The sequence below is a fragment of the Impatiens glandulifera genome, chromosome 6 (genome assembly GCF_907164915.1).
Source record: "Impatiens glandulifera chromosome 6, dImpGla2.1, whole genome shotgun sequence".
Taxonomy (NCBI): domain Eukaryota; kingdom Viridiplantae; phylum Streptophyta; class Magnoliopsida; order Ericales; family Balsaminaceae; genus Impatiens; species Impatiens glandulifera.
In genome coordinates this window covers 50,334,885-50,406,973 of record NC_061867.1, presented here as the reverse complement: position 1 = coordinate 50,406,973, position 72,089 = coordinate 50,334,885, and the positions used below count along the sequence as shown (strand labels likewise).

Below are 72,089 nucleotides of genomic sequence, written 5' to 3'. Positions count from 1 at the left end.
TTTTTTTTCCTTAATTAAATATGCCCTAATGGGCTTTATTAATTTGTCAGGCCCAGCTGCTAAATGAGCTGACCCAACAAATCTCCCCCGCCAGCACAACTTCGCGGGCTTCATTAAACCCGCTCTCTCCCGACAATCTTCAAACATGTCCTTAGGCAAGGATTTCGTAAACATATCGACACCATTCTCACTTGTATGAATCTTCTCCAAGTTCAGCTCTTTTGCCTCAAGCACATCACGTATCCAATGATATCTCACGTCGATGTGTTTGGATCTCGAATGAAAAGCAGAATTCTTTGAGAGTTGAATAGCACTTTGACTGTCGCAAAACAAAGTGAACTTCTCTTACTTTTGGCCCAACTCTTGTAGGAACTTCTTCATCCATAATACCTCTTTACATGCCTTAGTAGTTGCAATATACTCAACTTCTGTAGTAGACAAATCAACACACTTTTGTAACCTTGACTGCCACGAAACAGCACCGCCTGCAAAGGTAACCAAAAAACCTGATACAGATTTTCTTGAATCAATATCACCCACCATATCAGAATCTGTAAAGCCTTCCAGAATAGGAGTATCACTTCCGAAGCATAAACGTGCTTTCGAAGAGCCTCGAAGATATCTGAGAATCCACTTAATAGCCAACCAATGTTCTTCTCCCGAGTTGGAGAGATACCGACTAACAACACCAACTGCGTGTGCTATGTCCGGTCTTGTACATACCATGACATACATAAGACTACCAACTGCAGAGACATAAGGTACATTCTTCATTTCATCTTTCTTTTTCTCACTTGTAGGACATTGTTTAGAACTTAACTTGAAATGACCTGCAAGTGGAATTGAAACCGGTTTTGCATTTTTCATTGCAAACCTCTCAAGTACCTTCTCAATGTACTTCTCCTGTGATAGCCAAAGTGTTCTGTTCTTTCTGTCTCTTGTGATTTCCATGCCTAGAATCTGCTTCACTGAACCCAAATCTTTCATTGCAAAAGACTTGTTCAAATCCCTTTTGAGCTTCTCAATTTTCACAATATCTTGCCCAACAATCAGCATATCATCAACATAGAGCAGAAGAATAACATAATCATCAACACCGTATCTCTTGATGAAAACACAATGATCAGAAGTAGTCTTACTGTACCCATTAGCTTCCATGAAGGAGTCAAATTTCCTATACCATTGTCTAGGCGCTTGCTTGAGCCCATACAAGCTTTTCCTCAACCTGTAGACAAGATCTTCTTTACCTTTAACTTTGAAACCCTCGGGTTGTTTCATATAGTTCTCTTCCTCCAAGTCACCATGGAGAAATGCAGTCTTCACATCTAGTTGTTCAATTTCCAAATCTTGACTAGCAGCCAATGCTAACACAACTCTAATGGATGACCTCTTTACAACCGGTGAGAATATCTCTTCAAAATCAATCCCCTTTTTCTGTCCAAAGCCCTTCACAACCAGTTTTGCTTTGTATCGAGGTTGTGAGCTATTCTCTTGGTGCTTCAACTTGAATACACACTTTTTCTTCAAAGTCTTCTTTCCTTTCGAAAGTTTCACCAAGTCATAAGTCTCGTTCTCTTGCAATGAATGTATCTCTTCTTGCATTGCCACCGACCACTTGTTCTTGTTTTCATGAGACAATACTTCTTGATAGGTTTCTGGTTCTCCCCCGTCAGTCAACATCACATACTTATTGGGAGGATACATACTAGAAGGTTGTCGCTGCCTACTAGATCTTCTAATATGCTGATCATTAGGTGGCTCTAGAGAACTATCATCATCTTGTTCAGCTTCCTTTGTTGGCTCAGCATCAACTAGAGGAGTCTCATCAACCTCAACTTGGGGTATTTTCTACATCATTGGGCTGTGATTGTGGTGTACGAATCCTACCATTGTCAAATAATTCCTTCTCCGTAGACTTCGGCTTTTCTTTTTTCTCAAAGTCTTCAATGGTCTGATCTTCAAAGAATACCACATCTCTGCTTCTAATGAGTTTCTTGTTAACCGGATCCCAACATCGGTACCCAAATTCTCCGTGACCATACCCAATAAAGATACATTGTCTCGTCTTGCTATCAAGCTTAGCTCTCTCATCTCGAGGAACATGAACAAATACTTTACAACCAAAAACTCTCAAGTGATTATAAGAGACGTCTTTACCTCTCCAAACTCTTTCTGAAACGTCGCCATCTAAAAGAGTTAAGGGTGAAAGGTTTATCAGATCAATCGCTGTCTTCATTGCCTCTCCCCAATAGGATTTTGGCAACTTAGCATGAGACAACATACACAAAATTCTCTCATTGATAGACCTGTTCATCCTCTCTGCAACTCTATTCTGTTGAGGTGTTTTTGGCACAGTCTTCAAAAGCTTGATCCTATGACTTTTACAGTATTCCACAAATGGTCCTCTGTATTCGCCACCATTGTCCGAACGAACACATTTCAACTTCTTCCCAGTTTCTCTCTCCACTTCAGCATGAAACAACTTGAAGTAATCCAATGTTTGATCCTTAGTCTTCAAGCAATATGCCCACACCTTCCTTGAGCAATCATCGATAAAAGTGATGTAATAATGAGCACCACTTAAAGTCAAGGAATCCATTAAACATATGTCTGTGTGAACCATATCTAGGATATTGGGCTTCCTAGATGGAGAGAAACTTTTGAAGGAAACTCTATGTTGCTTACCAACTAAGAAATTTGTGCATCTCTTCAAATCTGTGGACTTTAAGCCCTGAAGATCGATTGTCTTGGAGAGAACTTGCATGTTATTCTGACTTAAGTGACCAAGTCTCTTATGCCAAAGTTGTGCTGAACAATCATTAACTGCATTTGCTTCTCCCCCGTAAGACTTAGTCTCTGTCACATAAAGAGAACCAACCTTCTTTCCTTTAACTATCACCAAAGACCCCTTAGTGAGTTTCCATTTTCCTTCACCAAAGTAACTATGATAGCCCTCATCATCAAGAATACCAGTAGAGATCAAATTCATCCGAATATCAGGAACATGTCGAACATTCTTCAAAAGTAGCTTGCACGAAGTGTTAGTATCCAAACAGACATCTTCTTTTCCAACAATCTTACACGTAACATGGTTTCCCAACGTCACTGAACCAAACTGTCCACTAGTGTAAGAAGCAAATATATCACAACGATTGGTGACATGATAAGAAGCACCTGAGTCTACCACCCATTGTGTATCTTGAGAAACAAGGTTAATACTATCATTGTCGTAAACAATATCGATGTTGTTACCACCCACATCTGCAACCTTACTACTTCCATCTTGCTTATTATCCTTTTGTTCCCTCTTCAAAGATCTGCACTAATACTTCTTGTGTCCTAGCTTGCCACAATGATAACATGTAATCTCTTTTCTCGAGCTGGATGTTCCCCGTGACCTGTCTGAACTGCCACTGCGATTCTTTGGAGTTATACTTTTACTTCTACCCCTTTTCTCAGTCACGAACACCTGACTTGGAGTCGAGAAGCCCTGATCTTTTCTTCTAGCCTCTTCATTCAACACGCTCTCTTTCATCATCTTCAAAGTGAGCTTACCTTGTGGAACAGAATTGGTAATTGAAACCACAAGTGTCTCCCAACTATCAGGCAGAGAATTAATCAAACACATAGCATGAAGCTCATCATCAAATTTCATTCCTATCGCAGCCAACTCATTTAGAATCCCCTGAAAAGCATTTAGATGCTCGGACATAGAAGACCCATCTTGATATTTCAACGAGCAAAGCTTCCTAAATAGAAATGCCCTGTTTTGAGTGTTGTTCTTCTCATAAAGTTCACTCAAAATAGTCCACACTTTATAAGCATTAACTTCAGTAGCCACATGCTGATACACACTGTTGTCAACCCATTGCCTGATTTTACCAACTGCCTTTCTATTCAGCTTCTTCCAATCTGCATCTGTCATAGCCTCTGGTTTTCCTTTATCACCCAAAATAGTGTCTTCATAATCATAATTACACAATAAGTCCTCCATCCGTGACTTCCAAATTGTGTAATTAGTAGCTGTGAGTTTGATCATCGTGTCATTACTACTCAACGGTTCTTCCATTTGAATTATACAAGAATCACCACCAAACGAACTCAACTCTGATACCACTTGTTGGAAAAATCGAATAATAGCACCTGTTTAGCAATCCAGAAATAGACAAGCTACAACAAAGGCCTAACAATTCTTTTTCCCCTTCTGTATAATCAAATAGGCAGCCAATTCAATTGAGCATCAAATAATCAAACAATGGAAAAACAGAGAGCAAGACACCAAGATTTTACGTGGAAAACCCAAATTAGGTAAAAACCACGGGACACTTTTGGCCACTTAAATCATCCACTATATCAAATGGGTATACAATGTTGTTCAATACAAGCTAGAGATAATTTAATAAAATTTATCAATTAGCCTTATCCTAACTTGTCAAACACATACATCATCATCACTAAAGATGGCTAACTAAATGGGGAAGAAATTAGAAGAAGAACCTGCTGCTTCAATTCAATGGATGACTTGCTGCTTCAATGGAGGAAGAGAGAACTTCAATGGAGGAAGAGGGAGAGAGAACAAAAACGGGTGCTGTGTTTTTTTTTCCTTAATTAAATATGCCCTAATGGGCTTTATTAATTTGTCAGGCCCATCTGCTAAATGAGCTGACCCAACAAATCTCCCCCGCCAGCACAACTTCGCGGGCTTCATTAAACCCGCTCTCTCCCGACAATCTTCAAACATGTCCTTAGGCAAGGATTTCGTAAACATATCGACACCATTCTCACTTGTATGAATCTTCTCCAAGTTCAGCTCTTTTGTCTCAAGCACATCACGTATCCAATGATATCTCACGTCGATGTGTTTGGATCTCGAATGAAAAGCAGAATTCTTTGAGAGTTGAATAGCACTTTGACTGTCGCAAAACAAAGTGAACTTCTCTTACTTTTGGCCCAACTCTTGTAGGAACTTCTTCATCCATAATACCTCTTTACATGCCTTAGTAGTTGCAATATACTCAACTTCTGTAGTAGACAAATCAACACACTTTTGTAACCTTGACTGCCACGAAACAGCACCGCCTGCAAAGGTAACCAAAAAACCTGATACAGATTTTCTTGAATCAATATCACCCACCATATCAGAATCTGTAAAGCCTTCCAGAATAGGAGTATCACTTCCGAAGCATAAACGTGCTTTCGAAGAGCCTCGAAGATATCTGAGAATCCACTTAATAGCCAACCAATGTTCTTCTCCCGAGTTGGAGAGATACCGACTAACAACACCAACTGCGTGTGCTATGTCCGGTCTTGTACATACCATGACATACATAAGACTACCAACTGCAGAGACATAAGGTACATTCTTCATTTCATCTTTCTTTTTCTCACTTGTAGGACATTGTTTAGAACTTAACTTGAAATGACCTGCAAGTGGAATTGAAACCGGTTTTGCATTTTTCATTGCAAACCTCTCAAGTACCTTCTCAATGTACTTCTCCTGTGATAGCCAAAGTGTTCTGTTCTTTCTGTCTCTTGTGATTTCCATGCCTAGAATCTGCTTCACTGAACCCAAATCTTTCATTGCAAAAGACTTGTTCAAATCCCTTTTGAGCTTCTCAATTTTCACAATATCTTGCCCAACAATCAGCATATCATCAACATAGAGCAGAAGAATAACATAATCATCAACACCGTATCTCTTGATGAAAACACAATGATCAGAAGTAGTCTTACTGTACCCATTAGCTTCCATGAAGGAGTCAAATTTCCTATACCATTGTCTAGGCGCTTGCTTGAGCCCATACAAGCTTTTCCTCAACCTGTAGACAAGATCTTCTTTACCTTTAACTTTGAAACCCTCGGGTTGTTTCATATAGTTCTCTTCCTCTAAGTCACCATGGAGAAATGCAGTCTTCACATCTAGTTGCTCAATTTCCAAATCTTGACTAGCAGCCAATGCTAACACAACTCTAATGGATGACCTCTTTACAACCGGTGAGAATATCTCTTCAAAATCAATCCCCTTTTTCTGTCCAAAGCCCTTCACAACCAGTTTTTCTTTGTATCGAGGTTGTGAGCTATTCTCTTGGTGCTTCAACTTGAATACACACTTTTTCTTCAAAGTCTTCTTTCCTTTCGAAAGTTTCACCAAGTCATAAGTCTCGTTCTCTTGCAATGAATGTATCTCTTCTTGCATTGCCACCGACCACTTGTTCTTGTTTTCATGAGACAATACTTCTTGATAGGTTTCTGGTTCTCCCCCGTCAGTCAACATCACATACTTATTGGGAGGATACATACTAGAAGGTTGTCGCTGCCTACTAGATCTTCTAATATGCTGATCATTAGGTGGCTCTAGAGAACTATCATCATCTTGTTCAGCTTCCTTTGTTGGCTCAGCATCAACTAGAGGAGTCTCATCAACCTCAACTTGGGGCATTTTCTACATCATTGGGCTGTGATTGTGGTGTACGAATCCTACCATTGTCAAATAATTCCTTCTCCGTAGACTTCGGCTTTTCTTTTTTCTCAAAGTCTTCAATGGTCTGATCTTCAAAGAATACCACATCTCTGCTTCTAATGAGTTTCTTGTTAACCGGATCCCAACATCGGTACCCAAATTCTTCGTGACCATACCCAATAAAGATACATTGTCTCGTCTTGCTATCAAGCTTAGCTCTCTCATCTCGAGGAACATGAACAAATACTTTACAACCAAAAACTCTCAAGTGATTATAAGAGACGTCTTTACCTCTCCAAACTCTTTCTGAAACGTCGCCATCTAAAAGAGTTGAGGGTGAAAGGTTTATCAGATCAATCGCTGTCTTCATTGCCTCTCCCCAATAGGATTTTGGCAACTTAGCATGAGACAACATACACAAAATTCTCTCATTGATAGACCTGTTCATCCTCTCTGCAACTCTATTCTGTTGAGGTGTTTTTGGCACAGTCTTCAAAAGCTTGATCCCATGACTTTTACAGTATTCCACAAATGGTCCTCTGTATTCGCCACCATTGTCCGAACGAACACATTTCAACTTCTTCCCAGTTTCTCTCTCCACTTCAGCATGAAACAACTTGAAGTAATCCAATGTTTGATCCTTAGTCTTCAAGCAATATGCCCACACCTTCCTTGAGCAATCATCGATAAAAGTGATGTAATAATGAGCACCACTTAAAGTCAAGGAATCCATTAAACATATGTCTGTGTGAACCATATCTAGGATATTGGGCTTCCTAGATGGAGAGAAACTTTTGAAGGAAACTCTATGTTGCTTACCAACTAAGCAATTTGTGCATCTCTTCAAATCTGTGGACTTTAAGCCCTGAAGATCGATTGTCTTGGAGAGAACTTGCATGTCATTTTGACTTAAGTGACCAAGTCTCTTATGCCAAAGTTGTGCTGAACAATCATTAACTGCATTTGCTTCTCCCCCGTAAGACTTAGTCTCTGTCACATAAAGAGAACCAACCTTCTTTCCTTTAACTATCACCAAAGACCCCTTAGTGAGTTTCCATTTTCCTTCACCAAAGTAACTATGATAGCCCTCATCATCAAGAATACCAGTAGAGATCAAATTCATCTGAATATCAGGAACATGTCGAACATTCTTCAAAAGTAGCTTGCACGAAGTGTTAGTATCCAAATAGACATCTTCTTTTCCAACAATCTTACACGTAACATGGTTTCCCAACGTCACTGAACCAAACTGTCCACTAGTGTAAGAAGCAAATATATCACAACGATTGGTGACATGATAAGAAGCACCTGAGTCTACCACCCATTGTGTATCTTGAGAAACAAGGTTAATACTATCATTGTCGTAAACAATATCGATGTTGTTACCACCCACATCTGCAACCTTACTACTTCCATCTTGCTTATTATCCTTTTGTTCCCGCTTCAAAGATCTGCACTAATACTTCTTGTGTCCTGGCTTGCCACAATGATAACATGTAATCTCTTTTCTCGAGCTGGATGTTCCCCGTGACCTGTCTGAACTGCCACTGCGATTCTTTGGAGTTATACTTTTACTTCTACCCCTTTTCTCAGTCACGAACACCTGACTTGGAGTCGAGAAGCCATGATCTTTTCTTCTAGCCTCTTCATTCAACACGCTCTCTTTCATCATCTTCAAAGTGAGCTTACCTTGTGGAACAGAATTGGTAATTGAAACCACAAGTGTCTCCCAACTATCAGGCAGAGAATTAATCAAACACATAGCATGAAGCTCATCATCAAATTTCATTCCTATCGCAGCCAACTCATTTAGAATCCCCTGAAAAGCATTTAGATGCTCGGACATAGAAGACCCATCTTGATATTTCAACGAGCAAAGCTTCCTAAATAGAAATGCCCTGTTTTGAGTGTTGTTCTTCTCATAAAGTTCACTCAAAATAGTCCACACTTTATAAGCATTAACTTCAGTAGCCACATGCTGATACACACTGTTGTCAACCCATTGCCTGATTTTACCAACTGCCTTTCTATTCAGCTTCTTCCAATCTGCATCTGTCATAGCCTCAGGTTTTCCTTTATCACCCAAAATAGTGTCTTCATAATCATAATTACACAATAAGTCCTCCATCCGTGACTTCCAAATTGTGTAATTAGTAGCTGTGAGTTTGATCATCGTGCCATTACTACTCAACGATTCTTCCATTTGAATTATACAAGAATCACCACCAAACGAACTCAGCTCTGATACCACTTGTTGGAAAAATCAAATAATAGCACCTGTTTAGCAATCCAGAAATAGACAAGCTACAACAAAGGCCTAACAATTCTTTTTCCCCTTCTGTATAATCAAATAGGCAGCCAATTCAATTGAGCATCAAATAATCAAACAATGGAAAAACAGAGAGCAAGACACCAAGATTTTACGTGGAAAACCCAAATTAGGTAAAAACCACGGGACACTTTGGCCACTTAAATCATCCACTATATCAAATGGGTATACAATGTTGTTCAATAAAAGCTAGAGATAATCTAATAAAATTTATCAATTAGCCTTATCCTAACTTGTCAAACACATACATCATCATCACTAAAGATGGCTAACCAAATGGGGAAGAAATTAGAAGAAGAACCTGCTGCTTCAATGGAGGAAGAGGGAGAGAGAACAAAAACGGGTGCTGTGTTTTTTTTTTCCTTAATTAAATATGCCCTAATGGGCTTTATTAATTTGTAAGGCCCAGCTGCTAAATGAGCTGACCCAACATAACTAATATTTTTCAAATTAAACTCTTACAATTTTAAATAACTCTAGATTTTACGATTTTATAATTGGTCAACGATTCACCACTAATTTGAGAAAATTCTTAGACTCGGGTACTAATGGAAAACCTAGAGCAAGAGTGTGCTTCTTATGCGAAAGGCTGTCACCGATGCCAAATTTATGCTAGTCTGAAGCATACGTCAACCTCGTTGTCATATAACATGATGTCGTCATGGCCGTTTTTAACCTAGAGATAGATATAATAGGGAAGATACACCAGCATGCGTCCAATGTTCATGAGTTCATCTTAATCGCTATTGGTTATTTTACAAAATTTGTCGAAACCGCTTCTTTCAAAGTGATTAAGTCCTCTCATGTGGTCAAATTCATCCGAAACAACTTGATTAGCCGGTATGGGGTGACACACTCAATAATTTCTGACAATGACCGACACTTCTAAGGAGAAGTTCTTAGGTATCATTTGCTAAGTAGTACTATTTATATGGGTACAAGCTGTAAGGAAGTATACGTTATATGAGGGTATAAAGATGTATAAATTATAAAGATGTATAAATTATATATGTTTTATAATTTTGTGTTTAATTGGTGGTATAAGAAAAGTAATTAAAAAAGTAAAAACTTTTACCCTTATATTTATATAAACTATTTTAATTATTATTCTAATATTGATCTTATTTTAATTTTAATTATTAATTATATTTAAATTAATAATAATATTTAATTATCAGATGAATATTTAAAAAACAATAGTAATATTATATGATTATATATTTTTATTTTAAAAAATACAAATGACCATAAATCAAGCGACATAATAACAAAAATATTAGATATATATCGCATTATGTGTGTTTTAGAAATGACCAGATAAATATAGTCCACGTGTCATTGATGAAATATGTCACAATGAACAAAAATGAACACAAACGGTATACGACAGAGGGTTGTTACCTCATCTGTATCTGCTATCATTCCTAGTCCAAAATGGCTAGCTGGTAAGGTGAAGGATAAAAAAAATTGTTGGACAGTTGTTGAGTATTGCGAGCGGAATGGAGTGAGATTTCTCTCTTGCCTATCTAGCATGGAAACTGTTTGTGATTTTCTCAATTCCATTGTCGTCATTCTTATTAGCTAAATTAGTTTTTGTTTGTAAAGTTACCCTCAAATCATTTATGATGTTCTTCTCTAGCTTATCTAGCATGAAAACTGTTTGTGGTTTTATCAATTCCATTGTCGTCATTCTTATTAGCTAAACTAGCTTATGTTGGTAAAGTATGCTCAAATCATTTATGATGTTCTTCTCTTGCCTATTGTGACTATGGCTGAAAAATCAACTTGAGAATTTGCGATAGAGAAAATGCTTGAATGTGGTTAATTCCGTGACAGTTATGGGTCATATTCTTCCTCCATCATTAAACACAAGCATGTTATACCAATTAATTATCTCATTTTCATATGGTCAGAAAACAATCTCACATTCACATTTCTATAAACTTCATTTTATTAACCCCACCAAGGTAGTCCAGTGGTAAGAGTCATCTTAAGAGACTAAAATGTCACATGTTCGATTTCATTTGGAAGCGCTTTGATTTTAAGTGGAGTCATGACTGTAGGGTGTCATGCTAGTTCTCTTTTAATTCAAAAAAAAAAATAAACTTCATTTATATAATATGACCTAATGGTCTAAAAAACCATAAAACAATGCATATTTTGCAAGTACAAACGTGTCATGTTATACAATTACTATAAAAAATAAGTAATGCATGTCTATTCTTTCTTAACTAGTCAAATGAGAAAGTCTTTTAATAAACAATAACATGTCAACATCATCGATTAAGGATGCAAATATCAACATTTCTCAATGGAAACATCAAAGAAGAAGTCTATGTCGCTCAACCTGAAGGCTTCATCATAAAAAATGAAGAGCACAAGGTGTACAAGTTATACAAAGCTCTGTACGAACTACGTCAAACACCAAGGGCGTGGAACACTTACCTCAACAAGAGAATGATAAGTCTCGGCTTCGCGAAATGTTCTCAAGAGTAGGCTGTGTACACGAGAAATTATGGAGAAGAAGTATTCATCGTTGGAGTATATATCGACGACTTGATCTTGATAGGATCAAGCATCAATGGCGTTGAGGAGTTCAAAAACTAGATGATGGAGTTTGAGATGAGTGATCTCAAGCTACTCTCATACTACATTGGTATCGAGGTGGACAAGAAAAAAAATAGCATCGAGGTGAAGCAGACAACTTAAGCGAAGAAGGTGTTGAAATAATTTGCAACGGTGGATTGCAACTCGATCAAATATCCGATGGAAGCAAAGCTGCAGCTCATTAAGGATGTGGAAGGAAGCTTAGTGGATCCGAAGGAGTGTAGGCGTATCATCAGATGTCTCAAGTACTTGACGCACACTCGACCTGATATCTTTTATGTAGTTGGCATAGTGAGTAGATACATGGAAAAGTCTACCACTTTACACCAACATACAGTAAAACACATTCTTCGTTACGTGAAGGGAACGACGAGCTATGTGATTTAGTTAAGAAGAGGACGAAAAGTTGAAGAACTCATTGGTTTTACTAACAACGACTTAGCCATGACACAAATGACAAAAAAGCACCAGAGGGATAATGTTTTATCTCAATGGGAATCTGATCACCATACAATCTCAAAAGTAGCGAATTGTTGATTTATTTCCATGTGAGGCAGAATTTATGGCAGCTACTGTAGCGTCGTGTCAAGGACTTTGGCTGAGAAACTTGTTGAGTGAGGTTCTTGGATGCGAGCCGAGGCCGGTAACCCTCTATGTTGACAATAAGTCCGCAATAGCATTAATGAAGAACCCAGTGTTTCATGGACGCATCAAACACATCGACACTTGGTTCCATTTCATCTGTGAATGTGTCGAGAATCGACAGATTGTCGTAGAGTTCGTAAGCACTAGAGAGTAACATGCGAACATTCTCACCAATGTGCTAACAAGAGTCAAATTTGCGGAGATGCAAAATCTACTCAGAGTGAAGAATCTCGAACCAAATCAAGCTTACGGGGGAGATTGTGAGTTTAAGCCTTGATTGTCAACAAATTAAAAGTTGTGGGTTTTTATTGTCTTTTATGCAATTATGGCTTATTTAATTATTAATGGGCTTGTGTATATATAAGTAATTTAGATTTCTAGGCCAATTTACTCCTTTATAAGGGTTATTTGTAAATGTTCATATACAACACTAAAGACTCTCAAAAGTTTTCCTCCTCAACAAATATTATTGTCCTTCCCAGTTTTTCCAACGTTTCCTTTCTTCATAATTATTTTTAGAACATCTGATGATCATAACCAATAAGGAATATGACAACCACATCATAAGTTGTTTTTTTTCCACTCTCACCAAATCTATATTGGCTCTAGATGCTTGTGAAACGTCTTTTCGTCTTTGAACGACCTTAGAAAAAATGTTTGCAACTAAATCTAGGGCGCGATTAGTTCAGTTACGACTTCTTATTCAAACTTAAAAGAAATGCACAAAAACCATGTCTGATTATCTGCAATCTATGAAATCCATTGTCGATTCACTTGCCTCAATCGGTGAAAAAGTCTCTAATTTGGATCTCCTCATCTACATTCTCATTGGCCTCAGCCCCGAATATGATTCTCTTGTTGTTGTAACAACACATGTTGAACTAGTGAACATTACAGATTTCACATGAGTTCTTCTAAATCAAGAACAACGTCTCGAACTTTCTCATTCTACCATCTCAAATAGATCAGCGAATATTGTTATCACGAAAATAGTCGCGGATGGAACACTAAAGGGCAATCACGGGATTCTCATCTTTCTACAAAAATCATCACCACACCTCCTCTAATGGGCGTAGAGGAGCTAATGGGAAAAGCATTCTTGGGTCTGGCATTGATAAACTAGGTGTTATTGGGATGAAAAGTAATAGGCCCAACATTGGTTATAATGGGCCCAAAAAATAGTCTTATAATTGACCAAATAACTTTTATGGAAATCGTCAAAATTTCGGATGTCGTAACGAAGGAAATAATCGTCTCAAATGCAATACATGTGATAAAATGGTCATACCTCTTATAATTGTCGTGCTAATATACCATGTCAATTATGTAATATTTTTGGGCATTCGATCACCAATTGTCGGCATCGGTTTGATCAAAACTTTATGCCAATTAATTCTCATGCAACAATGATGACATCAACAACGATCATCTCTAACCCTGCTTGGTATGTCGATTCGAGTGTGTTAGATCATATTACTACTGATTTGGAATATTTTCAAACTCATTCCCCTTATCAAGGTAATTCAAAATAATTGTCGGTAATTATGAGTCTTTGTCATTTCTAATATTGGCAACTTCAAGATTAATTATGTGCCAAAACCACTACATCTACGAATATTTTGTATTTGCCTCACATATAAAAAAAAATCTTTTAAGCATTGCTCGTTTACGGCTGATAATAATGTATTTTTTGAATTTCATCAAACCTATTGTTCGGTAAAAGATCGCACTACGAAGATAGAGGTACTTCGGGGCTAGTTTAAAGACGGACTATATTATCTTTCTACGCCACCTACAAATAAATAAGCTCTAATTGGCAATCAATCCTCAACAACAACATGACATCATCGTTTGGGGCATCCATCAACTTCTATCACATCATTTCTTATTTCACGTTTTATGTTACCTATAATTGGAAATAACATATATTCCATTTTGTGAAGCTTGTCAATTAGGAAAAACACATAAACTCTCTTTCAATGTCTCCTCGTCACGAACTAATACTCTACTATATTTAATTCACTCTGATGTATGTGGTCAATCTCCAGTTTTGTTCAAACTCTAATTGTCGCTACTTTGTTCATTTTGTTGATGACTTTAATCGCTTTACATGGGTTTATCTGATCCAAAAGAAATTTGATATCTTCCTTACTTTTACTAAGTTCAAAGTATTAGTAGAAAATCAGTTCAATAAGAATATTAAAATGATTCAAACAGATTGGGGTGGTAAATTCCGCAATCTTGGATCCTTAACCGAGCTTAATGGAATTCAACATCGTCTTTTTTGTCCATACACAAGCAAACACAATGGTATTGCTGAGCGGAAAATCCGTCATCTAACTAAGACGTATCAAGTATTAATAGCTCAATCATCTATTCCATCTAAATGTCGGGATGATGCTTATCTCATTAACCGACTTGTCATACATGTTTTGGGTAGTAAATCTCATATGAATGTTTGTATAAACGAACACCTGATTATGCATCTATGGAGGTTTTTGAATATGCACGTTATCCTCTTAAAGGTCATACAATCAAGATAAAATGGAATTTAAATCTATTTGGTGCACGTTCATTGGCTATATTTCAGATCAAAAAGGGTATCGGTGTCTACATGTTCCTACTTTTGATGAACAAACATTCCCATTTTCAAGTCTATCAAGCCAAACCACTCTTCCATCTCAAACACCACCATCACCACCACCAATATCATTCATAAATATACTCATCCCCTTATACCATACATCCACCCCATAATCTCCATTATCTACTTCTACTCCTCCCTTAATCACCTTATCTAATTCACTATTTCATCATCGTCACATTCCTCAACATATGAACCCCCACCATCATCAACCACAATCATCTATCTTCACCAAATAACTTATCCAATCCACCCACTCGTACATATGGGCTCTCCATCGTCATCCATGCTCCAAAATATTCTTCGCACCATATGATCACACGTGTTAATGCTCCAAAACACTTTTTCTTCATAATGCAAACCTTACAACAATCTTCATCTCTCCACCCACCTGTTTTTCTGCTACCAACAAATATTCTCAATGACGTTCTACCATGGTCAATGAGTTAATGCTCTCATTCAAAACAAGACGTGGTATTTTGTTTCTCAATTCTCTTAGAATGTTGTGGGATGCAAATGAGTTTTTGAATTCAAACAAAAAGATGATGGTTCCATTGAACATCACAAAGCCCGATTAATTGCAAAATGTTTTCATCAACAAGGAGGTGTTGACTACCCTAAAACTTTTAGTCCGGTTGTGAAACATACTACTATCCGGACTATCTTATCTCATGTTGTCACTCATCAATGACCAATTCATTAACTTGACGTCAGTTGCCTTTTTACATAGAACCCTTCATGAGAAAGTGTTTGTGTCTCAACCCCCTGTTTTCATTCATCCTGACTATCCAAACCATGTGTGTAAACTTCACAAAGCTCTATATGTTCTCAAACAAGCCCCCGTGATTGGCATGCAACATTGAAAATTGCTTTTTTCTCTCTTGGTTTTCATGCATCCAAAAATGATACATCTTTATTCATGTATCATTATCTCCATATTAAATCATTTGTCCTTGTTTATGTAGATGATATCATCTTTATTAGAAACACCACCTTTCACATCTTCTCCATCATCTATCAACCCAACCACTTTCTAGTTGTGAAGTTCATCGTTCTACCTCTGATATATTCTCTCTCTATCCAAATATATCAAAGATATTCTTCTTCAAGCCAACATGAGTGACTCAAAACCTCTTCAATTGCCTCTGGGTCATCATTTTCTCGACATGATGGTGACATTCTTCTTGAGCCATTCCTCCATCGCAGTATTGTTGGAGCCTTACAATATTTAACCAATACTCGACTAGAACATTTCATTCACTTACTACCACTCATTGGATTGTTGTAAAAATAATTATTCGTTATCTTCGCCACACATTTCACCATGGACATCTCATTCGTCTATCCTCATCCATCGGGCTTTTAGCATTTTCTGACTCTAATTGGGCTGGTTGTCATGACGGCCATCGTTCTACAACGGGCTACTGCATATTTTTTGGCGATGACATTATATTGTGGAATTCTAAGAAACAACATGTTGTTGCTCGATATAGCATAGAATCTGAGTACCGTGCTTTATCCCATGCCACTACTGAACTATTTGACTTCAATCTCTACTACATGAACTTCGTGTCTCTTTTTCTCAACCTCTCACTCTCTCGTGTGACAAATTCTAGGTAAGTCCGTTAGGTATAGTTAGTATTGACGTTCGTGGGTGGCGTGGCCCTTTCTTGTCCATTGGATTGGATGACCCTGTTGTAGCGCACATCACATTCCCAACAAATCAAACAAAATGCTTTGTTTAATTTGTTCTTCATCCAATTCAAAGATGACTCTATTTTTTTTTTCTACCAGAAATCAAACAAAAATTAAATCCCAATCAAATATATATATATATATATATATATTATTTATTTAGTTATTTCTTTTAATATTCTAACCTTTCATTATTATCATTTATTTATTTAATAATCCTTTATTTTATTTTTGATACATTGCCTTATTTATTTTTATTATTTTATCGATTTTTTATTTTTTCGGGTATAAAAAATTAGTATCTACAAATATATAACTAATATTTTTTAAATTAAACATTACAAATTTTCAAGGTTTTGAAAACCGTTCCGGGTAACATTATCAAATTTTTTTTTCTCTCTCTTTATTTCTCTCTCTTTCAATTCCTTCCCATCATAGCCTTTCTTCTCTTTCCGCCCCGTCCCTTCTTCTGTTTCTCTCTCCCGTCTCATCCCTTCACATCACAAAGTCCTTCTCTTTCCATCCGGTCTCATCCTTTCTTCTCTTTTCGCCCCGTCCCTTCTTCTGTTTCTCTCTCCCGTCTCATCCCTTCACATCACACAGTCCTTCTCTTTCCATCCGGTCTCATCCTTTCTTCTCTTTCTATCCCTTATTCTCTTCTCTTCCCTGTCCAGTCTTTCTTCCCATCCCTTCTTCTCTTTCTCTTCTCTTCCCAATCTTTCTTCTCTTTCCCGTCTCATCCCAATCTTTCTTCCCTTCTACAATTGATTATTTAAACCGTAGGCAAAGATTGCAGACAGTAATGCCAACAACAAAATACAAAAACGAAGGTCAAAGTCAGAAAAAAAGGATAAAAAAGGATTGTTGCAGAAATTTTGGTGTTTGGAGAGAGAAAACTTTTTCAACCGGAAATTTCGGGATCACTTTTCCGTCCGAACCGTCCGGTCCAACCGGATCTAAACCGGTTCGTAAGGTTCACGTATTGAAGCTAATAACTGGTACGGTTAATCACCCGTTTCACGGTCCGACCGGTTGGACCGGCGGTCCGAACCGCGTATTTTAAAACCTTGCAAATTTTAAGTAAATTTTATTTTATAAGACAACGATATTATCAAATTTGTAAGAGTGGACTAGTTCATTCAAATCAAGTAAGCTAGTGGGCCAATTGAATCACTAAAGTATTGATGGATTTATTTAGCAAATTGCTTTTCCCACCCCCTCCCATATTCCCACACCCGCTTCACTCTTTAATTAATTCAAAAATGACTTATTTATCCTTATCACCTTTATATATTTATATATTCTTATTTTATTTATTTTACTTATTTTATATTATTTAATTATTAAGTTTTTTTTATTAAATATAATTAATTAATTTTTAATATTTTTTTAACTTTATTTATTTAATTAAAAATACAAAATATTATTATTTTTATATTATAATTATTTAAAATATATTAAATATTGAAATGTGTACTAATTTAATAAAATATAAATATTAATATTTTATTATATTAATTATATATATATATATATTAAAATACTTATAAAAATTATTTATTAAATAATAATTAATAATTAGTCTAATCATAATATTTTAATTAATAATATTATATATTAATAATTAGTCAAACATAATATTTTTAATTTTAAATAATAATATTATATATTAATATTTATTTTTAATTTTACTTAATAATATTATATATTAATAATTATTCAAACATAATATTAATAATTATTAATATTTTTATAAATAAAATTATCTATTAAACAATAATTAATAATTATCTAATCATAATATTTTACTTAATAATATTATATTTAATATATTTTAAATAATTATAATATAAAAATAATAATATTTTGTATTTTTAATTAAATAAATAAAGTTAAAAAAATATTAAAAATTAATTAATTATATTTAATAAAAAACTTAATAATGAAATAAAATAAGTAAAATAAATAAAATAAGAAATGTAAATATATAAAGGTGATAAGGATAAATATGTCATTTTAGAGTTAATTAAGGAGTGAAGGAGGGGAGTGGGAATATGGGACGAGTGGGAATAGCACCTCCCTTTATTTATTATAAGGGGATGTAGTCTTGGGTTAAGGCCCATGTTGTTAATTAACCATTCAATTATTTGGTTTTATTTAAATTAAAACATCTCACACCCCTTTTCAGACCTAAATTATTTAGCTATTTCTTACAAATTATCTAATCACATCTATAAATTTGTTGTGCATTTTAAGTAAATCGGTAGCTATTTATAAAACTGATAATTTATTTTAAAATAATATTAGTTATATAAAATTAAGTGAATAAATAAATAACATTAGAACATATCAATTATTTATAAATATAAAATTAATCTAAATATCATTATTAAATAAATAACATTAATAAAATAATAGTTATATTTTTTATTTAAAAAATAATAATTGTTTCTTGATGTATAAATATATATTTATTTTATGAATAACGAGTAAAAATTCTATTTTCCAAGTACACATCATTACTCTTATTTTATTTGTGTAAAATCATGTAAATAATTTATAAAGTTATAAAATTTTGAGATTCTAAATTTAGAAGAATATGAATTTTACTAGACAATTAAGTTTATTAAGAACTATTTAATCAAATTAATTTTAAAGTCTCTGTTTTTGTAAAAAATAAAATATCATTTTAATATCATCAATGTATATGTATATTTCATAATTTTTTTATATATATTAAAATCAAATATTGAATATTATAATAAATATTTAATTTATTAGATTATTTATGCATAACTTATTTAATTAATATATATTTTATATAAAGTAAAATAATTTATTTGAAGTCTATAATATAAATGATGTCATGGCAACGTCACGAGTTATTCTTTTTACCTGCACATAAAAATTAAAAATATATTTATTGGGCTTATTTGAAAACGGGCTAGCTCAAACCCCTTTTTAGCCCAATCATTGTTTGCATATAAGGGTAACTGGGCCTTCCGGGCCCTCATTAATTATAATCTCTTAAAAAATATGTTATTTGAAATAAAAAATTGAATTATTAATTCAATTTTTTTTTTCATAGATATATATATTATTTAAAATTATTTGGGTGAATTGTTTAAAAATCTAAATTAATGTTTGTTTTTCTAAATATATATTTAATTATTAAATTGTTAATTAATTTTTGAAATAATAAATGGATCATACTCTTTTTTTAATCTTGGGCTTACCTTATCTTAACATAACTAGTAGGTACTCTTGGTATTCTAATAGAAATAATGTTATTTATTCTATTTCACTTAGGTCAATTTTAAATTAAATTAAAGAAATATAATAATTTTATTTTAAATTAATAAAAAGTTATATAATCTAATAATTAGATATCATATTAATGTTAGTTGTTATTTTGGGTTAACTAGAAATTGTCTGAAAACCTCATTTCAAAAACAGAGAACATAACAACAATGATTATACTAAAAGTCATTAAAATATTTATGTATGAATTTCAATCTCACATAAATAAAAATAATCAATATAACATATAAGAAATTTTAAAAGTTGTGAAGTTGCTTTAGGTTTTTCGATAATTTATTTTACAAAACAATATCATTTTCTCCTTCTTTTAAAATATGAAACTTAGGTTCATGACATCCACAAGTTATCCTCTTGAAGGTCATACAATCAACATAAAATAGAATTTAAATCTATTTGGTGCCCGTTCATTGGCTACAGTCCCGATTAGAAAGGATATCGGTGTCTACATCCCGATCAGAAAGGATACCGGTGTCTACATGTTCCTACTTTTAATGAACAAACATTCCCCTTTTCAAGTCTATCAAGTCAAATCTGAAAGAATTGTGTCCTTTAATTTAATGTGCAATAACTAAACTTGGATAGGACAAATTAACAGATATAATTTAATCCGATTATTTTAGGAGTCGTAGTGCTTTGCTAGAAGCCAACTACGATTAATGGGGTTAAACCTATAACTATTATAATCGGGTCATATGAGGTCACACACTTAGAGTTGACCGACTAGATAAACGAGAAAGATGGTTAATTATTAATACATATTAGATATTATTAATAATAAGAAATATTATTTATTTGTGAAATAAAATAATATATAATTAATACATATTAGATATTATTAATAATAAGAAATATTATTTATTTGTGAAATAAAATAATATATAATTAATGGTTAATTATGGAGTTAAGATTGTGAAATAAAATAATATATAATTAATGGTTAATTATGGAGTTAAGATTGTGAAATAAAATAATATATAATTAATACATATTAGATATTATTAATAATAAGAAATATTATTTATTTTTGAAATAAAATAATATATAATTAATGGTTAATTATTGAATTTTATTTAATACAAAAGGATTCACTTATTTGCAAGAAAACGGAAGTGAATAGAGAGAGAATTGTTCCTCTTTTAAAACGGCTTTTGCTATATTACGGTGAGAACTCCAAGAGGAAGAAATCATCTTTTAATCTAGCAATTGGATTGCTTCCTCTTTGTCTTTTTCGTCCTAGCAGTCGAAAGTAAAGAGATCCAGTCGGGCTCGTGTGGACCAAGTAGAGGAGCAACACGTGGGGCTCTCGATTATTCATTACTACCAAATCTGATCCGGTTCACGCTTCAAAGGTATATTTTTATAAACTATATATCATGATTCTATCAATTATGCATGATCATATGATTAGATGTTTATATTAGATTTATAAATTATTCTGTTGCGAACATCTAATTAACCTACAATGGTATCAGAGCGCAAGGTTGCATATATATTGAAAGGATCAATAAATTAACTGTTAATTTTGATGCGGATCTATATCGATGATATAATTTTACATAGATTAAGATGTAAAACTATCTTTAAGAAAATAAAAGAAATATTTATTTTAATTGGATTATATAAATATTTGGATCAAATAAATATGATATATTTGTTTTCTAAAAGTTATGAAATCTCACTTATTAAAGATTAATATTTTTTTAGTATGGCCCAGAAATACGATCTGAGCATCGTTATGTTTTCTTATAACACGATTTACGTATCGTTATGTATTTTGTAATTTATTTTGATAATTAGATTATTATAAATAATTATGTAATACAAATAAGAACCATGAAGTTCAAGGATGGAGATCCATTAAGGGTGCAAGCATGGAGACCAAAGAAGTTTAGTTCTTTATATATATATATTTTTTTTGCATCTTAGGGGCCATACTACGATCACAATTTTCATTGCATTGTTTTTATTTATAATAATTTTCACTAATAAATAAAAGACATGAAATATACGTAGATCGTGTTATAAGAAAACATAACGATGCTCAGATCGTATTTCTGTGTCATACTAAAAAAAATATTAATCTTTAATAGATGGGATTTCCTAACTTTTAGAAAACAAATATATCATATTTATTTGATCCAAATATTTATATAATCCAATTAAAATAAATATTTCTTTTATTTTCTTAAAGATAGTTTTACATCTTAATCTATGTAAAATTATATCATCGATATAGATCCGCATCAAAATTAACAGTTAATTTATTGATCCTTTCAATATATGCAACCTTGCGCTCTGATACCACTGTAGGTTAATTAGATGTTCGCAGCGGAATAATTTATAGATCTAATCTAAACATCTAATCATATGATCATGCATAATTGATAAAATCATGATATATAGTTTATAAAAATATACCTTTGATGTGTGAACCAGATCAGATCTGGTAGTAATAAATAATTGAGAGCCCCACGTGTTCCTCCTCTACTTGATCCACACGAGCCCGGCTAGATCTCTTTACTTTCGACTGCTAGGATGAAAAAGACAAAGGGGAAGCAATCCAATTATTAGATTAAAAGATGATTTCTTCCTCTTGAAGTTCTCACCGTAATATAGCAAAAGTCGTTTTAAAAGAGGAACAATTATCTCTCTATTCACTTATGTTTTCTTGCAAATAAGTGAATCCTTTTGTATTAAATAAAATTCCATAATATCCGGACTATCTTATCTCATGTTGTCACTTCGGTGTCTACATGTTCCTACTTTTAATGAAGAAACATTCCCCTTTTCAAGTCAAACCACTCTTCCATCTCAAACACCACCACCACCACCACCACCAATATCATTCATAAATATACTCATCCCCTCATACCATACAACCACCCCATAATCTCCATTATCTAATTCTACTCCTCCCTTAATCACCTTATCTAGTTCACTATTTTATCATCGTCACATTCCTCAACATATGAACCCCCACCATCATCAACCACAATCATCTATCTTCATCAAATAACTCATCCAATCCACCCACTCGTACATATGGGCTCTCCACCGTCATCCATGCTCCAAAATATTCTTCGCACCATATGATCACACGTACTAAAACACGTGTTCTTCATAATGCAAACCTTGCAACCATCTGCATCTCTCCACCCACCTGTTTTTATGTTACCAACAAAGATCCTCAATGGCTTTCTACCATGGTCAATTAGTTAATGCTCTCATTCAAAGCAAGACGTGGTATCTTGTTTCTCAATTCTCTTAGAATGTTATGGGATGCAAATGAGTTTTTGAATTCAAACAAAAAGATGATGGTTCCATTGAACATCATAAAGCCCGATTAGTTGCAAAATGTTTTCATCAACAAGAAGGCGTTGACTACCCTAAAACTTTTAATCCGGTGTGAAACATACTACTATCTGGACTATCTTATATCATGTTGTCACTTATCAATGATCAATTCATTAACTTGACGTCAGTAATGCATTTTTACATGGAACCCTTCATGAGAAAGTTTTTGTGTCTCACCCCCTGTTTTCATTCATCCTGACTATCCAAACCATGTGTGTAAACTTCACAAAGCTCTATATGTTCTCAAACAAGCCCCCCGTGAATGGAATACAACATTGAAAATTGCTTTTCTCTCTCTATATTACATCATTTGTCCTTGTTTATGTAGATGATATCATCTTTATTAGCAACTCCACCTTTCACATCTTCTCCATCATCTATCAACTCAACCACTTGTTTCCCATCAAAGATTTAGGATCATTACGCAATTTTCTTAGTTGTGAAGTTCATCGTTCTATCTCTGGTATATTTCTCTCTCTATCCAAATATATCAAAGACATTCTTCTTCAAGCCAACATAAGTGACTCAAAACCTCTTCAATCACCTCTGGGTCATCATTTTCTCGACATGATAGTGACATTCTCCTTGAGCCATTCCTCCATCGCAGTATTGTTGGAGCCTTACAATATTTAACTTATACTCGACTAGAACATTTCATTTGCTGTCAATTATGTTTGCCAATTTATGCAGTCACTTACTACCACTCATTGGATTGTTATAAAAATAATTATTCGTTATCTTCGCCACACATTTCACCATGGACATCTCATTCGTCTATCCTCATCTATCGGGCTTTCAACATTTTCTGACTCTGATTGAGCTGGTTGTTCTGACGACCATCGTTCTACAACGGGCTGCTGCATATTTTTTGGCGATGACATTATATTGTGGAATTCTAAGAAACAACATGTTGTTGTTCGGTATAACATAGAATCTGAGTATCGTGCTTTAGCCCATGCCACTACTGAACTCTTTGGCTTCAATCTCTACTCCATGAATTTCGTGTCTCTTTTCCTCAACCCTCCATTCTCTGGTGTGACTAATTTCAGGTAAGTCCGTTAGGTATAGTTAGTATTGAGGTTCGTGGGTGGCGTGACCCTTTCATGTCCCTTGGATTAATCTTGGAAGTCTGACTACCATTGTAGGACCCTGTTATAGCGCTTCCTCGTGGTTCCTGCCACACCGGATTACCAACCAATCAAACCAAATGCTTTGTTTGTTTTCCATGCAATTCATTCTTCTTTGTATGACTATTTTTTTTCTACACGAAATCAAACAAAAATTAAATCCCAATCATATATATATATTTTTTATTTATTTATTTCTTTTAATATTCTAACCTTCCATTATTATCATTTATTTATTTAATAAGACTTTATTTTATTTTTGACACATTGCCTTATTTAGTTTTATTATTTTGTCGATTTATTTTATTTATTTTCTCGGGTATAAAAAATTAGTGTCTACAAATATATAACTAATATTTTTTAAAATTAAATGTTTACAACTTTTATCTAAAGTATAAATTTTACGATTTTATAAATAGACAGATTCAACCAAATTTGTAAGAGTGGACTAATTCATTCAAGTGGGCTAATTGAATCACTAAAGTAATCATAAATTTATTTATTATAAGGGGATGTAGTCTTGGGCTAAGGCCCTTGTTGTTAATTAACCATTCAATTATTTGGTTTTATTTAAATTAAAACATCTCACACCCCTTTTCAGACCTAAATTATTTAGCTATTTCTTACAAATTATCTAATCAAATCTATAAATTTGTTGTGCATTTTAAGTAAATCGGTAGATATTTATAAAATTGATAATTTATTTTAAAATAATATTAGTTATATAAAATTAAGTGAATAAATAAATAACATTAGAACATGTCAATTATTTATAAATATAAAATTAATCAAAATATCACTATTAAATAAATAACATTAATAAAATAATAGTTATATTTTTTATTTAAAAAAAAATTAATTATTTCTTGATGTATAAATATATATTTATTTTATGAGTAATGATAGAAATTTCATTTTCAAGTATACATCTTTACTCTTATTTTATTTGTGTAAAATCATGTAAATAATTTATAAAGTTATAAAATTATGAGATTCTAAATTTAAAAGAATATGAATTTTACTAGAAAATTAAGTTTATTAAGAACTATTTAATCAAATAAATTTTAAGTCTCTGTTTTTGTACAAAATAAAATATCATTTTAATATCATCAATGTATATGTATATTTCATTATTTTTTTATATATTAAAATCAAATATTGAATATTATAATAAATATTTAATTTATTAGATTATTTATGCATAACTTATGTAATTAATATATATTTTATATAGAGTCAAATAATTTATTTGAAGTCCATAATAGAAATGATGTCATGGCAACGTCACGAGTTATTCTTTTTACCTGCACATAAAAATTAAAAATATATTTATTGGGCTTATTTGAAAACGGGCTAGCTCAACCCCTTTTTAGCCCAATCATTGTTTGTATATAAGGGTAACTGGGCCTTCCGGGCCCACATAAATTATAATCTCTTAAAAAAATATGTATTTGAAAAAAAAAATGAATTATTAATTCAAAATTTTGTTTGATAGATATGTATATTATTTAACATTATTTGAGTGAATTATTTAAATATTTAAAAATCTAAATTAATTTGTGTTTATATATATATATATTTAATTATTAAATTGTGAATTAATTTTTGAAATAATAAGTGGATCATACTCTCTTTTTTTAATCTTGGGCTTACCTTATCTTAACTTAACTAGTAGGTACAAGATTCTTGGTATTCTAATAGAAAAAATGTTATTTATTCTATTTCACTTAGGTATATTTTAAATTAAATTAAAGAAATATAATAATTTTGTATTTTAAATTAATAAAAGTTATATAATCTAATAATTAGATATCATATTAATGTTAGTTATTATTTTGGGTTAACTAGAAATTGTCTGAAAACCTCAATTCAAAAACAGAGAATATAACAATAATGATTATACTAAAAGTCATTAAAATATTTATGTAAGAATTTCAATCTCACATAAATAAAAATAATCAATATAACATATAAGAAATTTTAAAAGCTGTGAAGTTGCTTTAGGTTTTTCCATAATTTATTTTACAAAACAATATCATTTTCTCCTTCTTTTAAAATATGAAACTTAAGTACATGACATCCACAAGTTAGATTAATTTAGCTCATTTATTTTGATGAAATGTATTAAAATTAATTTTTGGAATGAATTTTCTACAGAATTCAAACTATATAAAAAAAAGGAAAAAATGTTTAGTAGATGATCCAAAGAGATTGATCCCAACTTTCTTTAGTTGACAAATTTATGACAAATATCTTATTAGAATCAAAAATATTCTCATTTCCTCAAAATCATCACCAATCATTATTCATTTTTCCCTTCTACGTTATTACAATAACCCGAATCCGAACAAGACCTAAGTGTTACAAGTGATTTCCGCGATAACATAGATCAACTAAAAATAGTCTAACTTTATAAATAAAAATAGTGTTACTAATTAGTAAAAAAGAAAAACTATTTATTTTGAAGTAAGACAAGTTACCTCATATTTGGTCTAAGTTGATTGGAGATTGTTTTCGATATTTTATTGTCCTTGAATAATTTATTTATTGAATGTTTTGCTTGCAACTTAACTTAAGATATTTCGTGTTTATTTAGTTCGCTTTCCTCCCGAGTATGTGAATATTAATGATTTTTTTTAATATAAATAAAATGAAAATGTAATTGGACCACTCAACATATACTTGGCCTCATCCTTTAAATGAATTAGGGTGAAACGTCTTTATTCATTACCCTATTGAATGAATGAGACGATGAATATTCAATTTTCTAAGGGTTAGCTTTAATGGCTTAGTTTTAAATTTTATTTTGTTGGTATGATATTGTTAAATATGTTTAACATACTTAATCTTATTTATAACTTTGTTTTTTCTAATTAACTTATTCATCCGGGTTTGTAGAAATAATCGACTTAATTGATAAAAAAAAAAGTCGGAGTTTGTAGAAATTCTGGTTAGTTCTCCTTATTATAAAAAAAAAAATTATTCATCAAACTATCTTCTCACCCAATTTAATTAACTTATTCAAAAAAAATAACATTTTATTTATTCAATGCAAATAAACTTAATTAAAACTAACACTAAAGAAGAAGTTGATTAAAAAGCAAATGGCAATAAATAAAAGTAGGATTTTCTCATTGAATTGTTGATGTGATCCTTTTTGCCACTATTAAAACAAGGAAATAAGTTGTTTTGATTTTTCATTAAACTAAACTATTTAAATGTTTAAAAATATTCAGATATTCAACACTAAACTAGTTTAATTATTTGACCCAGTTAATCAAAATAAATATATTTTTTTTTTGTATAAATCAACCAATTTTTTGATTTTTTTTTGCAAAATTTATATAATTTCAAAATTACATCATGTCTAAATGTTATTATTTCTCCATCAATCTCTATCTAAATAGTCTATAATAAATATTGAGAATAAAATTAATCTCTTTGTCCACTATCAAATTGGGTATTATGCATGTAAATTCAAATAATTCGTGAGTACAATGGTTTCTCAAAACATAACGGAAAAAAATAAGTTATAATATTATTTGTATCGATATCGTGTGACAACTATAGAAGAGGAGAAATTTCATAAATATAAAAAAATAGCAAATTTGACGTGTTTCACATGATTGGGTGAGACTTAGTTGTCGAGTTTAGTACAATGACCTAATTTAATTAGTTTTTTCTGTTTTTTTTATTTATATTGAATCAATGACCTACTTTAAAGAGTTTTTATTTATTTATATTGAGGGGATATATATTATATTATTTGCTATTTTGTATTATTTTATTTTGAATTCTAAGGAATTAACACAATTTTGCTTCATCTCATAGAGGTAATATGATGTTTAGTGAGCCCTTATCTAGTGAAGGCTGGTCCTAAAATCTATAGATCACATTAATGTTCATTTTGAATAGTCCATTTTTTATTAATTAATTTCTGATATTTTTTTAAAATAAACTCACAATAAGACAATTTATTTTGACAGAGAATTTGAAACTCCATTGTTTGGAAATCATCACCACTTGTATTATTTAAATGGAATAAACTATATTATTATTATTATTATATAAAAAGTTACCAAGAGCTTACATTTCGTGTATATAAAATATTAACATGTTACATAACTTTATAAAAGTGTTCTTTATTAAAAAAAATGTATTCATTTCTCACTTAATTATCTTAATAAATCAAAATTCGAGTTTAATAAAAGTGTGGCACATACTAATTATGATGCTTATAAGTACTAATACTAATAAAAATAAACATATAAAATTAATTATTACTATATTTATTTACTATTTATATTTTTATAAGAACTTTTAAATCTTTTTTTATTATAATATTGGCATGTTGGAAACGGTTAGCTAAAGTTGGGTTTGAACAGATTTTTTTCTTAATTTGTTTCTTCTTAAAATATTTTATTAATATTTTGATTTAATTAAAATAATATTTTAAAATATATTTTAATTATATATATATTAACAAATTTAATTAAATTTATTCGTTCAAATTCAGTTACATTTTTATTTTTTCTTATAAAATATAATATTAAAAATGTAAATATCAACTCACAATCTATTTATTTAAGTGTTCTAAGTGATAATTAAACTCTGGTGAAATTTTATATTAATTGAGTAACTATATTTTAATAATACTTAAATTTTAAAAAAAAAATTAAAACTACCTTAAAACTAAACATGCATATAAATAAATAAAAAATAGATTAAAAAAGACTTTTGACCTAGACGAGCTCTCCTTAATTATTTATTATTTATTTGTTGAGTAGTCTATGTAACCAAAACATCATAATTTTAATTATAAATTGCCTTATTATAGTCTTATTTATCTTGATTACCAATCAAACTAAATAGCTTAAATTTGTTGTCATATATTTATTAATTTAGTGATTTGGTCAACCATATCTTATAGAAATAGTAATAAAAATATTTTATTGTAGTAGGAACAACTATAAAATATTTCCCCATTGGATCCCTATTTTTTATTTATTCAATAGTAGTAGAAATATGAACCCACATTTACATATTATAATATTATAATCATTTGATGTAATGAAAATGAAGTGATGATGATGATACTATTTTGATGAGCTACCTACTATATGATTGCAACTTATAATAGAAAACAAACAAATACAATCCTAATCTATAACAAGTTGAGCTTTCAAATGATAGACAATAAATCTAATAGGTAGTTTTGTTGGAACTTTTAATGATAAGTATTCTCGTAATAATGTGTTTGTTGTTGCCTTTGTCTTTGATTTATTAGCGTAATTTTTTCGAATTTGTAATCAAATATTTCTTAACATCAATAAATGAGAAGTTAATAATAAATCATGAGTTGATTTTGCATGACACTTTTGTTATGATTTTGAATTTTTAGTAGAGATTATTTGAATTGATTTTTGTTGACTAGAGAACTAGACTTGGTTGTTTGTTTTGAAAAAAGTTTTTTTTTTCTTTTGTAAATTAGATAAATATTTAAGTTTGATTTATTTTAGGATACTCAATGATTAGAAGAAACCATTCAAATTAAAACATGGAAATAGAAGACAATGGGATTAAATATAATAATGTCATTATTATATAGTATAATTATAAATTGGTAACCAATGTGCTTAATATTATTATATAAAAGAAATCACTTATATCCATAAAACAGTCTCAATTTATTTGACTAATATGAATTGACCCCCTTAAACATTGGAGAGACTATGCCCTGTTTGAAATTCACAAATAAATAGCCTCCCTTGTTTACCAAACAAACTAAAATAAGTTATAATATGAAAAACATGACTCAGCAACAAAACACTTGACTAAGTTGTTTATTATTAAAAGTCATGACAATTTACTAATGTTGTGATAACCCACTCTAAGAAATAATCTTAAATATGTGAAAACTTACCAAACAACAATTTTACTAAAAAAATATTGAAAAAAAAATAAAAATAAAAATCATTTTCTCTTACAAATGAGAATTTAATCTGTTTTTAATTATTTTTTATAATAAAAAATCATTTTATCAATTCTTTTATTAATCACACTATTTAATTTATTAATCAAAATAATAAAAAAATATTTTAAAAAATTTTAATTGTACCATTATATATTAATATCTTTTAACTTATTTTACCAAAAACAATCTCATCTAGCGAAAAAACGTGAATATCCCATTATCTATGAGGTCCATGTGCGTTTACATGCTTAACTCAACAGATTAGTTGCACTTGAAAGAATTATGAAACCGTTTTTCTCTTAGAAATCAATTTTAATTTAGTAACATAAATTCATATATAGCTTAAAAATATGTCGAATATAAATTGTTGTTTCAAGATCCGCAATATAAATTGTTGTTTCAAGATCCGTGTAAACTTGCCCGAGATTCATAAGAAATCACGTTTATAAATAGAGTTACATGAATTTAGTCAAACCATATTATTGTACACCTAAAATAGATGTAGAGAATGAAATTACTCTTCGACTCATTGGGCTCGATCGAAGGTTAAAAAAAGGTGTATCCGAATTTGTATCGAGAAATTGACTTAGGGTTTTAAGGCTTTTGATCTAGATCGAGATCCAAATACAAAATTATTTCCAATCAGGAATCTATTAGTGGTGGAGGGGGGCAAGGATGAGGAAGAAGACTATATCTTGTGTTTTCAAAAAAGAAAAAAAAGAATCTAAAGAAAGATAAAAAAAAGTAGACCTAGATGTTGACATCACATGGAGAGTTGGGTACCACTTTTTTCAAAACAAACAATTCCAATCCAAACAAACCCTAATATTGGAATTGGGTTTTGGTCAAAAAGGATAGTAAGAATATAGACAGCCAACAGCAAACATGCAATATTTTATTGTCAAAAAACAGACCAAATAAAGAGAAAGTGTTCTTTCCTCTAAAGTTAAAGCCTGACTACTCATCTTTTCCCAGCAAAATGCCCTCAACAAGTTGTAGGATATTTTGGTCATTTTACCCAATATCAGATTATTTGAAAATCACCCAAGATCAATCAAACAACTAGATTAATAATAATAAGTAAGAAATATAACATCTTCCATCCTATGTCTGGTACAACAATTGTATATAAATACAATTTGGCCAGAGAATTAGTGATCATAAGTTTATAAAATAGAAAGAAAGAAAAAAATTGATTCAATTCATGGTATCTGCTTATCCAAAAGCTTCACCATGTTCTAATTCAAAGCATATAGAAGGTAAAAACAAAAACACACCTCCATTTGCTCCATTCTGTCACCACCTGGGGAAATCGAGCTCCAACCGTTGTAGTCGGATCTGAATCCAGAGTATAAAGATTCTTCTAGGTTCGGGGATAAGAACCTATCGAACGTTTTATCCTCTATTTACAGATTTCAGAGGCTTAAACAACACCTAATAAGTAATAAACTTGACCATGTTTGTCAGACGAATCGAAGCTAACCTATATTATGAACAATTTTCGCCCTATTTCTTTCCTTTTGTTAGACTTCCATCTTCCAATACACATTATCATGTGCTGCTTTCTCCTCCCAAGCTGAAACCTTGGCCTGATGAGATGAAACAGAAACCGAACCCTTTCCACTATCATCTTGAGTGAGTTCGCAAGTTTCGCTAATTGATCCGGATCTAATGTCAGCAGGAGGAATGAAACAGTCTAATGATAATCCGGGCACATTGAAAGCAACTTCCTCTATAGTCCAAGCTTCTTCCATTCTAGTCTTGGTGTGGCTCATTGCCATCTCGCCAAATCTAAAAAGGGTTACAACCGATCGTCCTGAATGAGCTATCATGATTCCTTCAACCGGTTTATAGTCTTCGAGAAACGAATTCATCGTGGTTTCCCAGTAAACAGCATCTCCTCCGTTGATCTGAATTCGGGTAAGATGGGAATCCTCCATGTGAATCAGTAGACCTGTCTTCTGGCTGAAGTAGCCAAATAATACATGCCTTATGATTTCTGCTGGTCCTTCACTCCTTGCCTTCAAGGTTTGAGGATCCGTACAAAGCTTTAAGATAAAACAATCCTCACCATTGATGGCTTTCTCTCCAATGCATTTTGAATCAGAGAACATAGCTGCTGTTGTTCTTGGATCAATACCCTATAAACAGGAATCAAAAAACTACATTTCAGAAACTGATAGCATGTACAAGAAACATAATCTTGTTAAATTTGTTTCAGAATTCAACCTGAAGTGCTCGTCGCAAAGGTCTAACCGGTCCCTTTGCAGAATGGGCGCCTAACCATGGGGTATGTCTCCAAACAAGCTTACCATTACAGCCTGCGTGAACTTTACTTCCTCCAACTGCAAGTTCTACATACCACATATCCGGATTCATCTGCCAAAGAACAAACCCTCCTGATTCTGCATCTCTAGCTGCATGTTTGTTCTTCATAACACCTGTTGCAGTCTCGAATTCAGTAGCAACCATCTTCATCTTCCCTGATGTATATGTATTTCGAATCGAATTCTGCAACTTTTGTCCTCCTGATGCTGCTGTATATTGCTGTAGAATGTATTGAGCAGATGAAGTTTCCTGTATAAAATCATCAATATGCATTATTAGGGTTTAAGCAAACACAAAAAGCAAATTAAACAGAACAGAGATGGTTTGGTTATGATTTACAATGGGAGTGTCTTTAATACTGAGATGAGGAAGAGGATCATTAGTGCTAACATGCACAGGAGCAAGCGGAGCACCCAAAACACCTAACAAAAGTCTTAGATCAGATCGTTTATACGAATTAGAAGCTGCAGAAGGTGCTCTTGAAAGCTGTCCTTTCATCCATTGTCCAATACTCGAACCAACACGTTTAGATTCACCGATTTCACCTCCATCTGGATCAGGACCTTCAACCAACGGCGTCAATGTCTCACCTACAGGCCTCAAACTACCGGATCTCGAAATTAACTGCTCTTGATTTGCTACATACTGGTGATGATTCTTCTTCCGACGAAGGAAACTCGATATCGGCGACGCACTTCGTGCCGGACTCTTCGCACGTGACCTCGCCGGCGATAAACCTCGAACTACCTCCTCTTTTAGCGCCGAAAAGAAGCCTTGTTTCTTCTCCATTGCCTAAACCCTATCTTCTTCACACTATAGATTATAATCAGTCTAAATTCTCAATCACTACGCTTCTAACAAGAGATACATATCAACTAACGATGAAATCTCTTACAGAAATCTTTGAAAATGAAGTTAATCAATCAATCAGAAATCCACAAACTGTAGAAAACGAATAAATTGAAAGCGAGAATGAACAATTTTACACTGAACTGTAAACGAAGCAGATTTGTCAGAGAGAGATATATATATATATCAGTATCGATATACATATACATACATATATATATAGATATATAGAGAGAGAAAGAGATAGATATAGAGAGAGAACCTCTGGCTGAATGAGAAACGCTTTGAAGGAAGTGATGATTTTAGAGAGAGGAGAGAGAATTTAGAGAGAGAAACTAGAGAGAGAAAGAGAAAGGAAGAAGATGATGCGTGCGTTGAAGGGACTGACTGTATGAAACAGAGAAAAAAGAAATAGAAATTCTAGCGCGTGTTGTTTACGCGGAATGAATTTTTAATTTTTTAATTAATAATCTTACTATTTTAATAAATTAATTTATTATTAAGAAAGGAAAATAATCTCAACCACTAACATCTTTTTTTCTTTCTATATTGGGTTATTTGAAATTAATTAAATAACCTAACAAATCAATTTTTTTAAAGTTTTAATGTATATCCCAAATGATGATGAATTTTTTTTAAAGTGATTTTGTATTATTTTTCACATTTATTCAAATATATTTTATAAAAAAAATAAAATTCTAATCTAATTAGTTCGAGTTTTTTTTAATATATATATATATTTGATAATTTTTGAATATCTAAATATTTAATATGTTTGTGAACTAATTTTATAATAATTAATTAAAAAAATTAATGCATAAATTATTTTATTAAACAAAGAAAAAATTTTATATAATGTTGTACCTCTTATTAGATAATTTTTTTATTCAAATTCGATCTATATAATTGTTTGGCTGGTTAAAATTGATTTAATTTACAATATAGAAATTATTAAAATTAGCATATATTTTTATATCTTATTATGATATATAGTAAATTATATCATAACTCTTTCTATTCCATACTTTCTAAAAATTAGCATATATTTTTTATAAAGATTAACCAAACTTAATATTAAGTAAAATGACACTACAATAAGAAAATATGATAATTTTACCAAAAAATAACCATTATTTATTAGTGACTCAACAACACAACATTAACAAAATATTTATTAGTGAAAATATAAAAAATAATATTAAAAATTAAGTCAATTACTATTATATAACTCTAACAATTACAATTTTTAATTTGTCTTTTTCTTTTAATATTAGTTTTATTAAAAACATGGATTACTTAATGTAAAAAAAGTTAATGATATATATATTTTTTAAATTTTAAGAATTTAAGATTGTACTTTCTATAGTTATAACTGACTTTTGGTCTTAGGTAAGGAAGTGGTGTGAATGTTAATATTATAATATTTTTATTTTAATATATTGAAAATGACATATATGCTATATTAATATTTAAATATAAATTGATATAACCCAAAAGTTTTGGTATACTAGTAAATAATTTTAATTATGATACAAAAGAATTCAACTCAAGATTAAAGACACCAAAAGTATTGTAGTAAATTAAGAAAACAAATAATTTAAAACATGCATTTACAATTTATTTCCCAATTATATAATTTTATTGTTAAAGTAATTATTATATACCAAATTAGTTTAACTAAGTCAATAGTTTATTCAGTCAACAAATAAATTTATTTATAGAAAATTACCATTCTTCTGTATAAAACATTTAAGATATTATTTTCTACTGTTTTGATTATGTTTTAATTAATATTATCAAAAATAAAGAAAGTAATTAAATGTGTATTATAACTTTACCTTATTTTAAATTAATACATGGGGTGTCTTTATTAATTCAATCACTAATACTTATTTAACTAATTAGCTATATATTAATCACTAGTGATTCATTGTCTAAAGTAAATTCATATATATATTTATAAAGAATTAATTATCATTAAATTCATAAAAAGGAGTTACATATACAAATTAATTAATAAATAATATAACATAATATCTACAAAATTAAAATAAACAATTGATGATTTAGATATCAAATTATATAAACAAATTATTAAAATAAAACTCTCAATAGAAAATATATAACGATCAAACAATTTGTTGAGAGTTTATAAAAAAACGAACTTATTTTAGTTTCTAAACGATGAGGGTTGAAGTAGAGCAAGTCGAATGAACCAATGAAATGATGTCGAAAAATCTTTATAAAATATTATGCGCGACAATTAAAACTATCCTTAGTTGAAGGTCGTTAAACAACACTAGAAAAGGTTCTACCAAGTGAAAATGAATCATCTACATGTATGGTCGAAATAATTAAAAATTCATACAAATCATGGGAGGTAGTCATCCATATTAATGATCATATAGAATAATTTGTATTAAAAAATAATTCCAAATTCAATTAGTCATCCCTTGCTGTTAAGAAGGGAACCAAAATAGACTTGAGAAATAATCACAAACACAATCAGAGTATAAATAATAACGATCCACCAACAATTGAGATTATTATTCCAACTAAAAAAATTCGAGAAGAAAATATCGATACAGCTTGATAGAATGCTAGACCGAACAAAATGCAATATAAACTCAAATTTGAAACACTATTTCAATAATTTTTTTTAATATTTAGTTGGAGTCTCACTTGAAAATATAATTTATGTAACTTTGAGTTTGAACGAAAAAATATATTAATCAATTTGTTTAATTTTTGTTCATCTAATATCTTATTCGGGGATATACATTTAAATGAAATAATATTTTATAACATATCTTAATTATATATATATATATATATATATATATATATATATATTCATAAATTTAATATTGTTGTAAACTCCATATATTTGTAAAGAGTGTCATTTTGTTTGCCCATATTGATTTACATTAAATAATATTTTATAACATATCTTAATTATCCATATATATATATATATATATATATATATATATATTTAAATCCATACATTTTTAAAAGGGTCCTATCTTCCTTTTGCGGATGATGTTTATTTAATTCAAATAATATTTTTATAATTTATTTTAATAAATTTAATATATATTTTTCAAAGGGTCATATTTTTTTGAAGTTAGCTTACCAGTATTCCCCACGTGGATCCATGGGTCATTAAGTTGCCCTTGATTGAACTTAATTAAACTCACAATTATACATTTAAACCCATATATAAGAGACCATTTTAATTATTAAAGAATGTGACAAAGGGGGGGCAAAATAATTTCTCATGACCCTTAAGAGGACCTACACAAATTTGTAGTCTAATGGAAAATTATTTATCATTTGGTCTCCTCTAATATAAGATCTTTAATCAAATCTTCTCAACTTCCTTATTGGGTAGGAATTTTATTTTATTTTATTCTTATAATTTAAGTCACCATCACCTTGTAATAAAATAAAATGAATTTTATGTATTGTGTCATGATTATTATTATTATGAAATAAAATAAAACTTTTAAATAAAAATGACATGAAATTGATTTCACTGCAACTAAGTCTCGGTCACTTAATTACTCATTATTTATGTCCATGAAAAGGCAATTAAGTTAATATATTTGTTATTGATATCATATTTTTTTTTTGTCCACAAGTTATTTTTGGTGAATGTATAAACTATGCACAATACTATTTTGATGTTTTTTTTTCTGAAGACTTGGTTGTGTTTTAGTGGTTTTTTTATAGGTGGATAAAAACTTTTGTACATAAGTTTATAAGTTTCTTATGTGTTTCTAAATATAATTTAGATAATATAAAAATGATAGAGAGGACACTCATCAATGTCCTAGCTCCCAATAAAAAAAAGTTCATTTTTTTTCCTATTTAGTAATAAAAATTGATAAAAAAAAATATTATTTTTGGTGGAATTTGAACTCCTAATTTAAGTAAAATTCCAAGTTTGTATCTGGAACCACTATGATACAATATTATATGCTAAAAATCATATATTTATCTATATATAAATTATATATTTTATTAAATTCTCAGGCTTGTCGGACTTACCTCAGGACCGACCCTGATCACAAATAAAACACAGACAAGTAACAAGAGGAAGAAAAAAATGTACAATATATTCTTGTGGATTATTTGGCTCGAAAGAAATAGCAGAAAGTTTAGTGATTGTCAATACATTTACTCAAGGGAGGATAGCTCGGGTAGCCCAAAATATTTTGTAGGCAGATGACAATAACGACGGAAAAATTATGTATTTATTGATATTTTTCCGTCGTTAAAGGGAATTAAGGATGGTGAACTAGGTATATTTTCTTTGTTTGTTTGATATTATTATCCTTCTAGCGGATAAATTTTATGAACTTTTTTTAGGCTGGGTATATTTTAAATCATAGCTCCGCCATTGCATTTATTTCCTAACGCTATTATTATAACGATATGACAAGTCTTTTCGAGAAAACCGGTGAAGGTGACATTGAACTCATTAGTCTTTCGAAGATTTTCGAGCTCGTTAACGATAACACTTTTTTTATATTTTTTCATTTCTCGTTGGTGAACATTTAAGAAAACCGATTGAGGTGTTCAGTAAACTTTTTTGTCTTTTAAAAGATCTCTAAGCTCGTTAACGCTAGTCTTTTTATGTTTGTTGGAACATGGTTGGCAGGACCACATTGATAATCAAAAGTTGTTTTTTTTAAACTTATAGAGAAGAGGACAAACACAAAAAAAATACATTAAAACATGCGTGGTCGGCAGGATTCGAACCTGCGCGGGCAAAGCCCACATGATTTCGAGTCATGCCCGATAACCACTCCGGCACGACCACATTTATAATAAATATGCCAAATTTTAGATGTTGTAGAGAAGAGGACAAAAATAAAATGATAAGTTTAACTAAAAACGTGGTCGGCAGGATTCAAACCTGCGCGGGCAAAGCCCACATGATTTCTAGTCATGCCCGATAACCACTCCGGCACGACCACATTGATAATTTGTATGTCATTTTTTATAATCCATAGAGAAGAGTACAAAAACAAAAGGTAAGTTACATTAAAACATGACATGGGATTGCCCTTCTTCTTATTTCCTTCTCTTAAGCCCTTTTAGTGTAGGTTAAGAGCTCAACCCATATAGTTTTCAATAGTTAAAGTGTGATTGATTATCAATAATCAGTAGTAGGCTTCGAACATGCGCAAACAAATCCTACATGATTTCTAATTTTACCCGATAACTACTTTGGCCGGACCACATTGACAATCAACATGTCATTTTGTAAATGTTGTGGAGAATTAGATAAAAATTCATTAAAACATGATCGCCAGGATTAGAACCTACGCGGACAAAGCCCACATGATTTTTAGTCAGGCCCGATAACCACTTCGGCACGACCACATTGATAAACACATTCATTTTGTAAAAGAGGTCATAAACTAAATATTAAATTATATGAAACAATAAAGTGAGAAAAATTTACATTGTTTCTTGTAATCCCGATAACCACTCCAACACGACCTAGATAATATGTCATTTGTAAAAGTTGTAGAGAAACTCAATGTTAAGTTAATGAAACAATAAAACGAGATTGTTTAATTTGAAGGATATTTATGGTGAGTTAGTGTGACATCTCATCTAGTTTAGGTTGTCTTACTTCATTTTGTTCTAGGTGCTGATGATTTTGACAAATATTGGAGTTAGCTTAGGTTTCTTGTCTAGTTTTTTCTTCTTCTTTATGTTTGGTTGTTTCTCATTCAATTTTCTTTTCCACTTACTTTTAATAATAATAAATGCTTAATTTGATTCTAGATTATATGGTGTATTTATAGTATTTGAGTTATAGAGCATAAACAATCTAGCTATCACTGCATTACTAATGTGTTTTTTTTACAAGTTGTTGAATTAAAAAACAAATTTATTAAAATATACATATAATTGAACTCTACCTAACTTATAAATAGGTCAAAATTTTAATGTTAACTAAGTAAGACTTTAAGGTTATGTTTTGCTTGGGATAAGTATTAAAATTGAAGTTGGTGACTAAATCCAAGAACTTTTCAAAACTTAAATGCTTAATTGTTTCATAAAAGTTTTACTTCATATATAGAATTCAAAAACTAACTATTTTCAAAATTGAAAACCGTCTTTATTGTCTTTATTGTTAGTACTATTGTTGACCCACTCAAATATTTTTATCAATATCCTATTAATTAGAATCAAACAAGGTGGGGGGTTGTAATTGATATTGAGGTCCAATTATAATTTCTATGTTTGTTTGATAATTTTTTGAAAAAAATAATAATATTGTTCATGTTTCAAATTTAACCTACTAGTTCCATCAAAGACTTTAAAGCTATGTTTATTGGGTTAATAATTGAAATCAAATTTGAAATAGGAATCCAAGGGTATTTGAAACTATAACAAAATTTTAATGAAATTCACTCATATATGTATTCTTTCATTACAATTTCCAATTTTTAAAATTACATTTTAATGATTTTCCAAATATAAGATTTTGGACCAGTCAAATGCTAATTCTTAAAATTTAATTTATAATTTCATATATACCAAATTCACTTTCCTTTTGTAAATTTTGATTGTTTTCTTGATTGCCTACAAAATTGACTATATACTTAAAAATAATAATAAATTCAAGGTAGATTGATTTAAGTATTGTCCATGTAAGTATAAATTAATCCATTGTTTGGTTGACTCCCTTCTCAATAAAATTTATTACTATTTTCACAAATTATTTTTATCAAATTATTTCATTTAGATATTTTGAAATAACAGTTCTTAAATTCAATTTTTAGTAAAAATATTTAAGTTAAAGTTTAAGGTCATAATGAGAATCGTGTTACTTTCTAAATTTAAAAAGAAATGGTAAAAGTAAAGTGTGAAAAACTTAGAATAAATATGAATAGCAAATTTTAAAGTTGTTGGACAATTCATTATTTTAGTTGATGTAACATGAGTTGGATATAAAAAAATCTACGTATTTTAAGTATTATTTTATAAGAATACATCTGAAAAAGTGTAGTCTTAAAGAAAGTTTATGTATGTATAATAATGTCATATTAAAGTTTAATTGAATAATTTTGAAATTCATCATATATTTTTTAATAGGGATGTATATAATGTTATGACATATTTGATGTAAATGGTTGAATTCTGGAAAAAAAAATGTAAGTCTTAATCTTGCTTTAAATTAAAATCAATATTGTTTTGTTCTAAAAAAATGATTATTACAAAATCAATTTTTTTAACAAATCATTTTATAAGAGTAAAAAATAAAAGATTAAAAGAATATAATAGAAAAAGGAAGGTTTAAAGACCTAAGCTTCTTCTAAATTTAATATGTTTTTGAATTTTGAAAATATAACTGTAAGGATTTGTTTTGACATTGTATTTAAGCTATGAATTAATGATATTTTTAAAATAAATAAAACAATAATAAATTAATAATGCAATCAATAATGTAAAACATATGTGATTGTGGAGTTTTTGATAGATTATGAAAATAATCTTTATATTAGGAATATAAAATAATATATGTGAATAAATTATGAAAATAATTTTATATTAGGCATATAAAATAATATCGTTATTATATTATTAGTTTCCTTATTAATCTTTTATAATGTATATATTGGATATTTCATTGATGTAAAAATGAGGAAGATTAAACAAGATTTTCCCTATTCTTTCATAGTATCAGAGCCCTAGGTTCTCTTTTATTTCTTTTCTAAACCCAGCTTCCGCTTCTTTTCTCTAAACCTAACTTCCGTTTCTTTTCTTTCTCTCTTGTTCATCTATGGCCGAAAACAAGGTTCATCCAGCCACCATTGTTTCCAACATCAAGGCGTGCATCCCTATCACCCTTGATTATGAAGGAAAACAATACAACAGCTGGTCCATCCCTTTTCAACTTCATTGCCGTGCTAATATGATGATCAACCATATTCAACCTCTAACAGTTAATCCTTCGGCCGCGGTTCCCGCTCCGACGGAAGCCGAAAAGGTTTTAACACAGAGACTTGATGACATTGTTCGTCAATGGATTTACGGGACCATTTCTAATGATCTCCTAAATTCCATCCTCGATCCTGATGACTCGGCAGTTAATGCTTGGAACAGATTGCATAAATTTTTTCTTAACAACAAATCTGCAAGAGCTTTGCAATTTGATGCGCAATTTACAAACACCAAGCTTGCTCATTTTGATGGTGTTAAGTCTTATTGCGCTCAGCTAAAAACTCTAGCTGATAATTTGAGGAATGTTGGAGATAAAGTCTCTGACAATCGAATGGCTCTACAACTTTTGAAAGGCCTCTCGGAGGAATATAAGCCCTTTCGAACGTCCATTGGTCATCTTAACCCGTTGCTCTCTTTTGATACTCTTCGTTCAATGCTTGAATTATAAGAACATGAGAATGCTGCTGATCTCTCTATTGAGTCTCATGTAGAGGCTCACAACACGCAATCCCATTTATCGTCCCAAAATAATGCTGATAATTCCCATTATTCTTCTCGGGGTAATAATCAACGTAATGGTGGCAATGGCCGGAAAACCACAAAGGGAAAGGGAAGCTCCGGCAAGGGTAAGGGTGCCTCTAGCAATCAACAGCGTAATGGTGGTGCCTCGCAGCAGCAGCAAAACCCGCAGCGTGGTCCTTCCGCCTCGCACCAGCAAAAGACCCAAGCAGGATGGATGTATCCTCCACCTTGGGCATATTGGCAGCAAGGCCCTTGGGCTCTTCCTCCCTGCCCATATCCATCACAGGCACCAGACCCATCTCCTTGGTCCGCCACGAAGCCTAGTCAGCCTGCACATCAGACTGGTATCCTCGGGTCACAACCACCACAGGCTTACTATACGTCAGGCCCATCGTCTCAAGGTTACATGCCAACCAATATTGATCAAGCAATGCACACAATGACATTGTCTGATCCAAACTACTATATGGATACGGGTACTACCTCTCACATGACAAATTCTCAAGGTAATTTATCGTCATATTCTCCCTTGATCAATAGTCATAATAATTCAATTATTGTTGGCGATGGTAGCAAAATTCCAATTCATGGTTATGGTCACAAATCTCTACACCAAAGCACACTTCAACTAAAAAATGTCCTTCATGTTCCAAAACTAGTAAAAAATCTCATCTCCGTTAGGAAATTCTCTATTGATAATAATGTTTCCATTGAGTTTGATCCTTTTGGGTTTACTGTGAAGGACTTGCAGACGGGGAGCAAACGAGTGAGATGTAATAGTAGTGGCAATCTCTACCATTTTCTCACAGATCGTCAAGTCTTCTCTTCTTTCACACCGTCAGCTTTTTCAGTTATTTATCCAAATATATGGCATTCCCGTCTCGGACATCCGGGAAATGCAATTTTAAATTCATTGCATAGTAGTAATTTCATTCAATGTCCTAAGGCTAAACATGTTTGTCATTCTTGTCCTTTGGGTAAATTAATAAAATCGCCTTTTCCCGATTCTATGTCTCATACTACTATGTCATTTGACATTATACACAGTGATTTGTGGACATCCCCTATTCCTAGTTCTCTCGGCCATAAGTATTATGTTCTCTTTCTTGATAATTACACGAATTTTTTATGGACTTTTCCAATCTCTTCTAAGTCTCAAGTCTATAAGTTATTTATTCGTGTTCGAACATATATTCGTACTCAATTTGAGAGAGAAATTAAGGCATTCCAATGTGACAATGGTACTGAATTTAAAAATGTTCGTTTTGAAAAATTCGGTCACCAACATGGTATGACTTTCCATCTTTCTTGTCCTTATACCTCTCCTCAAAATGGCAAGGCCGAAAGAAAAATAAAAACAATCAATAATATTGTTAGCACTATTCTCTGTCATGCATCCATGCCACCATCTTTTTGGCATCATGCTCTCGAAATGGCTACCTACCTTCACAACATCTTACCTACAAAGCTTCTTGGTTATAATTCTCCAACTCATATTTTGTATCAAAAGCATCATAACTACTCTCATCTTCGAGTTTTTAGGTGTTTATGTTATCCTCTTTTTCCACCATCCAAAATACACAAGCTTGAACCTCGGTCTTCTCCTTGTGTTTTTCTTGGCTATCCGCCCAATCATAGGGGATATAAATGTTTTGATATGCCATCTCGAAAAATTATAATAGCCAAACATGTATGGTTCGATGAGTCAGCATTTCCTTTTTCCAAAATTCATACTCCGAAATCTCACACATACGATTTTTTGAGTCATAATTCAGGTGCCCTTAACACCCATCTCTTGCATCAAATTCTCACCACACCCGAGCACCAACACCAACCCACAACCACCCCCCACTATTCTCCTTCTCCCATAACATCCCACACTCACCCTGCGAACGAGTCTTCAAACTCTCACACTCCTCCTTCTCCCGTAGCATCCTACCCTCACCCTATGGCCACTCGTAGTCGTCATGGAATTGTCAAACCCAATAAAAATACCAAGACCACTCTCTTCACACTTCTACCTTTGTATCACCCATTCCAAAAATTCTCGTACACGCTCTACGTGACCATAATTGGAAAATTGTTATGCAGGAAGAATATGATGCGCTTATTGACAATGGTACTTGGGCCTTAGTTCCGCGTCCGTCTAATGTAAATATTATTCGTTCGCTTTGGATTTTTCGGCATAAAACGAAATCTGATGGTTCTTTTGAGAGACATAAGGCTCGTCTTGTTGGTGATGGGAAAACTCAAAGAAAAGGGATTGACTGTGATGAAACTTTCAGTCCGGTTGTGAAACCGGCAACTATACGGATGGTTCTTAGCATTGCTTTATCCAAGTCTTGGTCTATTCATCAATTGGATGTGAAGAATGCCTTCTTACATGGCAACTTGAATGAAACAGTATACATGTATTAACCTTTGGGGTTTAAAGATCCGGTTCGTCCTGATCATGTATGTATTTTGAGAAAGTCTCTCTATGGTTTGAAACAGGCACCCCGCGCTTGGTATCAACGTTTTGCTGATTTTGCTGCATCAATTGGCTTTAATCACAGCAAATTGGATACTTCTTTATTCATTTATCGCCATGATCATGACACTGCTTACATTCTTCTTTATGTTAATGATATTGTGCTCATTGCTTCTTCAGAGTCCCTTCGGAAATATGTCATTTCTCAACTTAACACTGAATTTTCAATGAAAGATTTGGGTCATTTGAGTTATTTCTTAGGCATTGTTGTTACCCGACACAAGAATTGTTTGTTCTTGTCTCAAACGAAATATGCTCATGACATTATTAAGAAAGCAAGTATGATAGATTATAATCTAGCTTCCACTCCTGTTGATTCTAAAGGAAAAATGAGCACTCAATCCGACATTTCTTATGGAGATCCTACCTCTTATCTTTCTTTATGTGGGGCATTACAGTACTTGACATTCACTCGTCCAGACATTTCTTATGCTGTACAACAAGTTTGTTTGTTTATGCATGCTCCTCAAGTTGCTCACATGAATGTCTTAAAACGAATCATCCGTTATATTCAAGGAACTGCTGATTATGGTTTGCAGTTATACAAATCATCTATTACTTTCCTTATTTCTTATACGGATGCTGATTGGGGCGGGTGTCCTGATACTCGTCGATCTACATCAGGTTATTGTGTCTTTCTTGGAGATAATTTGATTTCTTGGTCTTCTAAAAGGCAACCTACTTTGTCAAAGTCTAGTGCTGAAGCAGAGTATAGAGGGGTTGCAAATGTCGTCTCGGAATCATGTTGGGTCCGAAACTTATTATTAGAACTCAGATGTTCGGTTACACAGGCAACCTTAGTTTATTGCGATAATGTTAGTGCTATTTACCTCTCTAGTAATCTGGTACAACATCAGCGCACTAAACATCTTGAAATGGACATTCACTTCGTTCGTGAGAAAGTCCAACGGGGTGAAGTTCGTGTCTTGCATGTGCCATCCTGATACCAGATTGCAGATATTTTTACTAAAGGTCTGCCTAAGATTTTATTTGATAATTTTCGGGCCAGTCTCAGCGTTTGCAAAGCTCCCGTTTCGAGTGCGGAGGTGTGATAGATTATGGAAATAATCTTTATATTAGGAATATAAAATAATATATGTGAATAGATTATGAAAATAATTTTATATTAGGCATATAAAATAATATCGTTATTATATTATTAGTTTCCTTATTAATCTTTTATAATGTATATATATTGGATATTTATCTGATGTAAAGATGAGGAAGATTAAACAAGATTCTCCCTATTCTTTCATATATTATTTTATATTCCTAATATAAAGATTATTTCCATAATCTATCAGTTTCTAATAATCGAATTTCTCAACATTTAGAACATTCACAACTTATTTTCATAGATGACCTTGTTTATTTTCAATAAAATAATCAACAAAGTGTTGTAATGATATAGTTCTTATTCAATACCAAAAATTTAATGTTACAGACCATAACCCAATTAATGATATTTCTAACCCTCTTAAATATGAATTTAAGTTTTAATCAGAAAAAATCGATAAATTTATTTAAAAACAATATTGTTTTGTTCAAATTCAGATTTAATTAAATTTTTTTATTTTATTTAATTAGACATATTTATAAAAGCTTACTTTTTATAATAAACAAGTCATTTTTTAAAATTTGTAGAGAAAATGACCAAAACGTGGTCAACAAGATTCGAACATAATGGTCATCAAGATTCAAATCTATGCGGGTTTTTTTAGTAATGCCTGATAATCACTTTGACACAACCACATTGACAATCAACAAGTTATTTTTGTAAAAATGATAGAGAAGATAACAAAACTTAAGTTACGTTTAAATGTGGTAGGCATAATTCGAACGTGCACAAGCAAAATGATTCGAACTTACGCGGGCAAAACCCACATAATTTATAGTCATGCCTGATAACCACTTCGATACGACCACATGGATAATCAACAAGTCATTTTGTAAAAATGGTAAAGAAGATGACAAAACTGAAATATTAAACTACGGGCAAATCAATACAAAAAAAATAATACTAAACTTGGTCGGGATTCGAAAACAATATTGTTTTGGTATAAAACAGTCGTCAGAAAAATTTGAACATGCCGACATGATCTTGATAATCAAGGTAATTTGTCAAAACGTGGTCAACATGATTCGAACTTGCACGGCAAAACCCACTAGATTTATAGTCATGTCTGATAACCACTCCGACAATTCAGTTGCGGACAAATCAATACAAAAACATAATTGGCAGGATTCGAACCTGCGCGGGCAAAGACCACATGATTTCTAGTCACATGATTTCTAGTCATGCCCGATAACCACTCAGGCACAACCACATTGATAATCAACAAGTCATTTTGTAAATATGATAGAAAAAGGATAAAATGACAAAAACGTGATCAACAAGATTTGAACTTGTCAACATGCCCTTGATAATCTAGGTATTTTGTTAAAACGTGGTCAACATGATTTAAACCTGTGCGGGCAAAGCCCACATGATTTATAGTCATGCCTGGTAACCACTATGACACGACCACAAGAAGTCATTTTGAAAAATGGTAGAGAAGAGGACAAAACTGAAATGTTAAGTTGCGGGCAAATCAATACAAAAACATAATATTAAATGTGGTCGGCATGATTTGAACCTACGCGGGCAAAGCTCACATGATTTCTAGTCATGCCCAATAATCACATTGATAATCAACAAGTCATTTTGTATAAATGATAGAAAAGAAGATAAAATCGAAATGTTAAGTTCCATTTAAATGTGGTAGACAGAATTATGGTGTTTAACTGGTCGGTTAACCGATTAATTAGTTTCGGTTAGGGGTGTTCAACCTGTCGGTTAACCTGTTAAACGATTCCAGTTAAGTCCGATTTTACCTTTTATTTTTCATACCAGTTAACCGAGTAGTATTGATATCAGTTTTACCGGTTCTCGTTCTACAAGTTCCGATCGTTTAACCGTGAACCGATAACTCAACCTTTTAAATTAAGTATTAAATTTATTAAATAATTTTTTCAAAATTCTAATTTTTTTATATGTTATAATATATTATATAATAATATTTCATAGATATATTTAAAAATATATTATATTATAGTAATAATATTTTAAAATATAATATATTTTAAAAGTCCCAATTTTTAAATTAATATCAATATAAATTAGATTTGTTTTTTTAATAATTTTATATAAATTATATTTTAAAGTTTTAAAATAATTAATATATATATATTATTAAATATTATTTATAATATATATATATATAATATTTAAAAAAGAACCAATATAATTTATAAAATATAAATATATAATTAAATTATTAACAGTTTACCGGTTAAACCGCTAGAAAAATAGTCAACCGAAAATTGAACCGTTTAACTAGTAAAAAACCGGTTAATCGAAACCATTAAAACCGATTATCCAATAAACCGGTGAAAATAAAACTGGTAAGCTATTAGTTCGGTTCGATTATCAGTTTTTTGGTTTTTTTGCACAACCTTAATTTCGATTAAGTCCTGTTTACCTCTTATTTTACAAATTGGTTAACCGACCGATATTGATATCGGTTTTACTAGTTCTGGTTTTATTGGTTCTAGTCGATTACGGTCGGCTAACCAGGTTTAACCGGAAACCGATAATTCAATTTTTTAAATTAAGTATTAAATTTATGTAATGTTTTTTTTAATCCTTGTTTGCTTCATTGATTAGACTATTTTTTTGTGTTTATATTATATTATTGTTTTAATATGATATATTATAATATATTTAAAAATATATTATAATATATTATAGTATTGCAACACTATAAAATATTTTAAAAGTTTTTATTTTTAAACTGATAACTATATAAATTAAAATATTTTAAAAAATAATTCAATAAAAATTACAATTTAAAATTTAAAAATAATTAATATATATAAATTATTATATATTTAATGTTTACAAAAATAACTAATATAAATTATAAAATATAAATATATAATTAAATTATTATCGGTTATTATAAAAATAGATCAACCGAAAATCGAACCGTTTAACCGAAAAATGTCCTAAGCAGAATTTGAACTTGCGCGGACAAATAAAAAAATATTAAACGTGGTCAGCTAAAAATTATAATTTAAATTTTAAAAACAAATTCATATATATATTATTTATTATATTTCTAATATTTACGAAAATAACTAATATAAATTATAAATTATAAATTATAAATATATAATTAAATTATTACCGGTTACTATAAAAATAGTTTAACCAAAAATCGAACTGTTTAACCGATAAAATCCTTAAATAGAATTTTAACATGCGCGGACAAATAAATAAATAAAAAATAATATTAAACGTGGTAAGCCTTGGCAAGACCACATTTATAATTTAAAGGTGATTTTGTAAAAGGGTAGAGAAGATGACAAAATCCAAATGTTAACATAGATGAAATAATAAATTATAGAGAAATGTCTAAAGAAAAATATAACAAATAAATATCAAGCTTATATCAATAAAAAAAATAACATAGGATTCAAACTTACATGTTTGATAGGATTCAAACTTGCACTAACAAAGCTCATATGATTTATATTCATGCCTAGGGTTGTAAATGAATCAAATACTTTTGATTCGATTCGGTATTCGTATTCGAATTTTGATATTCGTATTCGTAATTTTGTGATTCGAATTCGAATAAAAATATTCGATTCGATTCGACTAATAAACGAATACGAATACAAAATCAAGATATTCGATTCGGTATTCGTTAATATTCGATTATATATATATATATATATATTATATTATATATTATATATATATATATATTATATATATATTATATTATATATTATATTATATATATATTATATATATATATATATATTATATTATATATTATATTATATATATATATACCATTTTATTAATTTTAATTTTATAAATATTATTTATTCTAAAACCCTAGTTCATATATATATTTCCTCGGTTGAAAACTTGAAACCCACATCTAATCATTCCGCTGTTAATCACTCAAAATCTACCACCGCCTCTATCTCATCTCTTCTTTTCTCCAGTCGACGTTACTTCGGTTGTCGCCGCTGCCTCCATGTAGTTCTCTTTTCCGCTCGAATATTGATTTACAAACCACTTTAATGAAATTTTCTTTTGATAACTATTTTTATGTTATGTTACGCAGAAATTTTAATTAATGGTTTGCATTGCATTGTATTGGCAGTTGAATATTGAAATCGTAATTTGAACATTATTATTTAATTTTTATTAGGTAATTTTATTGAATATTGTTATATATTATGTAAAAATATTAATTTTCAAATTTTCGAATAAATTGTATAAATATGTTTTAAAAAAAATCGAATCGAATACTCGAATCGAATCGAATAATACGAATATCAATTTCAAATCGAATACGAATCACATTAATTATTCGAAAAAATTTCGAATACGAATACGAATATTCGAATAGTTTCACGAATACGAATCGAATACAGTAATATTCGTTTCGATTCGATTCTTTTACAACCCTATTCATGCCTGAAAACCACTTCGGCACAACCAACCATATTGATAGTTAACAAATCATTTTGTTAAAAAACAAAATGTTCAGTTACAATCTATATACAACTGCTAAAGAAAAAAAGAACAATCAAATACCAAGCTTGCATCAATGCAGAAAATAATACAATTGGTAGCTCCTACAAATCGATCTCATTGTTTAAAAAAACAAATAAAAATTGACCCATTAGTAACAATGTGTTTTTTTTTTAATAATATGCAATGACTCAATCATCTTAATTACTAGAGTTGAGTGGATAGAAAGATGATAATTTCAAATGGAAATGTGCAACTTTACTAAAATAGCCAAACACTTTCAATGATACATCCCGCTAAACAACATAAAAGCACATTTCTTAATCATCCCTCCATTAAGAAGTTTATTAAAAAACTAATAAATAAGTCCTTAAACTCTAAAATTTTAATTTTTACCAGTATCTTAAGAATGACTAAATTTTGATAAAGAAAGACAAATTATTTTGTTAATGTAACGTTGAGAACTAAAGAAAAATTAACATGACACTCTTACAATATTTATGTTCCCACACTCCGATTAAACTTAAAGCGTTTCCAGATAAATGTTTTAAATGAGTTAAAAAAACAAAACTTTAAAATTGAGTAAATGATGTGTTTGTCGAAAAAACAAAACATCAAATTACGATATTCTTTTTTCCTTTAAAATATATTCCATTAAAAATGTTAAAAAATAATACTTGAGGGCCTAAATTTAAAAATTTGATAGAAAATATCAAACTTTAAAAATAATTGAAGGATTAGTTGTTGATTTTCTCTAGTTTTTACATCATTCAAATTCTCTTTTAAGAGACCAAAATATAATTGGGCACTTAAACCATTTTTTTATGATAGTTTAAATTATTTTAAAACAAATTAAATTCTACTTAACAATTTAAGCCAAAAACTCAAATATAAATTACCCTTCAATGGTTTGATTTTGTTATCGAAACTTAAGTACATTTTATTTTAAGCGCAATCGAATTATATTATAGAACACATATTTTAACGTGGATAATCATCTTCTTGTTAACAGAAATTCAATACATAATCTCATGTCTCTCTTGTTTGGATATTTGAACTTTCTTAATGATATGGTTTCGCATATAACTTCTTCTTTATTTTCATCTATTTTAATCTTTTAAACTTTTTGCTTTTCCTTTGTATAATATTTGTTGGCAAAGAGAATTGTTTCAAAATGTAAAAAATTAAAATAGAAAACTTGTTAAGCAAAATAATTTAGAATTAAAGCAAGATAATAGTTAAAAATTGGACCAATCATTCAACTTTTCTTAATAATGTTAATAAACATGATCATGAGGTGATGCCACGAGTTGGGGTCACATTGATTGAAAAAAAATGAAACTATATGATTGGCTTTAGTGGGTCATCCATCTTAATGAAGAAGGAAGCACCTTTATATTACTAGTACTTTTTAGGACATGTTTGGTTTGGAAGTCACCTTTATTTTATAAATATTCTTTTTTGAAATTTATTGAAAGCCAAACAAGAAAAAGGAACAAAATTAAACATGACAAAAAATCAAAGCAAAAATCGAAATTAAAGCCTAATTTATTCAAAGATACTATTTTAAGGTTCGAGGAGGAGGAAAACCGAAAAAAAATTTAAATCTCAATCTTGTTTGATCTCTATCATCCTAAAACGTTTCACTATAATTTAATGCGTTTTTAGGGAGTATTGAACTTGAAATATTTGTTCTTAAGTAGAACTCTTTGCATATAATTTATCGTAATAAGTTCTAATTAAAAATCATCCAATTTCAATTTTGTGAAAATGTTCTTTTTCAAAGTCTTAAATGTTTAGGTTAAGTTGGTGCAATCCATCACACTTCTTCCCTTTCTTAAATATTTGACATAAACACTCCACCGATCAAATTTTGCAAATAGTTCAAATTCCTATAGAGAACCCGACATATTTTAATATAATTTTTGAGTTATATTAAAATATTAAAATTTAAAGTAAAATATATATTTTTAAATATATGTCTAATTAAATTATATTTCAAAGTATTCTCATCTAATTTATATTCTAAAACAATTATCAATATTTTCTCGTACAAATTAATTCTTCATTCATTAAGAGTTTTCAAATGTGGTAGATATACTTTTTTTTTTCTTACAAAAATTTGTACTTTAACTCAATTTAATGAAAACCCAAATTTTTATAATTGTAATATTTAGATTTTGATAGTAAAATAGCGTGATTTTAACTTAATTATGACCTCAAATGTTGTAGAAACAGTTTTTTTAGGGAGTAAATATTGTAATTGCGTTCGATTGTAATTTATTTAGTGGTTGTGAGATCACATGCTCGACGACCATAAATGGATTTTGAGATGAATCTATTCACTACTCCTTAAAAGAGGGAAAAAAAATCGATTCCAAACAATCTTTGCTCTTATCTGCATGTGTGTTGGATATTGCTTTCTTTGTTTCTTCAAGACCAAGGATCCTTAAACTCTTTATGGTTCCCACTTCCCATTCCTCATGCTTGATAAAGCATGTCATCTTGGACCATTATGCAATAATGCTTACTAAATTTGGATAGATATTTGGGGAAGATAATTTATTTAAATTTTAAACCAACAAGATATCTATTTTTTATTAGTATGACAAATTATTTGGCCAAATGGGTCTCATATTTGCTTAGACATGTTTACTAATAATGTGAGTTTTTTTTTTAATATTAATTCATTTTACGAAAAAAAAAACTAGCACGACTCTTACTGCCCTGACTCATACCTCAATTTAAAGAACTATACTTTCGAGTTTTGATTTTTTTTGAACAATAGAGTATTGATCGGCTGGCTATAAAGTTTGGTGTCAAACAGACTTGAACGGCTATGAATTTAAAGTTTAAGAACAAGAACATGAACTGCCCAAGTAATGATAGTTTGAGTGAACATTGGGTTTTGATCATAAATATTAAAAGTGAATTATAAACAATTAGTAAATATTTGTAACATTTTAAAATATTTAGGTATAATATATGTTTATTCCCTTATCTCTAAAGGGAAACATGTGTGCATGGTACTTTACTATGTTTTTGCCCACGTTGGCTGTTGCATGGGGTCCCAAATCTTCATTATTTCATTCACCATTCTTTTTTTTACAACCTTCAAATTTACTCAACATTAGAATATTATTTAAATTTCTTTTCCATTTTTTGTCTTCTTATTTTTCTTAGCCATTTTACTCAACATTTTAATGCACTACCCGTTTTATTATTTGATCGACGAGAACCCTTTCTTGAATTATGTTGTACAAGTCTTCGTAATTTTGAGTTATAACGACAATAGATGAAATTTCTCGTTAATTCCATCGTCACACTCTGAAATTTTCTTTTCTCTCTACCTCGATCTCTCGAACCCTCCTTCAATTTCAAGAACTTGTTTGTAAAAGAGAAAGATAGTGTTCAATTTGGAACATAAGATTGTGTTATAACCTATTCTAAGCAACCAAACAAACAAACAAGCCCTAAACTAATATAAATATGTATGGCTATTATTATTATGTGGTCCATGAACCTCGACTCACCCATCGTTTTCTTCCATTTACATTTTCTTTTCATAAATATGCACGTACGGTAGGATGCACCGACGTTGTAGAAATAATACCAATTCACAATTATTAAGTTTATTTATTGCGCCATGACAAATAGGAAGACTTCTTCAAATTGACTAGGGCTATTCAAATTGATTCGAACCGTTAAAACGATATAATAATGCAATTTAAATAAAGAAACATTCAATTAGACGAAGATATGATTTTGATACGATAAAAATTGGTTAAATATAGGATTTTATGCAAATAAAATTTTACAATAGATATACCAACATGATCCTTTCGTCTTTATTTATTAAGAAAATTTGTTTGAAATTATATTGTTGACATTTTTATAGTTAATTTTATTTATTAAATTAGTTTCCATACCCTTTTGTATATGAATTAATCGAGATTTATAGATTGAATTTCTAAAATGTTATCCTATCAACCCAATATATATTTGTCGAATATAAAGATAAACGATATAGACTAGTAAAACATGATCTATCATTATAAAAAAAAATCAATTATTGTTATAGTGATCATTTAAAACAAAGTAGTTGTTACATGTGAACATATTATTAATTTAATAATTTTGTGATGTGATTGAAAATATAGTTTCAATTTAATAAACACATTTTTTTTATAATTTTGATAGAAAAATGTGAACAATATTGTTACTAGAACAAGCAAATTAGAATAAGTCAATATAAACTGTTGTACAATCAAATTATGATGAAGACTTTAATAATAATTTATATACCTAACTTTATCAAAACCAAAGTATTGTCCTCATCACATATGTTTTAAATATTAATTAATCAATAAATTACTATCTCCATCATATGTCATGCAATAATATTAGTCTTTTTCAAATAATAATAATAATGTTATTAGAGAATACTTAATTAGGTTAGGTTATATCTGACTGAGTAAAATTGCAATTTATTTGTTTAAATTCAATTTTTATTATTTGTTTAAAAATTTATAATAAAAATTTAGAACTATAAATCATTAAATTAAAATAATGTTATATCCTGATCTAAGGTCCAATAAGCTTGTTTGATGTTTTTTTCGAAAAAAAACTAATACTGATAAAAAAAGATAAATAAGTTATTTAAAATTTTAATTTATTAAGTTACTATATTTTTTATTTAAAATTTATGAAAATAAAGTTGATTTTGATATATATCTTTTAATTTAAGAAATATTTTTACTTTACTTTTTTTAAAATTTAAATTTTAAAAATAATTCAATTAATTTAAAACTCAAATCAACTATTTCTTTATCAAACACTTTTTCTTTTTCAAAAAAACTAATAGAAACCCTTGACAACTCATCTCAAACAAACCACATAAGTTCATAACTTAATTCTTTATTGAATAAAAATGTCACAAAACCCATAAAATTTAAGAGTGTAACCAAAATTAGAAATCGAATAAATTAAAATCGACCTAATATAATTCTAATTGATTCACTAATTCTGCACCGAGCTTAATCAGTTTATACATTCGGAAAACCTTCAACAATCTCGATCGTCGTTACAATATCATAGAATGTTCAATAATCTCACTCACACGTTTTAGATCCTTCACAATGCTATCATCTTAACATTATACAAGATTCGATATAAGAAAACCGACAAATTCAGTCGATTCGATTGATCAATTATTCCCTACCTGCAGGGTCGACCTTGGGGGCATCTCATTTATTTTTTAAAAAAACAATTAGTTAAATTTACTATTTTGTTTTAGCAAAAATGTTTTTAGCATAGTGGCTCAAAATGATTTTTTTTTATTTTAAGTGGTTATGGTTCAAATCTAAATAAAAACAACCTTTTTAACTATTTTTAAAATTAAAATTAAGGTAACCAAAAACTAATATTTACATTATTATATGTGGACTGGGCCGCCCAATTCTTGGAGCCAACATTACCTACTAGACAGTGAAGATTTTTAAAAATTAATACCAAGTACCAACTATTTGCAATAAATTTTTGTTTGAAAAAATGCTAAAAGTAATTGGGCTTTATTTTAAAAATAAGTTGGGCTGAGATCCAATTTGTTAGACTCAAATTGTAAAGAAAAGTCCAAATCACAGCCCAATTCTAATTTCTACCTATTCGTTCTCATTCATCTCCCTTCTCTCGCTCTTTCGATAATTTCATTTGAAAATTTGATTTCAATTCATCTCTGTTCCACTCTCCGTAAAGAGTAAGATCTCAAACCGATTCGTCAATGGATAATTCCAAGATTCAAGAGGTAAGGTGATTGATTGATTTCCTATTAGCTGTATCTCTCTCTCTAATATACACGCATTGATTACGAAAACAATCTAACGTTGTGCAGATCCTAGAGCAACAAGTGATTTCTGTTGCAAAAGCCTACGAAGACAAGCTCGATGAAGAGATTTCAGCTCTGGATCGGCTCGATGAAGACGATCTCGAGGCGTTGAGAGAGAGAAGGCTCCATCAAATGAAGAAAATGGCGGAGAAACGGAGTCGTTGGTTGGCTCTTGGACATGGAGAATATTCAGAGATCCCTGTCGAGAAGGAGTTCTTTTCTATTGTTAAGGCTAGTGATCGCGTCGTCTGTCATTTCTACCGTGAAAACTGGCCTTGTAAGGTACGAATCTGTCTTCATTTCATTCAATATTGTCTTATACATACCTTTTAAGCTTCTGTGATCCACAAGAACCAAAGTAAAACGCCAAAATATGATCATGATCTGTGAATGTGAGTTCCTTCTTAGAGGTGTAAGATGTGTTTAAGTAGATTTTGGTTCATTGTTCTCTTACCGTGGATAAGATATTAGGAAATTACAGAAGGTGTATTCGAGTTATGCTCAAGAATCTGATCAAAGATTTGAGAAGAAATGTTAACTTTTCTTCGAGTGAGTTGGTTAAACATGTATCGAGTTGTCTCGTTGCTTTTGTGCATCTATCTAAGGGAAAATTTACATTTTCCTGGTTCATTGTTTTCTTACCGTGGCTAAGATGTTAGGAAGTTACAGAAGGTGTATTCAAGTTATGCTCAAGAATCTGATCAATGATTTGAGAAGAAATGTTAACTTTTCTTCGAGTGAGTTGGTTAGACATGTATCGAGTTGTCTTGTTGCTTTTGTTCTCTTACCGTGGCTAAGATGTTAGGAAGTTACAGAAGGTGTATTCAAGTTATGCTCAAGAATCTGATCTAAGATTTGAGAGGAAATGTTAACTTTTCTTCGAATGAGTTGGTTAGACGTGTATCGAGTTGTCTTGTTGCTTTTGCGTGTCTATCTAAGGGGAAATTTACATTTTCCTGGTTTCCAATGATTTGATGCTTTTAGAGCTGTTGTCTTCTAAAGAAGGTTGATCATTTTATGTTGAACATGCTAGTCAGATAATCAATCACCTTGGTGACAACATAGGTTACTTATCATGTGTTTGTATGTTTTAACTCTAACTGGTTTCTTCCATGATATAACTCATTGGATTGACAATCTATCTGCTAATTTAAGTTTCAGTTCTTCATAAAGATTAACACGTTAACTTATGATCTTAGGAACTTCAAAATTCAACATAAGTTGGTGTATCTAGTAGGGTTTGAATGTTTAGGGATTGGAAATTATAAAAATAAATGATGGTTTTGAAAGGAAAGTTAGATGTGAGAATTCAAGATGAGAGACTGAGACTAACATCTTGTTCTTCATTCATATTCATTTCATTGATATTTCTTCTTGATGACCTAAATATCTCTATTTTAACCCACCCTAGGTAGCTCATGTTTGATTTTCATTGAAAACACCAGATGGATTATCTCTATTATAACGTAGAGTAATCACTATTGAATATGCATACCAACTTTGGCACCATTTGAGCTAATCTTGCACCATTTTCATGAACTCTCATAGAAGGGATGAGACCACATCCGAAATGAAAAGCATTTTATTTTCCGGATATAGGGCATAATATTGAATTTTTATAGAGTATACACGAACTATTAGGGCCTGATATTGGGTCCTGATTCAGTATAAACCTAACCAACCCCATCCACTATCACCCATTGTTTGTCGTCAAAATTGGTTGCGTTCTAAATATATTAGACGATGTTTTTGAAGATATAAACCAACTTGAAAATATTGAAAATATTGACTTGTTATCACTTTTGTTTGTTTATTTGTTTTAGATATGAAAATTAGCATGCTCATTAGTAAGAAAATGTTATTACAGAACATTTCAACTGTTTTTCTTCAATTGGGAGGCTTTATATCTCATTTTAGTTATTGTCAATCTATTGCAATTCTTATTCCACTAAAACCTATATTTTAAAAAGTTATTATCAATTGGGAGTCTTTGTATCTGTTTTCGTTAGTTCACAAACATGTGGAACTTGAATTCGCGTATATTAATGGTTAGATATCAAAAGATTGACAAACCGACCATATATCTGATACATCAGATCCACTATAAACCTATCTAATAATCAGACTAACCTAATCCTCTAGCATCCCTAACTGATATTAATCGTCTTGTACTTTTTTAACTTGTGATGGAAATGCAGTTTATATCAATTTTAGTGCCTGACATTATGCACCATTTGTGGGTTTATGACAAATAACCTAGATTATTTTCAAATAACTCTACATCAAACAAGGTCTTAACATGCAGGTTGTTGACAAACATTTGAGTTTATTAGCAAAACAACATATCGAGACACGTTTTGTGAAAATTAACGCAGAGAAAAGTCCTTTCTTAGCTGAAAAGCTCAAGATTGTTGTTCTTCCAACTCTTGCCCTCATCAAGAATGCCAAAGTGGATGACTATGTGGTATGTCGAAAAAACTTAAATACGTTGTCTTTTCTTTTGGTTGTTAATTTGATGTGTATCGTGTTTTTAGGTGGGATTCAATGAACTTGGAGGAAAAGACGATTTCACGACAGAAGAACTGGAAGAAAGGATAGCCAGAGCTCAAGTTATATTTTTCGAAGGGGAATCATCTTTTAAGGGATCGAAATCGGGTACTCAAACAAGAAGTGTTCGACAGGGGACAGAATACTCTTCGGATTCTGAGTAATGAATAGTACTAAACCCGAAAAAAGGTATGTTTCTTATTTCAATTTTTGTATTTTATTTTGATGGATTATTGGATGAAAAATAGATTAAGTTTTAATGTGTTGTAATTTTGATTGTATTACTTAATTTTACATCTATATATATTAGATTTTCAAATAAACTTTTATAATTTGAATTAACTTACCACATTTATAAATTTGCATATATATATATATATTTTTTTTTACTTAATTATTATACTTATAATAATAAAAAATAACTAAAATTTGATTTTTTCAAATAAACTAGAGTTTTTACAAGTGATTAACACTGTTTTGACTTAAAAATATTACAGTGTTACAATTTAACGCTAACTACATATATAAATCTAAGTAAACTATATGTTAAACTCTAATATTACATCATTGTGAATTAATAAGTCTAGCCTTCTCCAACACATTTCTTCCAAAATGATGATTTCTCAAATAATGATATTGCGACATAACCAAAGATACCAGTTCCTGCACAATGTTACCCTGAAAAAACAAAATCAACGACAAATTGATTCAAAACAGGCGGAAGAGCACTCCAAACCGTGTTTAATAGAAAAGAAACTATACCGATAAATTCATCAATGCGGCTTGTGCTACGAAGTTTCCAAATGGATGTTCGGCTAACCTCAAAAATATCGGAACGTTCATAAACTCTTTTACGATTACCTCCTTCTGATCATCGTCGCAAACTTTGAAGAATTTTTCCACCACATTACTCCCAAACTTATTCATCGAGAGAAGAATGAACTTTTTGGATAATTGTGACAACATGTGAGAATTTACCTCTCGAATTTGTAAACTGATTACATTCTGTATTACATAGTTTCTGCACATAAAAACAATATTAATAAAAAGTTAGTTATTTAAGATTTTGTACAAACATGGTTTAAAATATTAAAATTGTCAAATAAAACATTAAGAAATATAACCTATTTCAAATTTTAAATAGTTTTTGACTATTCCAACCTATTTTCTTGGTAAGATGTCAATTAAAATATTTTAAATATTATAATCTCACTCAATTTTTCAAAATAAATATTATATTAAAAAATTCAAATTATTTTAAAAAGAATAACCTACACTAATATATGTTTTTTTTATTCAATTTAAATCACTCTTATTTTAAAAAAATTAAAGAAAATTAACATACCCGTGAGGATCTTTTGAAAGGACATATACATTATGGATGATTTGATTAACCATACGGTTCCATGAATATCCTCTTACACCCGACAAGCTATATTGCAAGACAAAACAACCGATTTTGTCTTTGGCAATCTCAAAACAATTATCCGCCATCACATCTAATATCGGCTGCATATAATCAAAGCACGATATTAGAAAATATTGTACTTAAAAAAAGATAGAATATAAAACAAATTACCTTATTCTCTTCGTTATTAAAAGACATCAAACAATGTTGAACAACTTGATGACCTTTAGCATCTTTTAACAAATCAAGTGTGATATACCCAAGAGCCGATACTAACATCATTCTTTGTTCTTGCATCGACACATAATCTATAAGTTTTTTAATCGCTACACCTCTACAAACATCAAATTCATCATAAACAAGTCACATAATTAGTTATAATACATAGAAAAATCATAAAAGTTTAAAAGTTACAAATATAAAAAAATTTATACCCATAATTGTCAACACAAATTTCCAAGAGTCGCGATAAATCACTAACCACCAATGAAACAATCTGAGTGATATATAGAGGGTTACATACTCTTAACATCTTCCGAACAAAAGAACTACCAATACGATGAATCATGAGCTCTCTAAAATATCTAATAGTCTCGATGAACATAAAATCAATATCTTCTAAATACCCCTCCTCAATTGCATCCTCCAAAACCCTATACCCATATTGATCCTTGGCCAACATTAAAATAATCCCATTGAAAATTCTAGGATCTTCACGAGGTAAACCTAAAATTGGTTGAAACCGATTATTGAACGTTGCTTGAGTCGCCATAAAGAAATTAGGATTTTCATCTAACTCGTATATTCCAAAACGGGGATCAATGTTTCTTGCGCCCGTTTCAATACTCAAACTATTCACCTCATCGACAAGGCTTTCGAGCGATTCTCGAAAACTAGGGTTTTTCTCAGAGAAGAGACTCCAAGGAGGATAATTGGACATATTTTCAATCGCCTGAGATTGCAGTCGAAGATGTTCGGGATCATTGATTGGAATGGAAATTGAATCGTAATAGAAAAAGGAATTGTTGGAAGTTGATGAACTAGGGTTTGGGTTGAAGAATTCATCCATGTTAGCTAATTCTTATTGTAGCTCTATATGAAAATTGTAGAGAAAAGTCATGTATATTATATATATAAGTTTTAGAAATTCAAATATGATAAGTTAGTTGAGAAAATTTCTAAAAGATATCGGCTATATTTTCAAATTTTATATTTTCTTAATTATACTTTAGAAAATAAATAGATAAAGTAGGAAGTTTTTTAGGAAAATAAGATATATAGAGGAGAGAGACCTAAAAAAAATATAAATTAAGTTAGAAAGTAACGTTATCAAAACAATTAAATTATTTATATATATATAATAACTTGATTTTATTGGAGAAAATAAATATATTTTAAATATATATATATATATATATATATATATATATATATATATATATATATATATATATATATATATATATATATATATATATATATAATGTTTAATTTGAATTTATCAAGTAGAGAATTATGGTTAATTTGAATATATATGTGAGATTAAATAGATCTTAGGTCGAATTATGGGTTGTCCCGCCATAAATTTGAAACGGTTAAAAATAAAAAATGTTACAGGTATGTTTCGAAATTATAATCTAACAAAAACACGTGAAACCCTTAAATAACTAAGCTATTAAACTTTAAATTATATATATATATATAATGTATACTTGAGTCGGATCTTGAGTTTGACCAGCTCATAAACTTAAAATGATTAAAAATAAAATAAAAAATAATATAGATATGTTTAATTTAAACTTATATGTGAGAGTAAATGAATATTTGGTGACCCGCTTATAAATTTGAAAATGGTTAAAAATAAAAATGTTATATTTATATAATATATTGTGAAAAATTATGATATAATATTAAAGTTATATATATATATATAATTATTATTTTTATTTAATAATAAGATAAGAGATATAATTATTTTTATTATATGCTTAATGTTAAGCCAACAAATTATTTAAAAAAAAAATTATACACTAAGCTCATTACACAAAATTAAAATAAATAATTAAATTTAAAATGATGTCGTATCAATGAGATTTCAAAATAATTAAATTTCAGACTATTTTAAAATATATTCAAACAATACAGATAAACTAAATAAAAAATATTATTTTTTATTATAATTTTGTAAGCCATTAAAAATAAGACTTTATCAGTAGAATTCATAGCGTATATATTATATTCTTTAAAAAGATTATGATAAAATTATATAAAATAATATTTTATATAATATATAGGATATTATATTAAAAATAAATATATTATTATATTTATAAATGATATAAGTAACAGGAACACAAATACTATAATTTATATCCCCATCAATTACAGATATAACCTCGAAAAAAAACATCAATGATATTTAATTATTTATATTATAATTTGTCATAGTTTAAGTGAATTGAGTAGAAGTATGTTAGGTGAGAAAATCACTGAGAGATTTATTTGTATTTATTTGATAAATTACAAAGCTTTTTAAGAGGAGTTTTTTATATTTATTTTAAAATAATTCTGTATTGTAAAAAATAGTTAAAGACTTATAGCTTCGTAGTAAAACGAAAAAAAATAAAATAATAATATATTCAAAGTTATAGATTTGAATCTTCACATTCGGACTATTTTACAAAATAAAAAATTAACACATTTATTAACTACGTATTCAAAGTTGTAGAGAAGTTACTCGTCTTTGAACAAGTTTAAACATTCTTTTTCCTTGATCGTAAAACTTTACACGTACCTATATATAATATATACAAGCGGGAACCGAAGCAACGAGCAAACCTTAGGTCCCATTCTCGACATTGCTTGGTACTGAGAGCAAATCCACAAGTTCTAACCTATACTCGATTCCTCTGAGGTAGTGCCCTAAAAGCATGCACCTATGACCAAATCAAAAACCAAAGACATGATGATGAATGGTCACAAAAAGAAGGGAAAAAACACAATGCATATAATCAAAGGTTGAGCCCAACTCGAGTTTTAGATAGAACTAATGGAACATACCAAAAGAGAAGACGAGCAAGATAGTCCCGTGTCAATGAAATGAGAGGCTGATATTGAAGAGAAGTATTATCCACAATATCAACACACTCTTCTTCTTCTTCTTCATCGTCATCTTCAACAATTACCTTTTCACTTGACATACTTTCGGAAGGTGGATGAGAAGGAGGAGCCATGGAATGCATCTTTGGTGAAAGAGTAGCAAGAAGACCATGAACTACTGAATAAATAGCTTCCTTCAATTCAAGACATGTCGGTTCTGATAATTCAACAACCTGCTTTTAACACTTTTGTTTAGTTCCACTACGAGGCACAAAACAAAAACTGAATTTAACTAGGTTTTAAGGGTGTTGTAGTTGTATATATAGGAGTACTTTGTGTGTGTATGACAAAAATTCCCATTATCATATTTTATTGTTTGAATCATGATTCAGAAAAAACTACATGTGTTATGTTTGTAAATTATAATATCTAAAAGACGATTGTAGAAAATCATCAATTTTTATACCAAATGAAGCAGAAATGACGTGATAACTTGGATCATGATTCGAAAAATAAAACATTTTAATTTTAACTTTTGGCAAGTTTTCAAGTGATTGCGTCAAAAATTGTAAGAATATACCAGTTTCCAAATAGGCTGGTGTATATTATATATTATCGATCCAACGAGCAATAGCACCATCCCATTAATTATATTTGGCATAGGAATAAATCTCAATGCCTCGAAGATACAACTAACCTTTTCTGGCTCGAGTGATCTTAAATAGTCTAACAAATCATTCTTTTCCTCTCCAACAAACTGCTGCATTTGAATAGCTGCACTTTTTCGCTTCACTTCGTGTAGTTCCTAATTAGTTATGCAAAAACATTACAAAAGGTATAAAGCAATAGAAAAGAAAGCACAACAGACAAAATCTCCTTCTCCACATTGATGATTACCTTCTTTACAGAAGATAGACGAGATTGCAAATGCAAAATGTATTGTCTAGCTTCATGTGTAATTTCTCCAAGACCTTCAACAGTTGTATCTTCAGATGAAATACCATTCCCTGAAGTTTCAACAGCATTTCCACAGTCATGAATGTTTTCCTGTAGTTCTAATTTTGAATTATCCTGTTTTAGTGTCTCAGAACCGATTTCATCATACATGTCAAAAATCATCTCAAGACAAAGTCTATGTTCAGCATTTTTTAACGTATACCTGCAGAAACAAAACGAAGCAGTCAAATAAGTGACCGGAATGAATAGAAATAAATGTGTGTCTTCATTAAGTAACATACCCTGTCATCATTGAAGAAATCAATAACTTTGAAAGAGGTTCCCAAAGAGCCTCAACAAAAACTTGAAACTGATCAGAAGGCAATAAACCAAGCATGCCCGAAATTGTTCTCTTCATTGCATCAATAGTAGTAAGAGGCACATCTTTTTGAATAAAACTTACATCCAATGGTTCTATCTCTTGAACTAGGTTCAACAGGGCAGATTTCTGAAAGAAAAAATAAATATTATCTTATTCAACTGTGATCATGCAGCCTATGTATATACACAATTAGTTTATTTATTTGTTTTTGTTTGGATGTTTCACCATAGTTTATGCGATTTTCGAGTTAACTTGGGACTACTGAAAATAGATAGATGTTATGAGAACCCTAATAATTCAAGTTTATTCATTACATGATAGTTTACTACTTTTGGTATTCCCGGGAGAATCTCACCGTTGTGACCTAAACATCAATCAAGATGTTCGAGACTCTTTCTACTTGAATGAACTACTTTGAGTTGGTATTAGACTTATAGCTTCTTTCAATTTTTTAAATGAATAATGAGAGTTGTTTAAGCTTAACAAAACTATGTATAACATAAAAATAAACCGAAAAACTAAAATCCATTGAAACCAAGAGATTAACGAGCACGTCTTCGTGAAGGACTATGAGCTCATCAACCAACTCAACGGGCTTTCCAGATAGAATCTCAGAAAGAGTCATACTAATAGTGTTGTGTATGATACGCATCATTCGATTACGATAACCGAAAGAGTCATACTGACAGTGTTGTGTATGATACGCATCATTCGATTACGATAACCGAAAGAGTCATACTGACAGTGTTGTTGTGTATCATGTCATACTGACAGTGTTGTTGTGTATGATACACATCATTCGATTACGATAACTGAAAGTACGTCGATTCATTTTCAGTCCCTCAATATCTGTCCACTCAATCCAAAACTCCCAACAAATACCCAAAAACAACTAATCCTAATATATATTTTTTTCATTTTTCTCTGATCATCACAATTACAGACAGTCTTACCCTAGGTTTCTAACAGATGAACTTCATTACTTAAAACAACAGCTAATTAGACTACTAAAATCTCGGAAAGAAAGGAATCAATTTTCAATTGTCAGAGAAGTATATAGAACAAACCTTAGAGGTGCGATTATCATTGTGAGAGCTGAAACCGGCGAACGAAGGTGGTAAGGAAGCAAAAGTAAGGTTGGTCAAACTTCTAGGGTTTGGCGAAGATGGGAGAGGAGAGAAAGAATAGGGATGAAGACGAGGAGGGCGGGAAGAGAGGAAAGGAGAGAAGGAAAGGAAGGAGCCGTTGATTGCCATTAACGACCACCACTCGCCTTTCTTCAACCTTTCTCCCTTTCTCTTTTCTCATCTCATTTTTCTGGCCACAATTTTTTTTAAGTGTTTTTTTATACATACATTAGAAAAATGAGATAAAATTTGAAAAATAAAAAAATACTTTTTAATTAAAATAAAAAAATGTTATAATAATAGTATTATTAATGACATGTATGAGATTACTACAATCATTAAAAGTTCAATGATTTCTCTTTAACCAGATAGTCCATCAAAAAATAATTGGGATTGTAACCAAAATATGTTGGTCTATCATATTAGCCGCATCAATATAAACTTCCCAACAACTACTCAAATACTCGGACGTCACTCAATGAATCATAGTAATAGTTCACAAAAGTTTTCAAATACTAGTCACCCCTTAATATGTTGGTCTATCATATTAGCCGCATCAATATAAACTTCCCAACAACTACTCAAATACTCGGACGTCACTCAATGAATCATAGTAATACTTCACAAAAGTTTTCAAATACTAGTCACCCCTTGATAATTAAAAATAAGTGAGTTGTCGATTTAACATTTTTGTGACATATACGACAACGACTAAATTAACTTTATTATTGAACATATATTTATAAATTTATTAAGGGTGTCTATGTAACTAGGGATGACAATTGGAGTAGTTTAGAACGGGGACACGAGGAATGCATTTATCATATTTGTCCCGTTTTATTTTGGAGAATATTTTTACTACTATTCTCGTTTCATTCGGTTAGGGAAATCTCCGATGAGCACTGTTTATACCATATTCTTTAAAAAGAAAAAATTTATATAATAAAATTATATAAATGAATTTTTTAATATAATATATATTATAAAATTAAGTATGTTGGTGAAGATGTGCTTAATCATTAATCAGTAGTCTCATTTTTTTATTATAATATATTAAAAATTTATATTATTATAAAGAAATAAACTTAAAAATTTTATAAAATATAATTAATAAATATATTAATTATCTTATATATTTAATTGTGTTTACCGTTGAAGTGAGAATTAAGGTGTAGAAGACACTTTTATTTTATTCCTTCGAATAAAACCAAGATTGATTAGTCATCATGACTTGAAGCGGATAGATTAAAGGGTGGGGACACAAATAACATCTCATTCCCAGTCAAACTAGGAAAAAACTGCCCCCAAACGAAACAATTCGATTTGATTGTCATAAAACAGTTTCAAATGACATCATTATATGTAACCATTCAATTGAATTTGGAATTTAATCTTAAAATTGAAAGTTTAATTTCAATTCAATTTTAAAGTGACAGAATATTTGAGATTAAGAATTAAAATTAAAATTCCAATAAAGTCATATTCTCAAGCCCACTCTTTTTTGTTCGAACTTTTAATTTAAAATATTTATTATTTTAATTATTTACTACACTTTAACGTGTTTGACTTTTTAAAAAAAAAATCATTTTGAGAAATTAAAATATCGAACCGTTATATTTTTTAAAATTTAGTAAATTAATATTTTGAACTCGTATATATTTTTATTTAGGAAGTTAACCTGTTAGATATTTTATTTTATTTTCAATTTTGAAAAGTTAACATGTTGAACTATTTTTTTAATTTAATAAATAATATTATGTCCGACCAATATATTTTGGTAATTAGAATTGACATCGAACCCACATATTTTAATATGTTGTATCTAACTTAATAATATATATTAAATGATTTTATTATATATATTTTTCAAACATAAAATTGAAATTAAATTATAATTTTATAGTTTTTTCAAAATATAAAATTTTCATTGAAATTTAATAACAATGGTAGGGAAATAAGAATTAAAATTTCAACACCAATTTTAATTACACTCATCCAAACCTATCTTAATATTTCAAATAATAATATTTTTTTTCGATTAGATGGTTTAAATTCTACTCACCCTCAAAACTCAACGAGATCCTTTTCGATAATTCTAAGAAGTCATCGATGAAATTAGGTTTGAAGTTGGAATGTTTTGTGGGTGTCTAAAAAGCATGAAGACAGATACACGTGAATGAAAAGAATTTGACCAAATGACTTGTCATGTAATATGGATAACTTTGTACCTCGTGCTAATTGTGAATATAAGGAATGCAATGGATCACATCATGAAAGTTTCTTAATTCATTGCATGTACCATTAAATGTCAATAGGAAAAGGGTCATAAAGAGAATCAAACCAAGAACATGTTGGTAAAAAAAAAGAGAAAAAGATAGCCACTAAACAAACATTAAGAAATAAAGAAAAGAGAGGTTGGTCTGCCAATTTCACTTTAAAAAGGAGACCAAAATGATAATGGTCACATCATGATGAAAACATTTTAACCATGTTACTTATGGTTTTCACCCATGATGGCTATGTACATTACTTGTGTATCTTTTAGGGGCTGTCGAGGTGGTGGTCGCATTTCTATTATTAGAATGTTTATTTTAAAAGTTTAGCCGACTACCATTAAAAGACGATGACATAAGGTGACTGGTTAAAAAATGAGGTTTATCCTTTAAAACTGCAATAATAGATCCGTTTAAAGACATTTCACATAACCGCATGTCAACCAAAAATTACAAAGCTAAAATCAAATCCCGTATATTGCTCTCAAAATAAATAGTCCCCAACACATTGATCGGGATAATGATCCATTTTTTATCCATCAAAATCTCGTTGCATTGTACAATCCATGCCTTGGACAATCCTTTGTTGAAGTTACTAGTTATCTATCTATTAGATATAAACGGCATCTACTAATTGCTCTCCTTAATCTCTTATTCATCTTGACTTTTTCTTATAACGATATTTAAAATTGAAATATTTAAAAATAAAATAAGAGTTCATATTTTTATTAATAAATAGAATTATTTAATAATTGAAAAGAAATATAATAAAGTAAATATTATTTTTAGTTCCTAAAAACAATACCATTTAAAATTTGTTGGGTAAAAAGTTTATTTAAACAAATTTGGGTTATTCCTAAAGATGTGATGGGTACTGAATTTTATTTATTTTGTTTTTATATGATTTTGATTTTTTTTACTTATAATACATAATAATAAAATAATTTTATTTTAAAATTAAGTGTTTTAATATTTTGTTTAATAAATTTAATAATATTTGATTAGAATTGAATTAGAAAAATGATTGTTTTATAAATAAAACAAAATTAATAATTAACTAGAAAATCTTAGATGATTCAATAATGTCACATCTTACTTTTACAAACTAGCCCAACTAAAGAAAACACACAAAAACACCTAATCATTAATTAACTAATTACAAATCTAATAATCATTAAACTATCAAACTCCCAATCTAACAACTAGAAGTTTACCTCGATTATTAATTAATTAATACTAATCATATATTAATAATTAAATTTCACTTCCCTTAACTATTTTCTAATCTCGGGTGTCCAATGCGGCGCAGTCGGGCTAAAATGACACGATAAAACCCTAGAATCCAACAATTCCATTATCGGTGTAAAACTAACGCACCTCGGCACCTTATATTGATTTATCGACGCACCTCTCGATATCGCGTAATCCATCAACTCCTCAAACGTCCCACATTTCACCACCCTAATCTCCAAAGCCCCGATCGACCCGTCCGCGACCCTCCCTTGTCGATAAACCGAGTTCAATGATTCCTCCATTTCCAAACAGCACTTTCTCATCAACTCGTCACTTGGCATCTCGTTACACTCCTTCGCTAACAATTCCCAATACACGACGTAGTGCCCCGGGATTGTTTTCGTGTCGGCGTAACTCGTGTACTCCACCACGCTCGTGTTGAACTCCTTAAGCAACTCCGACGCGTTCCCAACCGCCTTTTGAAGCTCAGCCTCGTCTGTCTTGTCGGAGTCTATGCTTAGTAATACGTTTTTTCTTCTCACGAAGTGAAATTGAGGGGCCGAGTTGTGGAAACCGGTGACTCGGAGAATGTCACCGACTCGGTAACGGTATAAACCTGCGTAGGTTGTGATCAAGAGCTCGTATTCTTTCCCAACCTCGACGTTGACTAAGTCAACCGGATTTGACTTAGTCGAGTCAAGTGGGAGGAATTCGAAGTAAGCCATGTTGGGCATTATGGTGTAAGAAACCTCGGACGGGTTACACATCGGGTTTAGGTTAAGCCCGAAATAGCATTCGGACGAAGCGTACATTGTGCATGCCATTGGCAAACTTCCGCTATAGTATTCCAAAGTTGGTATATATTGAGCCATCGCCCCGGTTACGATCACGTCTAAATACTTCGTGTTCGGCCAAATCCTCGTGATAATTCCTTCCCAATTATCGGACGAGCATTCGGACACGATAAAATCGGCTAGGTTCGTGTCGGGTGTTAGTAACCCGTTTACAATCCGATTACGTAGAGACGGGTCGGTTATTTTAGAGTTTAGAGTTCCGGTTCGGATGTCTTCGGCCAGGTGGATCCAGTTCAACTGGAGGAACCGGATCGCACGGAGTAAGCCGGAAGCGAATACAGCTCCGACCCGAAGGACTTGGATACGGTCGATGAGACCGCAGAGCATTTGAGAGTACATGCTTTGAAAGGAGTCGGGGCAGAGGATGGCTTCGTTTGGGCTGGTGTATACGTTATATGGATCGTATGGTCGGGTCTTGAAATGATCGCTGTTGTAATAGCTTGTGAGGACGGGTCGGGCTAAAAGCCCACCCGGTGTCTTGGTCTCTGACTTTACAAACAAGAAATATAGTCCCTTGCCTTTGTCCAATCCAGGAACGTATCTGTAATATTTAATAATAATTATATTTCTTAATTTAAAAAATATATTATAAATCATTTATTTATTTCACATAAAAAAAGAAATGAAAGGATGGTAGCAATTTCAAACTTCATAATTTAAAAGTCTTTGTTATTAAAATTATAAAAAAATTACATTTTAAAAAATTCCGTTAACTTATTATTTACTTTATATTTATAAATAAATAAAAAAAAATTAATATTACTAGTTTAACCATCAAATTTAGGATTTTCGAATACCAAATTTTATAAGATCGAAATTCAAAACATTCGATTCGCTGAAATTATAGTTAAATTAGTGGCATAAATATTTTATTTATATATTTATAATTTTACGTAAATAATAAATTAAATGCGTTTGAAAAACCGTTAAATAAAATATTATTTTGTATAACTTTAATAATAAATTTTATAATTAACTTTATAATTTTGAAGTTTAAAATAAGAGGTCCGAAATTTCAATCAACTCCCACTAAAACCTCTACAATTCGGGTCTAGAAAAATAGAACTAAAATAAATAATAAATTAAACTTCATTAATATATTTTTTATAATATCAATTATATAAAAATAAATAGCTAGAAACCAAAGGAAAGGAGAAAATGTCACGTCTATCAAATCCATTGATAACAAATTTGATTTAAAAATTGTTTTCCTCTAAAAGTTAGCCAAACAGAATGTCATCAATTCAATTAACAAAAATTCGGCATCTGATCGTGACATTATTTGTGTAATTATTATTTCAAAAATTCAATTCAATTCATCATCATTCTGTTACACCAGAAACGGTTATATCATAACAGAATATCAGAATATGATCATCTAGCTGGATTTTGTTATACAAAACGGTTTCTATTCCTAATTGAAATGAACGAATCAGTCAATCAGATCAAATGGAGTATCGCAAACTTACAGATTCATGACAGGCATCAGAAGACTATACAACAACTGCCGACGATCTAACTCTTCTTTAATCGTAGGCATCAGTTTCCTCTCTCCAGCAGAAGTTCCAGAACTGTATTAATTAATTAACAAATCTCCGATCAAAACAGCTAGCGTGAATATAATTTATAGATTGAATTGAAATTGAATCTGTACGTACCTAGTTAAGAATTCAGAGATCGGATGAGAAGACAAGATAGCAGATCTATCGCCATTAGCGATTCGTTGAATCTCCGGCTGTAGATCTTCATAAGTGATGGCAGGTAGTTTAGATTTGAAGGATTTACGATCGGTTTCACCGTTGAGTTTGAATCTCTGAAGATACTCGGTTTGAGCGTTGATTGTAAGTATCTCTTGTAATACTTTCTCCTGAAATGCGTCGGCGTTTCTTGTCATTTCTTCTAGCAATCGAAGCGCGATTGCGTCTTTTTTGCATGCTGCCGGTCCTAATGGAGAGGATAGAGATGAATCTACCGCCATTTCACATAAACACATGATGATGATGAGAGAGAGAGAGAGAGAGATGAGGAAATTTGTGATTTAGATTTGAGAGAGAGAGCGAAGGTGAAGGGATTTAAGATGGTGTATGAATGGCGGGGGAGAAATAGCGGTTATATAGGAGAGAGGCGGCATTAATAGATCTCCGCCTAATTTTTTGTGGATAAAAAATAGATAAAACCAGTACACATGATATGTACAATCACTGTTTTCTATTTTTTTATATTTTATATATTTTCTTTACATTTTACATTAGGGTGGTTAAAGAAGGTTGTTATCTAATATATATAATAATGAAAAATTAAATTGAAAAAAAATTTGAAGTTGATTATTGAACATAAGAATGTTGAATCGACTACTCCAATGATAGACTATTATATGAAGTTTTGAATTTTGAA

At 30.6% G+C, this 72,089-nt stretch overlaps 5 protein-coding genes and 2 non-coding genes across 7 annotated transcripts; 1 reads left to right on the top strand and 6 right to left on the bottom strand.

Moving 5' to 3' along the window:
• Nucleotides 1-31,208: 31,208 nt before the first annotated feature.
• LOC124941719 lies at nt 31,209-33,691 on the bottom strand. Its single transcript, XM_047482066.1, has 3 exons — nt 32,824-33,691; nt 32,386-32,733; nt 31,209-32,297 (listed from the first exon to the last, which is right to left on the bottom strand). Exons 1-3 carry the CDS (start codon nt 33,271-33,273, stop codon nt 31,680-31,682), a joined length of 1,416 nt encoding a protein of 471 aa, XP_047338022.1. The 5' UTR covers nt 33,274-33,691; the 3' UTR covers nt 31,209-31,679.
• Nucleotides 33,692-38,079: 4,388 nt separating this feature from the next.
• TRNAS-CGA lies at nt 38,080-38,161 on the bottom strand. Its single transcript has one exon. It is a non-coding gene; the product is annotated as a tRNA-Ser (tRNA).
• A 75-nt stretch (nt 38,162-38,236) lies between these two features.
• On the bottom strand, nt 38,237-38,318 carry TRNAS-AGA. The gene has a single exon. It is a non-coding gene; the product is annotated as a tRNA-Ser (tRNA).
• A 17,310-nt stretch (nt 38,319-55,628) lies between these two features.
• LOC124942030 (thioredoxin domain-containing protein 9 homolog) lies at nt 55,629-58,667 on the top strand. Its single transcript, XM_047482435.1, has 4 exons — nt 55,629-55,755; nt 55,843-56,118; nt 58,142-58,300; nt 58,371-58,667. The coding sequence occupies exons 1-4, from the start codon at nt 55,732-55,734 to the stop codon at nt 58,545-58,547; spliced, it is 636 nt and encodes a 211-aa protein (XP_047338391.1). The 5' UTR covers nt 55,629-55,731; the 3' UTR covers nt 58,548-58,667.
• Nucleotides 58,668-58,947: 280 nt separating this feature from the next.
• Nucleotides 58,948-60,860, bottom strand: LOC124943789 (pumilio homolog 12-like). Its single transcript, XM_047484261.1, has 5 exons — nt 60,226-60,860; nt 59,963-60,125; nt 59,729-59,892; nt 59,146-59,404; nt 58,948-59,061 (listed from the first exon to the last, which is right to left on the bottom strand). Exons 1-5 carry the CDS (start codon nt 60,858-60,860, stop codon nt 58,948-58,950), a joined length of 1,335 nt encoding a protein of 444 aa, XP_047340217.1.
• A 1,540-nt stretch (nt 60,861-62,400) lies between these two features.
• On the bottom strand, nt 62,401-65,523 carry LOC124942062. Its single transcript, XM_047482472.1, has 6 exons — nt 65,276-65,523; nt 64,129-64,334; nt 63,788-64,049; nt 63,588-63,695; nt 62,852-63,123; nt 62,401-62,727 (listed from the first exon to the last, which is right to left on the bottom strand). The coding sequence occupies exons 1-6, from the start codon at nt 65,462-65,464 to the stop codon at nt 62,631-62,633; spliced, it is 1,134 nt and encodes a 377-aa protein (XP_047338428.1). The 5' UTR covers nt 65,465-65,523; the 3' UTR covers nt 62,401-62,630.
• A 3,157-nt stretch (nt 65,524-68,680) lies between these two features.
• LOC124941856 (probable indole-3-acetic acid-amido synthetase GH3.1) lies at nt 68,681-71,766 on the bottom strand. Its single transcript, XM_047482217.1, has 3 exons — nt 71,354-71,766; nt 71,165-71,266; nt 68,681-70,236 (listed from the first exon to the last, which is right to left on the bottom strand). The coding sequence occupies exons 1-3, from the start codon at nt 71,686-71,688 to the stop codon at nt 68,883-68,885; spliced, it is 1,791 nt and encodes a 596-aa protein (XP_047338173.1). The 5' UTR covers nt 71,689-71,766; the 3' UTR covers nt 68,681-68,882.
• Nucleotides 71,767-72,089: the final 323 nt, after the last annotated feature.

Excerpts from the sequence above, each read along its gene's own strand:
- LOC124941719 (XM_047482066.1), bottom strand. The coding sequence starts at position 33,273 with ATGGAGAAGAAACAAGGCTTCTTTTCGGCGCTAAAAGAGGAGGTAGTT. Across the intron at positions 32,734-32,823 it reads GTATTAAAGACACTCCCATT|GAAACTTCATCTGCTCAATA; the intron begins GTAAATCATAAC and ends GATTTTATACAG. Across the intron at positions 32,298-32,385 it reads CTTTGCGACGAGCACTTCAG|GGTATTGATCCAAGAACAAC; the intron begins GTTGAATTCTGA and ends TCCTGTTTATAG.
- LOC124942030 (XM_047482435.1), top strand. The coding sequence starts at position 55,732 with ATGGATAATTCCAAGATTCAAGAG. Across the intron at positions 56,119-58,141 it reads GTGAAAACTGGCCTTGTAAG|GTTGTTGACAAACATTTGAG; the intron begins GTACGAATCTGT and ends CTTAACATGCAG. Across the intron at positions 58,301-58,370 it reads CCAAAGTGGATGACTATGTG|GTGGGATTCAATGAACTTGG; the intron begins GTATGTCGAAAA and ends TCGTGTTTTTAG.
- LOC124943789 (XM_047484261.1), bottom strand. The coding sequence starts at position 60,860 with ATGGATGAATTCTTCAACCCAAACCCTAGTTCATCAACTTCCAACAAT. Across the intron at positions 59,405-59,728 it reads CTTTCAAAAGATCCTCACGG|AAACTATGTAATACAGAATG; the intron begins GTATGTTAATTT and ends TTTTATGTGCAG. Across the intron at positions 59,062-59,145 it reads CCGCATTGATGAATTTATCG|GGTAACATTGTGCAGGAACT; the intron begins GTATAGTTTCTT and ends TTGTTTTTTCAG.
- LOC124942062 (XM_047482472.1), bottom strand. The coding sequence starts at position 65,464 with ATGGCAATCAACGGCTCCTTCCTTTCCTTCTCTCCTTTCCTCTCTTCC. Across the intron at positions 63,696-63,787 it reads GTCTATCTTCTGTAAAGAAG|GAACTACACGAAGTGAAGCG; the intron begins GTAATCATCAAT and ends ATAACTAATTAG. Across the intron at positions 62,728-62,851 it reads CTTGCTCGTCTTCTCTTTTG|GTGCATGCTTTTAGGGCACT; the intron begins GTATGTTCCATT and ends ATTTGGTCATAG.
- LOC124941856 (XM_047482217.1), bottom strand. The coding sequence starts at position 71,688 with ATGTGTTTATGTGAAATGGCGGTAGATTCATCTCTATCCTCTCCATTA. Across the intron at positions 71,267-71,353 it reads ATCTCTGAATTCTTAACTAG|TTCTGGAACTTCTGCTGGAG; the intron begins GTACGTACAGAT and ends TAATTAATACAG. Across the intron at positions 70,237-71,164 it reads CTGATGCCTGTCATGAATCT|ATACGTTCCTGGATTGGACA; the intron begins GTAAGTTTGCGA and ends TAAATATTACAG.